The 72,089-nt window shown below is 46.6% G+C and overlaps 1 protein-coding gene and 1 non-coding gene across 2 annotated transcripts; one reads left to right on the top strand and one right to left on the bottom strand.

The window, feature by feature from the left end:
- Positions 1-24,464: 24,464 nt before the first annotated feature.
- Positions 24,465-24,540, bottom strand: TRNAP-CGG (transfer RNA proline (anticodon CGG)). The gene has a single exon. It is a non-coding gene; the product is annotated as a tRNA-Pro (tRNA).
- A 4,164-nt stretch (positions 24,541-28,704) lies between these two features.
- LOC142557011 (carbohydrate sulfotransferase 5-like) lies at positions 28,705-57,150 on the top strand. Its single transcript, XM_075668545.1, has 4 exons — positions 28,705-28,842; positions 32,094-32,959; positions 39,893-40,147; positions 55,932-57,150. The coding sequence occupies exons 1-4, from the start codon at positions 28,809-28,811 to the stop codon at positions 56,199-56,201; spliced, it is 1,425 nt and encodes a 474-aa protein (XP_075524660.1). The 5' UTR covers positions 28,705-28,808; the 3' UTR covers positions 56,202-57,150.
- Positions 57,151-72,089: the final 14,939 nt, after the last annotated feature.

Below are 72,089 nucleotides of genomic sequence, written 5' to 3'. Positions count from 1 at the left end.
CGGTAATGCTGCTGAAATGGCTTGTACTGACTAGTAAGTACTATAAAAGGACCAATGTGTCTAACGACAACTTGTACCGACAGCTTGTAACGGCTACAATTGATTAGAAATGAGTAAAAGTGCATAGTATAGACCAGTAATGACTGAAATGACTTGTATTGACTACTGATGACTATGATATGAGCAATATGTCTAACGACGGCTTGTAATGACCACAATTGATTGTAAATGAATAAAAATGCTTAATAGTGAGTAGTAATGACTAAAACAAAGAAGAGAAAGAGGCGAGTGATAAGTGGACGAAGAGTAGGCTATCGCCGTTCATTTTTTTTTTTTTCATTGAATCGCGAACGCAAGCCAAATAAGCGGCGCTTCTGGGCTTCTTGGTGAGTACCTGTTAGGCTTGAATCAGGAGCAGAACAGGCGTTTGTCGAAGAGATGGTGCCAACGGCGATGGTGTGTCTGGCCTGCCCTACAAGACTTTTGCCTCGCTCTCTGATTGGTGGGCGGCCAGAGAACCTGGCGGTAGCGGCAACAAAAGCCGGTCTGGAACAGAGAGAGAGAGAGAAGTGGATCTTGTGGGAAAGGAGGAGAGGCTGGCACCATCTTCTGCAACCCATGCGGGAGCACGGCTCAGCGCCAGCAGGGCGCGGGACATAGAATTAAAAGAAAGAGAGGGTAGGAGGGAGAGAGGTAGAAGGTCGACTAGCGCGCAAAAGGCCTTTTCGGTGGTTCTCTCCGCCGCCAAAGTAAATTTCGGGTTACTCTTGACGCCGGATTTACTAGTGTGAACATATCCTTAATGGGATAAAAAACAAAAAACAGGAATATGAAGGGATGGGGTTGAGGGGGTGGGTTGTAAGGAAGAATGCAAGAACAAAATATGCATATGAGTCATACACTCACGCGGCGGCACAAGGCAAACTGTCCGCAAATCAGCACAGTAATTGGAGCAAACTGGTAAGCTGTAATCGCTAGTCTTGATTTGACGCTTTCAAAAACGTCAGATTGGCTGTGCGCTTGATAGCTCTTGGAAGCACGACGAACCACAAATGTGTCGACAATCTTAGCACATAATAAGCCAAGCATGGAGTCCAAGAGTGTAGCCAGAAAATGCCTGTATTTCACAAGTAGGTATGGGATAACGACTGCGTGTTTTCAAATGCCTGCCGCTTTCTGCATAGGACGGCATCCACGCTACAACAATCATTGAAAGCCGACTTAGCAGCTGCTTTATTCTCTAATAAAAACGGCGTACGCATGTCACTACGATGCGTCCACACACTCCCTTCGCACGACTCTTGAGGTTCAGATGAAGTAAGAACTCATTACCACGGAAAGCCGAAACACTAATACAGCTCAGGAAAAACTGTAACTACTGGTTCATCTTCATATATGGTTAGGAGGCGTAAATTCCTAAAAGCAAATAATGATGTAAACGTATTTCAAAAATATGTTACCCGCCGTGGTTGCTCAGTGGCTATGGTGTTGGGCTGCTGAGCACGAGGTCGCGGGATGGAATCCCGGCCACGGCGGCCACATTTCATCATCATCATCATCATCATCATCAGCCTGGTTACGCCCACTCCCATAGGCATCTCCCATACTTCTCCAACAACCCCGGTCATGTACTAATTGTGGCCATGCCGTCCCTGCAAACTTCTTAATCTCATCCGCCCACCTAACTTTCTGCCGCCCTCTGCTACGCTTCCCTTCCCTTGGGATCCAGTCCGTAACCCTTAATGACCATCGGTTATCTTCCCTCCTCATTACATGTCCTGCCCATGCCCATTTCTTTTTCTTGATTTCAACTAAGATGTCATTAACTCGCGTTTGTTCCCTCACCCAATCAGCTCTTTTCTTATCCCTTAACGTTACACCTATCATTCTTCTTTCCATAGCTCGTTGTGTCGTCCTCAATTTGAGCAGAACCCTTTTCGTAAGCCTCCAGGTTTCTGCCCCGTAGGTGAGTACTGGTAAGACACAGCTATTATATACTTTTCTCTTGAGGGATAATGGCAACCTGCTGTTCATGATCTGAGAATGCCTGCCAAACGCACCCCAGCCCATTCTCATTCCTCTGATTATTTCAGTCTCATGATCCGGATCCGTGGTCACTACCTGCCCTAAGTAGATGTATTCTCTTACAACTTCCAGTGCCTCGCTACCTATCGTAAACTGCTGTTCTCTTCCGATACTGTTAACCATTACTTTAGTTTTCTGCATATTAATTTTTAGACCCACTCTTCTGCTTTGCCTCTCCAGGTCAGTGAGCATGCATTGCAATTGGTCCCCTGAGTTGCTAAGCAAGGCAATATCATCAGCGAATCGCAAGTTACTAAGGTATTCTCCATTAACTTTTATCCCCAATTCTTCCCAATCCAGGTCTCTGAATACCTCCTGTAAACACGCTGTGAATAGCATTGGAGATATCGTATCTCCCTGCCTGACGCCTTTCTTTATTGGGATTTTGTTGCTTGCTTGTATTGGGCCACATTTCGATGGGGGGCGAAATGCAAAAACACCCGTGTGCTTAGATTTAGGTGCACGTTAAAGAACCCCAGGTGGTCGAAATTTCCGGAGTCCTCCACTACGGCGTGCCTCATAATCAGAAAGTAGTTTCGGCACGTAAAACCCCATAATTTGATTTTTTAAATACGTTTACAAAATTACGCTCTAATCTGTTTTCGAGTCAAGGTACTTATCATAGCATTCTCTTTCCCTTATTTATTTAACAGTGAAGGTAACGTGTGTCTTAGCGACTGCGTGAGGTTATTTGTACGCCTGTATAGTACTAACCATCTGCCTTTGCTGCGGGTACGCGCATCACTACTTTCATATTCAAGTCGTGACGTATGTTTTAAAAATGCTTTGGAATTTTCGGAACCGAAGGAAAACGAACACAGTAGCCAGTATTCATAAAGGTTAGTTACTCGTATTATGTTATAACTTCAGAAAGGTCGCGCAGTAGAATGGAAGTAAGGTACATTCGCTACATGTCGAAGTGGTCGTTTTTGAAGTTGAAGAAATGCGTTGAAATTATGTTTCGTGGTGGTAGCCCATACAAGCGCACAATAATTCAGATACGATTCAAACAAGGCATAATATATGTGCAACTTTACTTTCTCTGGGAAAAAATGACGGCAACAGGACAATGCACCTGCGGCAGATGACAATGATTTCATACCTAGTTCAATGTGACACGTCCAATTCATATCTTCTGAAAGCGTTACGCCCAATACTTCGTATTTGTTTAGAATCTCAATGGGCGTGCCATCCAACAATAACTCTTCATTTAGATAAGTCTGCCTTCCTCTTGCAGTGAATAATATGGCCTTTGATTTGGAGCTCTTAATTTCTAGATCGTTATCACGAGACCAAGTCAACAAATTGCAAAATATACTGCGAGATGTCTGTAACAGATCATCAAGATCATTGCCAGAGACAACAGGCTCGTATCGCTGACAACAGACAAAAGGGCTCGTATCATCAGCGTATAGTACAATGGGATGTGTCACTTACTATTTCAACAATATTGTTTACATAGATATTAAACAAAATAGGGCACAAAACGCTACCCTGGGGCACGCCCGATTTAATTTCCCTATGGGAAGAGCAGTATTTTTCAATAGCAATGCACTGCATCCGCCTAGACAGATAAGATTGAAAAAAAGTGATTTGCGACGCCGCGGATACCATATCCTTCTAGTTTACTTATTAAAATATGATAGCATAAACAATCAAATGCCTTGATGTAATCAATAAAAATACCCAACGTTAGTTTCACCGCATCAATGTTATTAATTATTAGCTCTTTTTGGCGTAACAAAGCTGATTCGATTGACCTGCCCGGGCGGAATCCATGTTGACAATCAGAAAGAATGCTATTCTACGCAAAAAATCGTTAATGCGAGCCGTAATCTGTTTTTCTAAACCCTTAGAAAATGCGGATAAAATGGAAAGACGCACGTAATTCTCCAGGTCATCTCGGTTCCCACCATTAAAAATAATTGACACCCTTGCTTTCTTCATACTTGTTGGAAAATGGCCAGATTCCATGACAAGGTTAAACACAAATGGGAGATGGACTGCGATGACATCGATTACACATTCTTTTGCCCGGCGTGGTTGCTCAGTGGCTATGGTGTTGGACTGCTGAGAACGAGCCGCGGGATTGAATCCCGGCCACGGCGGCCGCATTCCGATGGCGGCGAAATGCGAAAGCACCCGTGTACTTAGATTTAGGTGCAGGTTAAAGATCCGCAGGTGGTAGAAATTTTCGGAATCCTTCACTACGGCGTGCCTCATAATCAGAAAGTGGTTTTGGCACGCAAAACACCATTAATAAATTAAATTACACAATTTATAGGCCTGATTTGAATGCCGTCTGCATCAACAGCATTGCTGTTTTTTAAGCTCAAAAATGTACGGAAAATTTCAGCATCGTCAGTCGGCTCGAGAAAAATGCTATGCATATATCCCTTAACAGTAGTACCACTGACGGCGTTTTTTGATGATGCCATCATGTGCACAAAGTGTTTATTGAAATACTCGGGTAAAAGAACGCCCGAAACCTTTTCACGCAAACGGCCATTCACATTTCCCTGTCTGATTGCATCATTGATAATTGTCCAAGTCTTTTCTGGATTATTTCTACGCACGGCTGCAGGAAGGCTCTCGTAATAGCGTGCTTTAGCTCTTCACAGTTCTTTATTTAGTATATTACTGAACTTCCTGAATGCGACAAGATCGCTTTGCTGATACGTACGCAGAAATTTATTGAACATTTTTTTGTTTTGTTAATCATTCTGACACGCTGTGTGTGCACCCACGGCTTTCCAATGTGTTTTTTTTTACCTTTCTTGTTTTAAGCGGAAAAGACACATTGTATAGGCGACTGAATACGGACAGAAATTCGTCGTATGCTTCACTAGCATCTTTATTGTTATAAAGAGAAGACCAGTCCGTGCGCAAAACAAGTGCGCGGAAGTGTTCCATATTTTCGCCTGGAAAACATCTAAAGCTGAACGTGGTATCAGGTAAAGTTCTTTCATGAATATAAATGAGCATATTATGGGTATTGGACAATGATCGCTGATATCACAGCTGATATTACCGGCTGTGTAAATCTCTACACCAGCGTTAACAATGAGATTGTCGACACCTGATTGACAAGATATCACGCTAGTAGGTGTCGTAATAACGCTGCAGAAACCGGAAGAATTGATTACATTCTTTATTGCACGAGTTGGAGCGCTTTCATCAAGCACGTTAATGTTGAAGTCACCACCAAGAAGCACTTTGTAATTGTGAAAAGTTGCATGCTCTAAGAGCTTTTCAGTACAGTCTAAGAAATTGGATATATTACCAGTAGGTGGTCGGTACATCACAACAAACAGGTTATTGTCAGATTTAACGCTTAGCATTTCGTAATGTGGCGTGACGCAGCTGAATTCCTCAAGCACATCACACTGTATGCCGCGCTTGACATGCAATGCTACACCGCCCCCACGTTTATCGCTGCGATTAATAAAAAAAAATGTGTGTAACCATCTATGATCAGCCTTTCACTGTGTTCCTGATACCAGGTTTCAGAAAACATGATAATGTCAAACGGAAACGTAAACTCGGCTAGAAACATAATATGTCACGCTTTTAGGCAAGTGAACTTTTCCTTTTCCCCAGTGTAGGGTAGCTAACCGGGCTCAGTCCTGGTTAACCTCCTTACCTTTCATTTATCATCTGTTCTTTCTCTCTCTCTCTCTCTAGGCAAGTGAACGTGAATTCATCTGAAGCGCAGAAATGTTTATTGCATGTGCACGCAGAGCAATTTCACTTGGTAAGCTATACACCAGAACACCGTGAATTCAAAGCGCGCCGCCATATTGATGAGCGCTGGTCGCGCCATCTATCCCAAGCGCCGCGAAGTAGCAGGTCTGGGCTGCCACGCCGGGAGATGCGACCCGGCGCAAAAGCGAAACTTGGGCTTTTCAGCTGGGCGGAAGGCGTGTGTCGCGTTTTTTCTAACCTGTCATTTTCGCTGTCTCGATCCAATCAAACTTCAAGACCTCATGCAAGTCCGCAATGGCCACACTGAGTGCTGTGCAGGCTGCAGAAGCGGATACATCGGGCAAGTACGCTATTACGTTTGTACAAACCGCGCGCTATATGCTAGAACACGTGTGAGCTGTAATGTCTCCGCATTTTTGGCACGTAACCTGTGAAGAAATATACAGCACTGTGTTGGTGCCATATATTAATAAAGCACGCAGAACATTGTCCTCTGCACTTTCAGTTTGGTCTTGTTTGTCATGGTCACTACTGGGTTGGCCGCATTTGGCAACCAACTGGCGAGGTCGTATGACAGGGCTTATAGACTGCCTGATAGCAGACGCCTGCCCTTCACCACCTGCACATTGAAAACAATATATATGTTATAGTAAGAACGGCTGTAGTTCTTTCCCATGCCATCACTGTTGCGAAGATATAAAGTCCTCTCAAAATGAAAAATACACCAGGCCAATTGTATCGTGCAACCACTTAAGAGTACAACATTCAGAACACAAGCCTACAGCACTCGAACAAGTAGTATATGAAGCTAAACCTTCACTCAATGGAAAATGAGGAACTACAGTAGTTATAATGCTCAACTACATGTGCAGTCAAAGTCCGTATAACAGGGTGAGCATGACAGATGCAGGTGTTGTACAGCTGCTGCCAAAGCCATGACAGGGCACATAAAATTACCATCCCTACTTAAAGCTGCATCATCAGGGACCCCTTTGTACAATACAACAACCACACCTGCATTAAATTAGCCCCACCAACTGCAGCTACCTGGTATCAGACCTGTTTCGCCTGTGCGAGGCCATATCGGATTGTTGGCGCTCCCTTAAAAAAGAAAACAGTAAAAAAAAAAAAAAAACTGGCGAGAACGAGCAAAATTTTGTTACAAAATACAACAATAACTAACCACCTTATTTTCCTCGCTATATGAACGGAAAAATCTTGCGCTTTACCCCGCATAACAGCCCGCACGCAGTTTAGAGCTCAGGAAGCTCAAATGAATTCGTTACGAATGACGCCTGCAACACCGGCTCGCAAAGACAGGCGCGCTGCACGAACACCTTCGGCGACGAGCAGTCGTCGTTTACGTTTTTGTGGACGCATGCTACGTGACGAGCAGACTTCGGTTTACTTTCACAGCAATAACGCTCAACAGCAGGGCAACATTCTATTGCCTACAACTTGTCGTTCACACTTAATGGTCATGCCGTGCACCAGCTGCAAGTATCGCTAACCGCAAACTCAACTGTTCCGCATAACCGTCTGGAGCTCTGCATGACTGAAAACACGAAAAGGCTTGTCTTTTTGTTATAGCCAAGGCGAAGCACCGGCACGGAATTCTGCTCTGTATGCTTGTTGTCCAGAAAGTGCTCGGAGCAAACCTGCGTGTTACACACATTACGTTCGTAGGGCGCAAAGTTGAACGTGGCACCAAAATATACAGAGATCGAATACTCAATCGTGCATTTTCACTGGGTTAGTAGTTCTTTCTATTCACTGCAGCTATCCACAGGTGGCGCAGCTTGGCATTCTTCGTTGCGGATGGAAATCGGTGCAGGCTGAAAACACCGCACCGGAACGATTCCCTACGTGCGTTGTGCTCTTCGCAAACAGCGCTAAGCAACCTGCTCCTTTTGCGCTGGTTGATTTGGCATCCAAACACGACGCACTGATGCCCAGATGACTTCTTGTACTTTGGATCCGCGTGAACGGGCACATTTCCGCACTTTGGAGTCCTAGAGCTGACGCTTGCTATGTGTGCCGGTCGCCGGCGGACACACTTTGGCAGCCCAGTACAAAATGGCGCCGGTCGACCGGGCAACCCGGGTGCGAGAGTATGCGTTCGGTTATTCTGGGTGCGAGGCTATCGTGTTCTGGTCTATACTCACGATGCATCGTGTAGTCAAAAGAGAGCAACGTTGAACTGCTTTAGACACTACAATTTAGGCGATTTTTTGAAGGTCAATCTCTGAGGCAATGTGGACGATACTACTGGCCTCAACCTTGCGTCCATTTCGCGCCCAGACAAAGCGCCAAAGACATTCGTGCTTTCTTGCTAATGCCAGTGAAAGAAGACGTTTTAAGGTAGGACAGTGGGGCTCATTAATAAATACTCTGGTATCATCAGGAATTCCAACCTGATTGTTTCGCGACCTAGCCTTCCGCGTTTCTTCAAGAACACTGTCCCTCTTCTGTATGCTCTTAAACTGGACAACTATATTAAATTTTCCACCTTCTCCGGATGGGCACACGATGACAAACTTTAATGTCAGAAGGAGTTATGGGCTCAGCTAGCGCACACCAATTTCCCCACCAAGTTCAGCAACGCGTTCCTTGTCCTGTTGCACAAGTCCCTTAATCTCTATATTGGACCTGCGCGGGTATTGCTCCGATTGAACAACCCTCTTCTGAAGTTGTTGAATAACGTTTTCATTTTCCATGAACTTAGCACACAACTCATCATTCGCCTTTCTCAAGGCTTCCCTATCTTCTGTGGCTTCTCTAAGCCTCTTTTTCGTGTCCTCAAATTCATCGCTCATGAGTTTAACACTGTCAGTGAGAGACTTCATTTCAGCACGAAGTACTGGGATTTCGCATTGGCTTTCTCTTTCAGTTGCAGATTCGGTCATGTCTTCGCAAATGAGAAACAGTACCAGTGGAAAGAAGGTATAATAAATATACACGAGGGACACAGCAACACAGAAAGGCAGCAGCGACTGCATAAACTATCTAGTTACAAAGCATGTATAATTTCCAGACCAACCTGCAGTACAGGTATCAAGTTTTTAGCTTTCCGCCGATCAGCAGTCACTGCTGCCAAATGTCGGTCTAGCGAAGCCAGCCAGATTTTGCAGCACTTGTCCTGATGACGTCCTCAGCGGAAGAATCGTCAAGGAAGTGACACAATCAGACCAAGGCTCCTTGTGGTCAGCAAGATTCATGATATCTGCAGTACAGGGATCAAGTCAGCGTTGCGCTGATCAGCTGTCACTGCTGACAGTAGAAATCCTAAAATTCATTTTAAAATCCCAAAAACAACAGAAGTCCTAAAATTCATTACATGCGGAAAACAGCCTTAGATCGGGAATGCAAGTGACGTCATCTCGAGAGCCGAAACTTTGCTGGAGGTTTGCTGGAATGAAAGCAGCTTAAGCCCTTTAGTCTGAAGCTATATTTGGATAATGCAGTTACATGGTATTTGTACTTACTATGGATGCGAAGTGAGTGTTGTGACAGAAAGCCGTAAAAAAAGAAGTATGATGCTGGCGGAAAATTTTGTAGGTGTGTACTGCAAAACCACAAATATGTACAGGACTGAGATGACACTGGTGATAACTTCAAGCAACGGTTCATTACAGATGTTCCCATTACACATAAATGGGAACATAAACGTGATGCTCAATGCAAGTATGCCAAGTGAAAGCTTGACCACATAAATGATAGTTATTTTTCAAATACAAGTGAGATGATGACATATTGGGAATCAATGTTTGTTATATATTTCCACAGTGATCAGTTGTATAGTACTTGTGCCCAGACACAATAACGCATCTCCAAATCACAGATATCACATCCCATCTTTGCTATGCAGTGATTTGCCACATGAAGTAGCAATATCATTGACATAATCAGTTATGGATTGTGAATAAGTGTTGCGTTGTTCCTTGCAGTCGTGTCTTTCATTAGTACTTGCATAACGTGCAAAAGAGCCCCTTGATGCTCCTAATGTTATGTGCATAGGAGAACAGAAATATGCATTTCTTTCTGTTCAGATGAGGGTTTTGTGTATAATTAATTATGTGAATTAAAGTTCTTTAAGAGTGAATACGGATAGGTACTTGCATGTGAAGAAGCGTCTGTAGCCTCCCAAAGGCAAGCACGTTGCTGAAAGTACTTTTTAGTCATATTGGCAACAAAGCTTTCCCAAGGGTTTTTCTTGCTGAAAAGCCGACCACGCATCTCCTAATCTAGTGGATTTGTTTTGTTTTTTTTGCTATAAGTCTGTGCTGTTTTGCTTGCAACGAGTCCTTTTACATCTGTCTACGACACGTAGCTCCTTCATGAAGCTTCTTTTTTTCTTTTTTCTATAACTTGGATGTTTTTTGGCAAAGATTTATTGCGCGTTTTAGCAAGGTCATCACATAGCAACCATTCTTTCGTGGGAAGCTTCTTTGCTACCAGGTTCTAAAGCTTTTAAGACTACTAATGTACTTTTTATATAACAAATAGTAATCTTGCATAGAAAGCTTATCCTCCGTCCCCAATAGTTAGCTCTATTTTGCACTGGTTAAGGTTTGGTAGCTAAATATATAAGAATAAACATTCCTTCTATAAATACAGTTTGTATGACTATTCAATATTTTATACTTAATGTTTTTATTCAATTCGTACATGAAACAAAATTGCATTCGCCCCACCTCTACGTACTTATTTACTTATTTATTCACATTACCTTACAGGCCCATTGAAGGGCATTGAGTATATGGGGGCAACAGTAATTACATGACAAAAATAGCAAAGTGCAACATCGTTATGCAAAATTAACACGCAACAAGTTCAGGTTATCACGGAGTGTTACACGATTGGAGACGGATGCAATGTGATCCGGGAGACTGTTTCAATGTGCAATAGCTCTTGGTAGGGGTGATGAGTTAAATGCCTGCATTTGACCATGAATGCGCACGAAACTAAGAGCGTTGTGAATGCGACGAGATGTGCTCACAGGAGCATGAAGCGGCAAACAGTGAACGTAATTACTATAGATGTACCTGCGAAACAGACATAAAAGCGCAATCATGCGGCGATCTTCAAAGGACTGAAATGCAAGGTCTTGTTTTATTTAGGTAATGATCGAATGAAAGTCAAGTGGCTTATGATACTTCTTTCAGTTGTCTCTCGGCAGTATACAAAAAAACACTTCATCTACAAACGACTAGAAAGGGTGAAAGGCTATCGAAGGCCATGGATGACACGTGGGCTTTTGCACAAGATTGACAAAAAGGACAGTTTATTTAAGAAGTTTATGCGTAGGCGTAAAGAAGTAGAGCTAATTTCATTTAAGCGGTTTCGAAATGCCTTAGATAAAGAACCTAAAAAATCAAAGGAAATGTATTACTTTCATCTATTTTCTTCCTGTTCTGAACGAACAGATGTAATATAGAACGAGCTGAATTCACTTATAGGACGGAGCGACAGGAAGGAATTGGTGACAGAAGTCTTGCACGGTTGGGGAACAGTCAGTGGTGACCGTATGGTCAACGTGTTTATCAACTACTTCGTGCAGCGAGATTTTGACACTGGGCCACATGCATATTACACAGCTCTTGATCCTCAAAATGTAAATACATTATTTTTAGAAGCAGCAGTAGAACATGAAGTTAGCGCTTTTTTCTTGGCCTTCAAAAACAGCCTTAGTTGCGATGCTGATGGGCTGCAAGTAAGGCCAGTCAAATACGTAATAAATTAAATTAAATATATATATATATATATATATATATATATATATATATATATATATATATATATATATATATATATATATATATATATATATATATATATATATATAGCTTATGTATTCCATCCAAAATGCAAGTGGCTCGTGTAGTGACTTTATATAAGAAAGGAGACAAAAAAGACGTCTTGAATTATAGACCAGTGTCGATACTGCCTATATTTTCTAAAGGTTTTGAGGAAATAACCTATAATAGACTATATCCTTTCAGTAACAAGCACGTGATAATGAAATGCCAGTACGGATTTATAAAAAATTGATCAACAGAGCGAGCTCTTCTCGACCAGAAAGAATATATATTGCAGAAATTTGAACAAGAAGAATTTGTTCTTGGTGTTTTTGTTGATTTTACGCAAGCCTTTGATTACATAAATCATAAAATTTTATTTGACAAATTAAGTCACTATGGCATTCGTGGGCTACCCCTGATGCTTCTGAAAAGTTATCTTTCGGAAAGACGTCAGTTTGTGTCAATGAATGAAATAGTACGTGAAAGAAAGCAAATAATCTCGGGAGTACCGCAGGGTAGCATTCTCGGGCCTTTGATGTTTAATTTATATATAAATGACACAGTCCATATACCTTCAGAAGGTAAATTTATAATTTATGCTGACGACACTAGCATATTTGTTTCGTCTTCATCAGATGCCGAAGCTTTTCATAAAGGTAATGGCATTTTAAAGGAATTAAGCACGTGGGCAGATAATAACAAATTACAGATAAATACAAAGAAAACAAAGGCTGTGATGTTTCATTCTATAGACAGGAAGGTTTCAGTAGTACGTAACCGAGTTTATCGCTGCTCAAAGATAGAGCTAGTTAGGTTTATTAATGTAGTTGGCGTGCATTTTTCAGAATCACTGCAGTGGGATGAGCATATCAATGCGATATTACAAAAATTAGGTGCAATAACGGGAATTCTGAACAGAAACCGCTACTTAATTCCGAAGTCAATAAAATTGTTAATCTATGACGCCCTCTTCGCTTCCTATCTAAACTACTGTCATTTGGTCTGGGGGACTACTACACAATCGAATTTCTCGCTGCTATTAGTAATGGAAAAAAGAGGTTTGAGAATAATTGAGAATGTGCCACTCCGGCATTCTACTGCGGAGCTCTTTAAAAAATTTTAAATAATTAGAGTACAAGACACGTATGAGTATAAATTTTTGCGTGAATATCGCCCTAACTATGACTGTCCTAATTCTCTCTTCACGGGTTTAGTAAATCTCCACTCTAAGGAAGCATCATATGCCACAAGAACAGCAGAAATATGGAACGTCCCGTATTGTCGCACTGGCTATGGTCGGCAAATGCTTCAAAACAAAGTTCCACGTCTAATAAATGAGTTTAATCAAAAAGAAATCGATATTCGTGAAGCAAAATTATCTGACTTGTACACGTTCTTTCTAGCCTAACGTTGACCTCTAGAGCTGTTTACGATTGATATTTAAGTATATTGTTTCAATGCCACTATTACTAAGCGTACGTTATTATTAAATGTGCTGTCATTCGATGCTGAGCTGAAGTTACGTATGTTTACGCATGATGCCCTACGTAGGACAGTAGCTAATGTATTTAATTTTATGATTTTGTCAAAGTTTATGACAATGTTGTGCTTAATACGATGGTTTTGTGAAAGTGTATGACCATGTGAACAAAACGTGTGTGCCTCTGCTGTTGTCTTTGCCAGTATGGGGGCGAAGGACTCCCTCAAGCCATCCTTGAATGGCTTTTCCCTTCGCCTCCCATCATATGTATATGTGATAAACCAATAAAGAATCAATCAATCAATCAATCAATCAATCAAAAAAAAATTGCCGACGATTACGTTACTTCCTAATGCGAAATTTGAGCGCAGCAAATAAGCTGTTTCACCTTTTCGATAGATTGAGGCAAAGAAATCTAGCAACACATGTATGCGCTATCACAGAATTTTTTTTTTATTTTTCACACGTATTCCTTTAACAAAGACTCCACTAACAGTTCTTGACAGTCATGAAGGAAGCTTTGTGGTCGGAGAAATAGACTGATATATGTTCGACTTGGTACACCAATGCTTGATTCTCAAAGACGAGATGTATACAAGTGCCTCGCGAGGTTGTCACAGCCGTGGGACGCGTTACGAGCGAGAGGAACGGGATGTTCTCCCGCATAAGTGTTAGGAAATTGCTGTTTGTCTTTATGTCAAGCCGCCACCGATCTGGCTCTCTGATTGCCACCGCACAGGGCGAACGGCAGCGGCAATTTCGGCTCGGGCGGTGCACATATACAGATCCGCCGCCACCGATCTGGCTCTCTGATTGCCACCGCACAGGGGTTTCATTGGAGGAGGAGCGAAGAAAGGAACTAAGTTCGAGCCGGCGCTTTGACAACCGGAGACTCGCAGGAAGAGGGGGGAGGGGGGTGGCGTGTACACCTAGCGGCAAACGATGGGGGCAGAAGCGCGCGCAGCAAGCGGACAACACGATAAAGGGAGGAGGGAAGAGATAGCAGCGACTGACTGATGCCGCTGACGCCGATAGTGAGTCAACCCCAGCTGCGGAGTTGGTTTCAGGGACAACGAATAACCGGCGCGTCGGCAACTGAAGAGCACCCTATCCGCCACACAAGAACGGGGGGGGACCCTTTCCTCCTCTTTCTGCATGGCGGCGACGGTGTTCTACGCAGTCACGTTATCTTGACTCTCTAGCGGCGTCAGCGGCATCCAGCGGTATCAGTCGATCGCTGCTAGCGCTGGGGGGATGAAAGGGGGGCGGAGCTGGTTACGAGGCCGACGACGACGCCGACGCGAAACCCAGGAACGGACGCCAAAGAGCTGCGCTCTAAAAAATTTAATTATGGGGTTTTACGTGCCAAAACCACTTTCTGATTATGAGGCACGCCGTAGTGGGGGACTCCGGAAATTTCGACCACCTGGGGTTCTTTAACGTGCACCTAAATCTAAGTACACGGGTGTTTTCGCATTTCGCCCCCATCGATATGCGGCCGCCATGGCCGGGATTCGATCCCGCGACATCGTGATCAGCAGCCCAACACCATAGCCACTGAGCAACCACGGCGGGTCAATCAATCAATCAATCAATCAATCAATCAATCAATCAATCAATCAATCAATCAATCAATCAATCAATCAATCAATCAATCAATCAATCAATCAATCAATCAATCAATCAATCAATCAATTTGCCAGAGATGAATCTGGCTGCCCTTTCTGAACGGCTTCCAACATATGGATTAGATAATCCTATTTAGCAATACTGTAGGCCTTGACATGCCCATACAGGGGTGGGTTACAGGGGTATTCACAGTTTCGATCCCTATATACAGGACATTTTCACATCAATGTACTGTTTCGCAACACATCATTCTGGCCAAGTTTCAAAAGAGCACATACAACTTCCGCGTTATGGCACAGGATGAAAAAAGGTTCTAATTTGGTTACAAAGCTGGACACACAATCGCTGTCAACAACATCCCGTGTCAAAGAATCCCATAACTCGACGGTTATCCACAGATATGGTGATCATGTGGATGAAGCATACTCTAGTTGTAGGGGAACATAAGCAAGATATGCTAATTTTCGTACATTAGAAGGCGCGTTGTGGAAGTTTCTACGCAGGTAGCCGAGAGGTTGAGAAGCTTTGGATGAGACAGTTGCTACATGCGTTGTCCAGGATAAGTCCGATGAAAGATGAACGCCGAGATATTTGTACCATGGGGCAGCCGACACTACGGTATTATTAATCGGATTAGTGGAACACTGAGCTAGTGCTTTTTCGACTAAACGAGATACACCTGCATTTAGAGGCGCTAAGGGGCATCTTCCAAGTTACGCACCAACCATAGGCTAGTTCAAGGTCATGTTGTAATTCAAGATGATCATCGAAACATTTAATATTGCGGTTGATGACGCAGTCGTCAGCGAACAACGCAACTGAGGATGGAAGTTTAGCAGGAAAGTCGTTGATGTATATTAAAAAGAGTAATGGACCTAGCACAATGCCTTGGGGGACACCGGACATGACGTCGGAAATGTTAGATGAAACATTGTTTACCACTGTAAATTGCTGACGCGAAAAGAAATTACGTAACCAAGATAGTGTTAATGAATCAATACAGAGGGCAGACAATTTGCAAATTAAATGGCAATTATGTACATTATCGAACGCCTTAGAAAAATCAAGAAAGAGGCAATCTGTTTCATCATTAGAGTTAATGTTAAAGTGAAGGTCAGTCGTGAATTCAACTAACTGAGTGTCACATGAGTAGCCTTTTCTGAAGCCATGTTGATTAGAGAAAAAAAAGGTATTTGATTCAAGGTTACCGTAGATATCTGAAGCTATAATATGTTCAAGCAATTTGCTGCATATGCATGTTAGTGAAATGGGTAAATAATTACAGGCCGAGTGCTTGTCACATGATTTAATTAGGGGAACTACCTTACCAATCATCCAGTATTTAGGCAGCTCACATCATTATACAGACTGGTTAAAGAGAAGACACAGAAAGCGACTTGAAATATCAGTAGTATTCTTCAGTATAATAGAGTTGATGTGATCGGTGCCAGATGAAGTAGAAACAATAAGATGCGTGATGAGGTTCGCGATACCTTAAGCAGTGATGGTGATTTGAGCCGTGACAGGGAAGGGTTGTTCAGGAACAAATGACACATTGGAACAATCTTCTTGTGTAAAAACAGAGGCAAAATATTCATTGAAAGCAACCGCAGATTCTACATTGTTTTAAATCGTGTATTGTAATGCGATTAGTAGACATAATATAGGGAGCAATTACATGCCAGCATTCTTTTCGATTATTTCTAATAACTGAGGGCAAGTACTGCGAAGAATATTACTTCTTGGCTGCGCTTAATGCTTTAAAGTAAACTTGTAAGCAGTCCTTGTACTTATCGCAGTAGGAGGCAGCATTCGTACGTTTCGCAGTATTGCAGAAACGTTTCCTTTTATTTCGTAATGTTCAAAGTGGTTTAGTAAACCAAGGGTTAGCTTTACCGTTGAATATAGAGATTAGCGGCAGTCACTTACTTGTCAAGTAATTCAACATTTTTTTTGTTTGAAAAGAACCCAATTATCATTCACGGTCCGTGAGACGAACGACGGCAGAAAAGGTTCGCTATAAAAAGCTTCTAGTTTAGTGTTTAATCTATCGTAATTAACACGGCTATATTCCCGAACAGTTTTAGTCGCTGAACTTGTAAAATTTAATGGTAGAATAATTTAGAAATGAAAGAATTTGTGGTGACTAAATCCTTCTATGTAAGAAGGATTTAGTGACCACAATACAATGCACAATGATCCACCCAAGATATAGTTGTGCTTTCTGAAATCTCACTTTGCTGCATATCATAGTGGCAAAAGGCAGCCTTTCAGAGGGAACTTGATTTTGTTGTCTTGTATATTCTGTTCTTTTGCCACTTGTATTGGGAATTGATAATCATATGGCCGACAGATACACATTCTCTCAAAGGAACACAGAGTTATTTCGCGCACGTGACCTGGCGCCCTGTTCAGCTGAATTTCAAAATTATGCTGATTGTTGCCAGCGTAAAGTGTCTAAAGACGCATATCTATGATGTCATATGAGGATATGTCTGCAGTCCTACTGAGAAGCCCGCTGTCATTCTCACAGCAATGTACTCAGTAAGTTGATTGCCTAATTATTATAAAGAATACAGCATCTTCCAAGATTGTAAGGGTCAGAAAAAAACTCAACGCCCTTTCACTCTGTGAAGAAGGATGACCAGCGAAGCTGTGTATGTGGGTGCCGTAATGGCGAACTGCACCTCCGCCGCGAGTCGTCCCGGCATTGCACTATTTTCAGGATCAGCCTACGTATGGGGAGTGCTTAACGCATGCTTCACCTCTGCCGCGGGTCGGCCCGGCATTGCACTATCTGCGGGATTGGCCCACGTATCGGGAGTTTTTGCTTACTCCGCCAACGACACGAAACTTTCCTTGGACGGTAGAGGTACACAGCTTCGTCGTAAAATGCCTTGTGCGATTCTCCAGGATTACAGGCAGCACATAATTTTCTTGCGACGCTGAAGGCAAGGTGGAAGAAGGAGAGCATGGGCTTGGGCTGAAGACGACGACGTGAAGGACTTGCCTGGTCTGCCTGTCTTTTGCATATGCCTTGTAAATAGATTTCCTTGTAACCATAATTGTTGTGTCATATTTGGTGGAAATTCGGGGTGCCGAAGCGGACGTAACCTGGCCACTACTACTATGCTGACTGACAAAGAGGCTGTAACAACGGCGACCACGACTATGACCACCATGGCCACCGTCATCTTCGCGCAGCCCAGCGATCCTGAAACGTTTACAGGTACAGACAACCTTGACGCCGAAGATTGGCTCGGGATGTACGAGCGTCTCAGCGAAAATAACAGGTGAGATCAGACCCTTGTCATTCAGAATGAAATTCAACAAGAGGGGCCACTCTTCAAAAACTGGCAACAGGAAACACGTCACGCCTAGTTTCAACACCATCCGTTAGTTGACGCGAGCATCAGCAAAAAAGAATGTGAAATAAACTTCCAGCCAACGTTTCATTTTTTTATTCCTTCTCACTAAAAGTGAAAAAGTTTTGCGTGTAAATGGACTTAGACTTGGCAACTTTTTGTTGCGTTGCCTAGCAACAAGCTAGCGGCACGCCAGACGCGCGTGCATACGTCATGCGCCAGACAAGCCGTAGAAGTGAGAAAGGCCGGCTGCGCATGTGAAGCTCGCGTGCTCGGCGACCCGTCTCTTTTGGATGTAGCCCGTTTTTTGGGCTCTCGGCATTCTCTTGTGTTCCGTCAGCATTTCGACACGGCACCGCTGCACTACTGGACTACAGCAAGGTGAGGAATTTTGTTTGACGGTCTGCGACGCACTTCAAGCACATTTAGGCTTACTGCACAAAACTGAACCTATACAGTGACGCAGTTATCGAAAAACAGCTCTGCAGTCCAAGCCTAGTTAATATGAGTTAATTAGTCATACTGGGAGATGTTTGCGACGCTTTCTATGAGGCCAAGCATAATTATAACCTATTTCGGTAGTTTTTGGGCACGCTCGCCGCACCTGGCTTTCTGACGAAAAGCACCTTGGCCGTGTGACGCAGTTTTGCGTGTACTGAATCTTACCGGGACTTCTGGCGCTTTCTGTGACCCTAGGCATTATTGTAGCTAATTTCACTACTTTTTGGGGTACTTTTCAAGCACAGTGGCCGCGCTCGGCGTAGTGGCCCAGTTAGCGAAAAGCAGCTCGGCTGTGTGCCGCAGTTAGTTTCGCGTGTACTGAATCTTACTGGTAGAAGTTCGTGACGCATTCTCTGACTCGAAAAAGTATTGTAATTTATTTGGTAACTTTTTGGGATATCTTTAGGCTTGCTCGCCGCGCCTGGGGTTGTGAAGCAGTTAGCAAAAGAGCAATCCGGCCATAGTGAGTTAGTTTTGCGTGTACTGAATTTTAGTGGGACAAGTTTGTGACGCATTTTATAGCCCTGCAACAACATTTACCCTGTTTCGGTACTCACGCTTGTCGAAAACGCGACGAGCGATTGCCGAGAATGATAACACGGGAGTGTTGCATGCGCCGGCAGGACGCGTAAAAGATAACGCGGGGGAGCTCAAGTACATGACGTTTATGTATTCTGAGCGACTGAAAACAGGCTTTTCACCCACGAATCATTCTCGAGTGCGACTAGAAGGCATTCTGCGAGCGTGTAACATGGTCTGGCTGAGCCTGTGTTGTAGCCACCTTTGTGTACTTCGCATACCATCGCGTCGATTGAGGCGAAGCTGTTTTGGAAACGCGCAGTCACCCGGGTATATATGTGCGCTTAAGGTGCAGGAAATAATGCCCGGGAAAGGAGGGGTGCTTGAAGATCGCATGTTTTGTTCAGATTTTATGGCATTGTTTGGTAGGAGTCTTTGCTGCGAAATGTACGTAAAAGTGAATTTATCTGTAATGCCGCTCAATCACCACTTACACACGTTTCGCCTCTACACGCAATACTCCTGTTAGGTCAATATACCGAAATGATACATGCTTGTAATTTACTTTCTTGCAGCTGATGGCATCCGGTGAAGCTTCGTACGGCAACGACTGCTGCTTACGTTGTGCCACAACTTTGGATGAATGTAGAAGCCCGGAACGAGTATTTATATACAACAAAATAAAGATTTCATCATTTCAGAAGACGTCTTGCGTTTTCTTTATGAAATTGTACCTGGCGGATTCGGTGGAGTCTTGTAAAGGTCGTTCGCAATCTTTTTTACTAAATAATGAAACGACTCCACGCCCAGGCCACGCGGGGTTCAGCAGAAGCGAAAAAAATAAAAATAAATACCGCGCCGAACAGCGTAGCCGGCGCGGCGTGTACCAACTGGTGTTCAAAACGTGTGCGCCCAAAACCGAAACCGGAAGGAGTCAACGCCATCAGCTTGGTGTGCTACAGTCAATTCGGCCGCTGGGCTCTATGGGAGTGTCCGCTCTTGTTGAAATTTCTTTCTCTATCCCCTTGTGCTAGCCAACGTGATCTTCTACTTGAAAGGCGCGGCAAGGGTCTGGTTTCAGGTACATGAAGAAGAGCTAACAAGTTGGGAAAAATACAAGGAAAAGCTCTGCAACCATTTCAGATGGACAGTTGGACGACAACAAGCCGCGGAGAAGGAACTTGGGACTCGTGCCTAGATTTCAACTTGGTCTTACGTGACGTATATTCAGGACGTCCTTGCCCTTTGCCGCAAGGTGGACGAGGGAAGGCAGGAAGAAGGAAAGGTAAACCACGTACTGAAGGGCATACCAGACGACACCTTTAACCTTCTCGTGGGCAAGAACTTCACGAGCATCGACAACGTCATATGTGAATGCCGGCGTTTCGAACAACCTAATCATTTTCTTCGGACGATCTCCCTTATCTCGTCCGTTGTTGGCGAAGAGCAGGCGAACCTTGGTGTGCACTCTGTTTGCTCCGTCAACCGATTCGACGCCTTTGCTACTGTCCCGGCTTCGCGGAACCAGTACTGACGGCCTTTTTGTGACCAAATGAAATAGTGAACACCAGTGACAGGCCTATTTGTTTCAACTGTTGACGTGTTGGCCACATTTCCCGTCACTGCCGCAATACTTGGACGCCCTCATGTCGGTATGTGTTCCAACCTTACCGCCTATCATCAGGGGGTCGCCCGCCATGGAAATAACTTAGAGAGCCATACCACCATACCCAGGCCTCGCCACCTGTAAGGCTGAATCGTTCGCTTTCACCACGACGCCCCCTACCTCGCCTAGCTTCTCTTCGCCGTTCTCCGTCACCCACGTAACGGCGCCCGTTGGGAAACTGACGAGTGCAACTCCGAGGCGTGACACTGCTACGTCGACCCGGACTGAAATTTATCTGTCGACCTTGCCGGGGGATAGGAATTTACTCCAGGTTTATGTGAATGGTGTCGATGTAGCGGCTTTCACTGATAAAGGGACGCAGGCTCTACGAAGATGGTCTCTCCTGACAGAGGTCATAAGTGATCATCTTCGAAGGTACCTGACTAAAGTCCTTACACCTGCTGCATCTTGTGTTGTGCGGGTCGCCGATGGATCGGCGACGTCGGCCGTCATAGGAATGTGTGCTGCTCGTGTCATTGTTGCCTGCCGTCAGATCTCTGCTCTTTTCTCTGTCCGTGAAGAATGTTCCAACGACGTTATCTTGCGTCTCGATTTTCAGTCAGCCCTTTCAGCGATCATTGAGTACTCCTCGGGACTTGCTCAGATCCATTTGCCCTGGCCTTCTGACTGTCATGAGGAAGTTCCCAGCAGATTTCGTTCTTCCGATTTTGTTTTTTCTTACAGTGGCTCTTCACCCTCTTCACCAGATGCCTTATCCGGGTTCCGAAGCATGATATCTCCTGACCAAGCGCTTCAGCACACCATCCAGTTGTGTTCTTTGCTTGCCTCCTTCAGCAACATCTTCGTCTTGAATCGTCGCCTTTCAGGTCAGACCTCAATTGCGGAACACATAATTGACACTGGCGACGCCCATCCGATTCACTGGAGACCCTACGGCACCTCCGCCGCGGATTGTTCTGGCATTGCACTGTCTTCGGGATCGGCCCACGTATGGGGAGTGCTTAACGCCGCTTGCTAAACTTCCGCCGCGGGTCGGCCCGGCATTGCACTATCTTCGGTATCGGCCCAGTAATGGGGAGTTCTTTGTCTACATGCGGACACGATACTGGGGAAACTAGCCCTTAACGGCTTCGCTGTAAGATTGGTTACGCCTTTGTGTTTCCCAATTGTTTAATTGTTAAACTAATTAATTAATGACGACGACGAACGCGGGGGCACTGGCACGAGCGCTAAGGGGCGCCAACGAGCCAGCTGCGGAAGAAGACGACAATGCTGGAGCCAATCTTGATGATGATGGTTTTCTGATAATACACGGACAGGCTCCTGGAGAAAGTAGCCCTTTACAGCTTCCCTGTAAAAAGTCGCGCAGGTGAGATGACTGCGCAGTGTTCCAAAGGTGAGTCACTGTGCCAATGCCAACACATGACGTTGCGGATCAGGATGTGACGCTGTAAGAGTCACGTTGTCGCCGTGACGCACACGCTTGAGCCCAAATCGACAAAAATGTGCCAGAGCCATCTCCTGTTGGCGATGGTTGCCGACTTCGAACACCTTTACTCCTCCGAATGGTTGCCAGCTTTAAACAACTCGCCCCCCCTCCATATATCGGATTGCGGATACCAGCGCATGTGAAGTGCTCGTGCGGTCCAGCGTAAACCGAATTTTGTGACAGGCTGCGCCGTCCGCCCACCGCGCATAAGCCGCATGCGTGCGGTGCGGCTTGAGACGATGCGCGGCTCGAGCGTAAACAGGCCTCAGGGAAGACGTCTGCAAACTGTACGGCCACCCGCACTGGTGTCCGTACAGTTTAACTCAGCGCCAGTGGCTATGGCGTTAAGTTACTAAGCCCGAGGGCGCGGGACAGAATCGTGGTGGCGGCGGCCGCATTTCGATGGGGGTGAAATGCAAAAACGCCCGCGGTACCGTGCATTGGGTGCACTTTAAGGAACACCAGGTGGTCCAAATTAATCAGCAGTCCGTCACTACGGCGTGCTTTACAATCAAGTCGTGGTTTGGCGTGTGCTTTCCCAGAATTTAATTTTTAACTACGGCCCGCGCGCCGGCTCAAGCCCGGTGAGGCCTCCTGATTGACTTGCGGCTTATGGCAATCCACCCAATGACGACTGGCCCGCAGGCGCGCCTGCAAAGCTTCCGTAGTGCCTGTGCCTTCAAGCAGGGCTTCCACAGAAAACGTTGCGCTATTACAAGAATCCTTGGCAATGCGCACGCAGATTCCTGCGAAAGATTCTCTGACTTCGATTTTTCGAAGGAGGAATTGCAAATGTTCCAAAGCAAATTTCAATGCGACGTGCATTTACCTAGCGTGGAAGGTTGGGCTTGTTGGTGATTCATTGGAAAAAGGACACAGCACAAAAAAGACAAGGACACGACAGAGCGACACGCACACAGCGCTGACTTACAACAGTTTATTCATGAAGCAATGAAGGAATAAATATATAGGGTGCTACCATGCGCGAAATGTGAATGATCCGCGAAAACCTGGTTTATCATTTGCCATGCTGATAATGATAACCACGTACCTACAGAGCACACGAAATTCTTGCCATTCAAACCCTGTCAAGATACACCCTTTCTCGAGATGAAAGTGCAATGGAAAGAGAGCAGACGCACGAACTTCCTAATGAAATCTGCTTGAATGATTTCACGTCTCAGCTGTGAACTCTGTTAAGCCAGAACTTCGCTTCTTTTCAAAGTGGGGCTTACACCCGTGGTCGCGGCAATGAACACCCAGATGACCTTGTGCCGTGTTGTACATATTATTATGGTGCTCTCTGAGGGGATCATTGAAGCACGTTCCTGTCTGTCCCATTTACTTTTTTCCACAAGAGAGAGGAATCATTCCGAAGACATCACTCCGAAGCAGTCGCCGCAGTCAAGCAACCGTGTGCACATTGTGGGTGACGTGGAACTGCCAGAGAAAGACAGCTTCTGAGTCTTGGACCGAAATTCGCCGTGGAGTCTCGGAAAACACGAGGTGAACTACTGACGTTTGTCAGAAAAATTGCTCAACGCATTCCGGACAGCGAATCAAATAGGTCTGTATCTGAAGGTATAGACGTTTTGTTACGTCGGAAACCACCTTGTAATGCTTTGCCGACTAGACATGTAACTTCCTTTTTGAAGGCGTGATCCCTGGTGCTTTTACATTCTGTCAAAGAAGCTGGCTTTGCTGTGTTGCCTTCCAGTATCTTCAATACCAAAGCGACTTTAACTACTGAATCCGTTTTCTTACCAGAGGATATTTCTCTCACCAAAGCAAAATTCGAAGCCAAGAGGCTTTGCAATGCGCTTGGCCTTGACAAACTCGCAATGTCGGTCGATAAATGAGCAAAGCTAAGTTTAGACTTGCTTTTTACCGCTAAAACTCACAAGCTTGACTGTCCTCAGTGAGTAATTGTAACCGAAAAGGGGATTTGGCAGAAATCTGTCGCCATATTTTTGCAGAATAAGCTTAATCTACTAACCATTGACGATACCTATCTGGTGAGAGATTCCGACGCTGTCAACAGATTTTTAAAATGAAACAATAAGGGTCTGAGGGTTTTTTCAATCGATGTAAAAAAGGTGTATTATTCCTCCCACATGGTGAGATGATAAGAAGTGTAGAAGGATGCACAGACAACTTTGAATAAAGGGAAAACCAGACATCCAGCCGTTCGTACCAATTGCTACAAGGGAAACCCATACGGGTTCCTCGAAAGAAAAGGCTCATAGTTGAAAAGAAAAAAATTCGTCCTGGTCCGGGACTCGAACCCGGGACCACCGCCTTTCCGGGGGCAGCCGCTCTACCATCTGAGCTAACCAGGCGGCTAGCAGATGGCAGAGCGAAGTCGAATTTGTCGACAACACGAAGCAAAGACAAGAGCTTGACGTCAAGCAAGAGTTTGACGTCAAGCAAGAGCAAAGGCAAGAGTTTGACGTCAAACTCTTGGCTTTGCTTCGTGTTGTCGACAATTTCGACTTCGCTCTGCCATCTGCTAGCCGCCTGGTTAGCTCAGATGGTAGAGCGGCTGCCTCGGAAAGGCGGTGGTCCCGGGTTTGAGTCCCGGACCAGGACGAATTTTTTTCTTCAACTATGAACCTTTTCTTTCGAGGAACCCGTATGGGCTTCCGTTGTAGCAATTGCTACGAACGCGTGGATGTCTGGTTTTCCCTTTATTCATTACTTCTCTCCACCTTGCGGGTTTCCGCAGAACTACTACGTCATAGACAACTTTGGATTGTTACCGTTACAGAACAAGACAGGAATTCCGGTTAGTGGGTTTTTAGAATTGGCATTTTATCTTAAATCTACGTTTGTCTCTAGGGAGGAAAGCCAGTACATAAAAAAGAGTGGAATTTGCATAGGTTCATGTCTTGCGCTCCTCCTCAGCGGTATTTGCCTCGCACATGAAGACCGCATTATTCAAACTTTTCTTGATACGACCCCGGTTGCAAATGTCTGCAGATATGTAGATAATTTTTCAGTTCTCATTGAATGCCCGGAGGAGGTGTTTGAGCAGGTTGCAGGAAAAATGTTAGATGCATTCAGCAAAAACCTGCACCCGATAAAGCTGACGCATGAACTACCCGAAAATAACTGTTTAAGGTTTTTGGACGTCAGGCTGTGCATTTCCAGTGGACATTTATGCTGGTCGTTCGAACCAAGGTGGGGGAAACCGCTTCCCTCCTTCCAGTCAGCAAATTCGAAATTAGCCAAAAGAGGAATCGTTAATGTGCGCCTTGTCACTTTCCTCAGAAGGTCATGTCGCATGTTGTGCAATAAAGTTTTGATGCTCAGGTTGACCTATTTTTAGTATCAGCTGCAGCGGAAAAGCTCTTTAAGCAAATCAAGCATTGGCGAAGCTGATCGAGCAGCACGCCCGCCAGTGGAAAAGAAAAAAGCTTGCACCACTTCCATATGTACATAATGTGTCCCACAAACTTAAGAGGGTAGGGCAACGCGCTAGTGTTGCGGTGGTTTTTCCCGCTCCAGAAAAACTAGCAAAGCTTTGCAAGTCGGCGTCACAAGCCAGGCAGGCCATTGTACTGTGAAACACGGCAAGGGTCTAGTGCCCTGCATCACTGGCGTGGTGTATGTGATTCCTCTCCCTTGTGGAAAAAAGTTCGTGCGAAAGACAGGAAGGTGCTCAAAAGATCGTCCCAGAGAGCACCATAACAATGTGTACAACACGGTATGCGGCCATCTGGGTATTCATTGCCACGACCACGGGTGTAAGCACCACTTTGAGAAAAGCGAAGTGCAGGCTAAACATAGTTCAGAGCTGACACGTGAAATCATTGAGGCAGATTTCATTAGGTAGTTTGATAGCTCGTGCGTCTGCTCTCCTTCGATTGCACTTTCATCTCGGGAAATGGCGTTTCTTGAGAAGGTTTGAATGACAAGCATTTCGTGTCCTCTGTAGGTACGTGGTTATCATTATCAGCATTGCAAATGATATTCCAGGTTTTTGCCGATCATTCACATAATGCGCATGGTAGCAGCCTATATATTTATTCCTTCATTGCTTCATGAATAAACTGTATGCGTTCTGTCAGAGCTGTGTGCGTGCCGCTCTCTCATCTCCTTGTCCTTTTTCTGCGCCGTCCTTTTTCCTTAGAACGACAGATAGCTGAGCTAGTTGGTAAGGATTCATTATGCAAAATAGAAGTGAGGCGTGCAGACAGGACACAAGAGTAGAGAAGTGGACAACACGAACGCCGGTATTCGTGTTGTCCATTTCTCTACTCTTGTGTCCTGTCTGCACGCCTCACTTCCATTTTGCATAATGAGTCCTTTTTCCAGTGCATTTACTGCCAGATTCCTTGCAATTAGAAGTATTTGAACTACAGACAAACACATTGAAGCGCAAGTAACAAGAAAATCTAATCACTTTATATGGATAGCTGGGCTCTGAACAGCTCCCAAGGTTTAAAAAATTTGCCCACAGATGCATGTCAACTTTCAGCACTAGGTATTGTTTTTTTTTTAACAGAAAACATTATCCAGACTAATATATGTGACCCGTTATCACGGCTTCCCATTAGCGCACGAAGTGCTGAGATATCTGCTTATTATCAGCTCACAAGGCTTCACGTCACAGTTCACTATAATGAGGTAAAAGCATTTGTGTAACACCTCCCCCCTCCCCCCCCCCCCTTCCACAACGTCTTGGCAACGAGACACAATTCCGACGCATTCAAATATAGTACAGTCTCCCGGCGTCTTGTGTGGAATCTTCCTGTCATCACATGCTTCCCTGTTTGCAAATATTTTAATTTTGCAACTATGCAAATATACTAACGTATATGAGTAAATAAATGTTTCCTCCCAATTTGTTCGCTGAGGATTGCACTCCGCTTTATTACGCTCTATTACAAATCATTACGCATCAGGATATTAAGGCGCACACCAACGCAATACTTTGCGGACACGAAGGACTTTCCCACCCCCGCACCCGGGGCTGAGCCGAGCGGAGGCGGTGCTGTTCAGACAAGTGCAAACTGGTTCTTTACCCACCCCAGTGTTAACGACTCATCTATACCCTAAATTATATGGGAGGGATGTGTGCCGCGTGTGCCAGCGGGAGAGGGCCACCCTGACTCACATCCTATGGGATTGCACCAAGTTCCCCAGTGAGGCTTCTGCAAGTACAACGATTCCGCCGCGACTCGCGGCTGCGGCGGAATGCTACGACCACGAAAGTCAAACCTGGGCCGTCCAGGAGGTCTCGGCGGCTCTTGAAAGACAAAGGCCGAGTGAAACCGACGGAACGTTGCCCCTCAGGGCGACCGACCACGGGAGTAACACGCGCTGGAGTTGAGTAGAGACCACCCGCTGAGAAGACGACAGGGCCCGCGTCGCGGCACCATTTAGTCATGGTGTCGTTCTGCAGAGGACTACATGAAGTTCTCTCTCTCTCTCTTGCGGGCACGGTCCTTGGCGCGTCAGGTGCAACATAATCCACTTGATTTTTCAAGACATCTGAACGTATTGATGGACCCCTTAACTAACTCACGTTTTCGTGCACCAAATAATACAAGTCATGTTTCACACGTCAGGACAACTGTCCTAGATGCTTATATATTTTATACAAAAACGGCAACGCCTCAGTCCTTTTAAACAAGTACATCTGATTTCCATACTGCCTTGCCACTCTTTGGTTACTCCGATTATCAGTATCGAGTGCCAGATCGGCGCCGTAGTACTTCTGACAATAGTGACCGTTCGCTGCCCTCAGCTGGATGAGTTATCCATGGAACTTGCTTTTTATATCCACACAGCGCGAAGTGTGTTTATCAGTTATCTGGGGTACTCACCTAGTCATCGCTTCACTGGTGCTCTGTCAAAATCTTTAGTTCCTGGTTCAGGGCAGGGGCTTCTTGAGAATAAATACTATAGGACATTCCTTTGTTGCTACCATTCGTGTTCCGGAACTAGAGCCGCTGCTTAACTTCGTGGGATGCGCTTATAATATCGCTTTAAAAAACTCTCAGTATTAGGTTTCCTGCAAGACTCCTTTAACATTGATGACAATTAATAGCTGCGCCCGTTAACGCTGAGCCGAATTGTATACACTATACAATGTTCCTATTCAAATATCGCGAACTCAGCTGGCATCCTCGGAAAGGTTAGACTCATTATTTAGAGGCAGTTGGTTTGAATCGCGATCCAAGTTCATGGCTCCTTTTGCCGAGGATGCACTGCTTGACCTATTGGATTCCGATAACGAACCAAGAACGCGTTGGTGTAAGGAAACGTTGTGATGCTATTTTTGCCCTTTAGTGCAGCTCGCTGCCACTTGTGTCGAGGGCGCATTAAACAAAAAAAGCAGAGACAATGCTGCTTTCTTTCTTTTATTTTGTATTTTTTTACTGTTACTATTCGGGTTACCTTTTCGTGGAGGATTGCTCTTTCAGCGTAGCTGCGCTCGGTGTGAGTTTGAAGCGGATCTTAGTTGGCGACACTTAAGCATTCGTCGTTTTTCTTTCGTTTGCTTCCTCTCTTTAGAGTCGGTGCCGAACGGCATCCAACATTCTCAGTCGAAGACGGCAGATACGGCAAAAAGGCTCGCCGACTTTGTTGAACCGCGTACATGATAAGCCGAAGCCAGAAGTCACGCGCAAAAGGTGAGCGGCTCATTAACATTCGCCTGACGACGTGTTTGCTGGCAACGCATTTAGAACGCATTCCTCACCTTTGTTTCTCGTTTGCTCTTTTACTACGCGTTTTAGTCCCCGTGGATATTACTTTGTTGATTGAGAGTTCCGGGCATTCAGCGGCCTCAATTCCCAGGATCTGATCGCTTAATGAACGAATGAGAGCGACACGCTGTCCCAACCCGATGGCATTGTGACTATGGCGCGATGTGCTGCTGAGGTCGAGGTCGCGGGTTCGATCCCAGTCGCGGCGGTCGCATGGCGATGGGGGGCGAAATGCAAAAGGCCGTGCACTCGTAATTTAAGGCGCAAGTTGAAGACACCCAGCTGCTACAAATCAATTCCGAAGTCCACCACTGTACGGCGCACCTCATATCATGTCGTGACTTGGGCCCGCAAAACCCGCGAATGTATTTACCGTAATTTAGCGATGCACGTTGGAACACGAGGCGAGCTTTGTTTTTTCCCTAGGCCCACATTGCTGTAAACACATGTAAACCACGTCAACGGCAAGGGAAGGACAAGTGCGCGACACATTTTTCAAGCCAGTGACGTGTTAGGGAGTGACGCGCGTGCTGACGCCACTGCAATAAGAAATTTAGAAGAGTTAAAGAAGCCGGGAAATGTCGTGTGCTCTTCAATTAAAATATATGTAGTCTGCAGAGATTTCTGCGAGGTGACGATGAATGTGAAAGTTTTATTCGTGACTTCGTTTTATATCGCTCACGGCACAAGTGCGCTCCCTGCCACGAAGACGTGCGTCCGAGCCACACAAATAAAAGCCGATTTGCGGTGTCTTGTAGGCTTGGATATGTGGTTAGAATACCAAGACAAGCATCGAACGACCACCGAGTTCTGCGAAAGAGCTAAAACTTCGGGTGTTTCTATATTATGAACCAAAACTTTTGCGATAGGCTTGCGAGGTGGCAAGTTTGTCAGTTCAGTTTCTCAAATGTCGCAACAAAAGAGCCTTTTTTCCACCTCAGATGGGCATGATTTGTCATGATGGGCTACGGCGCATAACACGCGTGACTATGGGCCCTATAACGTAAAACTATTCCAATATGTTTTTATTCCAATCTCCTGACGTCAAATTTGCGTAACCGCCGACGCAAGCACCGGACGGTCACCCGCAGGGTTGTCTGGACAGACCAATCAAACGCTCTTCTCGTTCATAGGAGGCCACTTTTGTTTGCTTGAAAAACGAATAACATTGCCTACACTGAGCGGCTTGTCTTATCTAATTGGCTGAAAAGAGGCGAGGAGCACGCTCAGGTGGAGAGGGATTCCATAGGGCCGAGCCACTGCACTGAAAGTTGATAAGCGGATGAAGAAGGTGGTGCCGGCGTCTGTGATTGGTCACCTTTCCCTTACTTAGGTCGCGGTGGCTGGTCGAAAATCGCGGCGGCATGCAACGGAAGCTTAAGAATGACTCTAAAACGGATTTTCAGCAAAGAAGAGTTGGCAGAATGAGGTTGTAAACATGCCGAAAGGGCTCGAAAACGTTGCAGGGCCACACAAGAAGTTTTATTATACGCAAATAAACCCATGCTCTCCGGCTTGTGCGAGTACCCAGCGCCCGAGCGATCGGCGGCAGCCGTCTTTTATTCCTTTCGGAACGGGGCAGCCAACGGTATTCAGAAGAAAATTCAGTTTTGTTCGGCATATTAATGTATCTTTAATGCGTACACGTCATTTTGACGCGGTTAGCTTTTGCGGTTTTGTGACGCCGCGTGACAGGCAGGTGAAGTGGGTGCAGCCCGAAAAGTTCTGACCAATAGCCGGGAGCTAATGGCGAAAAGGCGTCGAATCAGAAATAACTATTTTTCTTTCTTTCGGTCAAATCATACATAATCAGTGTGTACACGTCATATCAGATGGGGAGCTATCGCGGTTTTCGTGACGTCGCGTGACAGACAGGTGATGTGGGGGTGGTCCAAAAAAGTTTTTGAACAATCTCGGAGGGATGATTAAAGAATTCGTATAGAAAAGTTTGGAATAGTTTTATGTTATAGCACCCTATATTTGTAAAAGTCAACACTTTTGCGATTTCTTGTTATTTTTCGTCAAATGAAGGCCCCCAGCAGCAGCGTAGTCAGCAACTATCGCGGTATCAGTTATACATGCCGCTTTAAAGCTCGGAAGCAGGAGTTCTGTATGCTTGATACTCGATGCGCAAATTGGCTTTACATTTCGCGGATGGTTCTTCATTGAACTCACGTGCTGTGTGAGAATTAAGGCGGCTAGTGCTTCCGCAGTTTGCTCACAATGTGCTGGAAACACTCATACGAACCAATAACATTTTCTCTAACATTCTACGCTTATATTAGATTGAACATTGCGACCAAAACAAAGCTCCTTCTTTTTCCTTGGAAACTTAGTGAGTGCTTGTGATGTGGCGAATGATATTAGCACCACGTAAAGCTCTAAACGTAGGAGTTGAAAAGGAAATTGTCATCAGGCCTATTGTTCGAAGAGTTGCTGCGGCGTTACAATGCGTGGAAGTGATTCATCATCATCATAAGCCCATTTTAGGCCCTTTGGAGGACGAGGGCCTCTCCCTACGGTCTCCAATTATCCGTGTGTTGCGTCAACCGATTCCAACTAGCGCACGCGAATTTCCAAATTTCATCGCCCCATCTAGCCTTCTGCCATCCACGACTGCGCTTCTCTTATCTTGGTGCACATTCTGTAAGCCTCATGGTCCAATGGTTATCTAACCTGCACTTTACTTGACCTGCCCAGCTCCATTTTTTTCTCTTATTGTCAATTAGAATACCCATTTGGCCTCTGATCGAAACCGCTGTTTTTCTGTCACTTAAGGTTATATATGCCTAGCATTCTTCGTTCCATCGCTCTTTGCGAGGTCCTTAACTTGTTCTCAAGCTTCTTTGCCAGTCTCCAAGTCGCTGCCCCATATGTCAGTACTGGTAAAATGCACTGAATGTACACCTTCCTTTTCAATGATAATGGTAGGCGTCCAGTCAGGAGCTGACAATGTCTGCCATATACGATCCAACCCATTTTTATCCTCCTATGAATTTCTTTCTCATGAACAGGGTTCTCTGTGATTAATAGACATAGCATAGCAATTAATAATCATGGCATAGGCAGCGCCAATCGCTGCCTCTGCCCGAACAAATGATTGAGGCAGTGATTGGTGCTGCGATAACACTATTTCCTGTAATAAGCAAGCTTGTAACGTCCTGTTCGGCTTTCAGCATGGCTGGGACCACGACAACTGCTGACTGCAGCCCTGCTGTTGACGACGTTCTGCATCTTTCGGCGCGGGCAATACAGCGCTCCGTTTTCTTCTTGGAATGTCACTATCCGCGCCCTTCATCGGAACAGTGCAGTTGACGGACACTACTTTCGCCGTCATTCAGAACGAGTAAAATCGAGAAACGTGACGGCGACTGCGGACACTCTCTCTAGGTCACCCCTACCTTCAACGCAACCCCAGCGTGTGACCGAGGTTGTCTCCGAATTTTCATCGGTTAGGAGAACAAGAACACCGTCGACAATCACCGAGACAGGCACGACGGCTGCCATCACAATCAGCCCTAACTCGACGGTAGCCTACTTAACGAAGCATCCGGCCAAAGGTGCCGAAGCAGGTAACGTGACTTCAAAGTCTGCGACGCCATTGAGCAACACAAACTCGCCTTACGGGAACTTGTCGGCAGCCTCGAAAGCAGTGTTGCTGAAACTGTTCGCGGACGCCTATCCTCAAGAGGAACCCAAGAAAGTCCGGAGGATACTGGAAGTCGCCTACTTCCGGTCGGGGTCGTCCTTCCTGGGCCAGCTGCTCTCGGCGAACCCACAGACCTTTTACCACTTCGAGCCTCTGCGGACGCTGTCCGCAGGGTCCCGGCTGTCTGGTAAAGCGGCCCTTAGGGGCCTCGATTACATCGCGGATTTCTTCAGCTGCACTTTCGCCAACCACGCGGACCACCTGCGACTGGCCGTGAAGTTTCCTCACCCGTTCAGGCAGAACAGTTATCTGTGGAAGGCCTGCGCCGGGGTCAAACGGATCTGCCTCGATCCCGAATTTCTCTACGCTGTGTGCAAGACAGCGCCGACGCAGGTAAGCCGATGAGGTTGTATACTTTACATTGTTTAGGTTTTCAGTTGCACGGTGCGTGCCACATTTTGTTTTCAGAAAGAACGCAGGAGACTGCATGACCGCCTTTTGTCTGTATTTTTATGCGCTGTTCGTATGATCACTGTGTACAGAGTCATTGACACTTAACAACGACAGTAGGTTGGTAGATGATCAACGAGGCTTGTGTAGAATCTGTCTCTCAATAGACACAGGAGAAGAAAATAAGGTGCCGCTATCAGAATGTGTGGATGTCCGCGTGTTTTACGCTGGTATCGTTTTTGCTACTTATGTAGCCTTTTCACGGCAATCCCGTGGGTGCCGCCATGTTTGATCACCTGGCGACGTGTGCACTGTTCGCCTCAGTTACGTCTCTTGACTCCGTGTTTACAATGAATAAGCATGACGCCGGTGCGGCTCAGCAAACGTCTGTTTCGGCGGATACCATATAGATTATGGCTGAGTGGATGAAAAGAAGCTTTGGCCGCAGCTTCAGAGGACACGCAAGCGCTCTCGGAGCTCATTACATCCTCTCAAAAGGCGCGAGCAGCCTATACGGTGCTTGCACTAATATCGACGCTAGAACTCGAACGTGCCCAAACTTTCCGCTTATGAATTCAATCAAGATCAGTGTGGTTTCCTCTGCGTTCTGTATTTAACAAACGTTTTTAGGCAGCAGCTTGTGGTGTTGCTGACTCATTCAAGCTGTGTGGTGCGGTCGCGGTCGTTTATTTTCTGCCTAACCGCACACGTGTGTGCTCAGCTGCGACAAATTAAATTTTGCTCCGCTCAACACTTGGAACCCAGATGGTCTGTGCATTGCAGTAGCTTGTAGCAAGTACGTATTATCGCTAGTCACTCGCCCGCTCGGTGGACCGTCACGAGACGTTCAGCCTCGTATATTCAGGTGTTGTCGGTAGCCACCGTCTCCCATGCTTCGGCGCATTGATTCAAGTGTGCGCCCATTCATTACTTTAGATACGTTGGCGATAGAGTGGGCATAACTTTACGTGTCATTTGAGGTGGATGTGTGTAGGTAACGTGCGAGAGACTTACTACGCCAGGAAGCGGCGCTACTCCCTTTGTCACCGTGCAACGAGCGGTACTCACTCTTGCCGACGTTACGGGGTTGAAGCCCTTTCCTTCGAGTTTAGAGATGCAACGCTGGCGGTGAAATAATTTTTTTTCCTCGACGATAGGCGTGCATCGCGAAGGGCGGCCGGCAGCACAGGCAGTCCCTACGTAGCAGCGCTTAGTGGTAATCGTTCCTCCCCACATCGGTAGCCTGGTGGCAAGGCGTTGCTCTGCTGAGCTCGTGGTCTTGGGTTCGACTCCCACCACGGCAGCCGCATTCCGATGGGCGCTGAATGCAAAAACAGCCTTGTGCCGTGTGTTAGATGCGCGTTAAATAACCCGTACTGGTTAAAGTTAATCTGGAACCGACCACGACGGCCTGCTTCGTAATCAGTTCGTGGTTTTGGCAAGTGAAGCCCCAAAATTTATAAAAAAATATTTTGGGTAACCGTCTCCAAACTAGTTTCGAGAAGAATTCAAAGCAATGTGCATTGCATTGCATAAATAGTCGCGCGAGGATACACATCCGAGGCCCCCGAGAAGAGCAAGAAAATTAAAAAAAGAAAGCTGGAAATAACTATGGGAAATTTTACCGTGATAGCAGCTCGAATTCCAGAGGAATGAAACAGACGTACAACTCACCCGTGCGCCACCTCTGTTTCGCGTGCGGAAAGCTTCAAAGTCGTGCGTTCTACGTCTGTTGGTTCAAGCAGCTTTTTTTATTATGAAATTCTGCCGTTTCACGTGCCGAAACCACGATCACATTATGAGGCGTGCATGACGCAGTGGGGGACTCCGGATTATAGGGCCAGATGTAGCCAAGCAGCACCAAGGTTATGCTGGGTGACTATTTCTCGCCGCGCTGTTTCAAAAGGGATGCCAATACATCAGTTATCATCATCACCAGCTGTCCTTCCAGAGCGCTCCACCATAGCATCCGAGCCTTGAGACGCACAAACCCGCCGTGGATGCTGAGTGGCTATGGTGTTGGGCTGCTGAGCACGACGTCGCGAGATCGAATCCCGGCCACGGCGGCCGCATTTCGATGGGGGCGAAATGCGAAAACACCCGTGTACTTAGATTTAGGTGCACGTTAAAGAACCCCAGGTGGTCGAAATTTCCGGAGTCCTCCACTACGGCGTGCCTCATAATCAGAAAGTGGTTTTGGCACGTAAAACCCCGTAATTTTTTAAGACGCACAAGAGCTCACGCAGTAGCACGTGCGTCTCAAAGTTTGCGTTCATCGGTGAACGTTCCTCGCAACTCGGTTGCGCGAGACACCGTGCCCATTGCATCGGCGCGTTTGTGTCGGCGGCGAAACAACAAAAAAAAAAAGAATACTTTTTTTTGTTTTAGTTTTCCCTTCGCTGACTAGATCGTGCTGTAGATTATCGTTCTCTTGTCACTTGGTTACCATACGATTCTAGCCGGCGTTCGGCAAATACGAGCTGAAGATTTATTCCGATTATATGAATAATAAGTCAAAAAGACTATTAAATTTACTATGACGACGCATCGGAGAAATGGCCAATGTCTACGCGTCCCTTATTGCGTTTTTGCCAACCTCGCGCCGACGCGTCGCGCGCTACGCTCTGACGCTTCAAACCCATCGTTGGCATTTTTCAGATGAGGGCTTAGCAACACACATTCTCTGAACGTCGGTATTCTTCATGCATTTATTGAACATGTTCTGAGCAGCTGTTCACCATATGTCTGCCTGGCATACACGTCAAGCTTGACATAAATAAAGCACTATTGAAGTTCTTATTAGTTTGCCTTTTAATAAGGAGGGCAATATAAAGCATTGCTTCTGTCGCCGGTTCTGCACAATAAAAATACTTAGAATGAAATTTCTTTCTTGCTTTTGATTGAGGAGGTTCGTGTCTAGGAAAGGGAAGAATTTGACAACATTGGGTGGGAGTTGAATCCTCGACCTTTGGTGGTTATTCAAACCCCACGACTTTTGTTCTTAATAACGACAAAGTTAATGAAGGCACAATTAATTAAGATATAGTTAATTCAGGCACACGATCCTTCGACCTTTCCTCGGAATCGAACCCTCGAACTTCGGTGGGAATCGAACCCGGAACCTTTGGTGGGAGAAATCAAGTACTAGCACGTAACAACGCATGCGAATGAGAATGTCCAAGAATTTGATAAATGTCTCGTGGGCTCGCAGTATTTCGCCTTCGATTCGACAAGCCGAGCGAGCTAGGCCTACCGGCTTAGTCATCGGCGGCTGTCAACGCAGCCGACACTGCGGACGTGGCCTTTGCGAAAACACGTCTACGCTGCTCGCGCAGTCGCGTTCATGTTTGCACCCTTTGTTTAAAACGAGAGTGCAAACACGGTTGCTTTCGCTTCATTTGCGAAGTCATTCCGAGCGTCCATGGAGGGGCGCCGGTTCTGGGCGGAGCTACGCGCCACTCGCGCATTCGAACCATGTGTTCCGAATCGTCGTATGCGGCAAGTCGGACTCCAACGCGTCATGCGACGGATCGCAATCGAAATCGCAGCACGTGTTTAGCGCTTAAATTAGCCTGCGCTAAATTGACTGTCAACTTTGTTTTCCAGCTCCTTGCTATAGTCGGCTTGGTGACAATTGTTGTGCGTACCATTATATACCCCATTTCGGGCAGTTTGTGGTAGGCTGGTTAATAGGGTGGCAGGTATTTCCAGGCTCGCCATATTTCGGACATTTATAATGAAAAGAAATGCGACCGACAGTGGAATCGAGCCTCTGCTTTCGAGCCAACAGCCCAATGCTCTAAGAACAAGGCCACGATCTTTGTTTTTACAGCGAAGCTGTCTACGGACGAACACCCGCGGTTCGGGGCCACAGCAACGCAATACCACATTACGTGGGAATGCACGCTACATTGCATAGAGCATCACGATGCGAATACCACGAGGGAGCAATGGGAAGCTCTGCTGTCCAGCTCGGCCTCCCGTGTCCAGTTAATCTGTCTATCGATGGCTAGGGCATTTTGGTCGTCCGCGAACCCGCGAACTAGCTCGCTGGCGCGGGTTGACGTTCGTCATACGCTGGCGCGAATGACGAACGCGTGATCATGGCATAGCCACTGATCACGCTTTCGTCATCGCCGTTGCTTCCACAACTGGCTGCGCTGCCGCTCATTGCTTAAGAAGATATGAGACAATCATTGGCAAAAAGAAACTATCGTCGTCGTCGTCGTCGTCATCATCAACAACAATAACAACAACTATCATTATCATCAATGGCTCGAGCAACGTGTTCTTCTTTGGCAGCTGACTCGTTTGTGCCCCTCGGCGCAACCACACGAATGCGCTCGTGCCTATGCTCATGCGTTCGTCGTCGTCGTCTTCCACAGCTGGCTCCGTTGCCGCTCATTATTCCAGCGTAGAATGTCCTTTCTCTTCTGTCGTCGCAATGTGAAAGCCGCGTTAAAAAAATTTTTTTTTTAGTTTACGGTGGTATGAACTATCGCTTAAGGGGAAATGAGTCATTCGTTGTTTTACGTGACGGACGCATTCAATAAGAAAGGTAATACAAGAATGTGTGCGCGTACCTATCGTCGCGATGACCACCGATCAGGGGGATATTCTGTAAGAGTCCACCTAGCGGACTGTCCATTTCGGCCACTTCTGACTGGATGCAGCTGTACGAGCGAGCAAGAGGCGAGCGGCCCGAGCCAATCAGCACTAGCCGAAATGAGCAGTCCACTAAGTGTGCCACTTCAGAATACCTCCCCAGGACAACAAATGTGTTCGTACTTTTGTTGACAATTCTGTCACCTCTGTGTCCTGTGCTCAACGGCTTCGTTGGTTATCCGCCTTCACAGAGTGGAATGTCTCACTTATTTTTTACAGGAAAGCTGTTAGCCCCTTGGTGGTAGGCATTTTTCGTGTCCGTCCACGAACACATATTATCAGCAGCAGCAGTGGCTCATACCCCCTAAGCAAAAAAAAAAAAAAAAAAAAAAAAGAAAAAAAAGCGATTGCTTATGTGCCTCGTAAGGCAGAGACTACAAGTGTACAGAACAGCGTACGTTTCAAGAACAAGTTCATAAGATTCATCTATCATCATAAGCAATGGCTCACACACCCGTAAGCAAAAAAAACGTGCCAAGGCTCATGCCCCCATGAGCAAGCAAAAAATGCTATGGCTCATACCACCGTAGGGCAGAGGCTACCAGCGGTCAATAAAGTGAAGCGAGCAGCCCACATTCATCGCAATCATCCATGCAACACACAGAACAGGATAGTTTCAATAAAGAACAAGCTCAAGATAAGCATCCGAATCACCGATAAAGCACTGCATACTCCCCTCAGTTATTGTAATGTTGGTGTTGCTACAGCTTCGCTGGACATCCACTTTCGCAGGGCCGGGATGGCGAGTGAATTCTTTTTTTGTTTCCACGCCCGTTAGCAAAAATGTGGGTCGGTCCCAGCGGCAGTGCAGAGCAGGAGCAGTGACTCGTACCCCCGTAAGGCAGAGGCTTCAAGCACTCAGCAAAGAGATGAGTGCATATATTCTTTGGGATCACGCATACATTACACAGAACAGCCCACGTTTCAATAAAGAACAAGCACAAAAAAGCAGCCACACCACATAACTGATGTTAAGGCGCTCTTGATAACAATGCGAAGCACATAGCGCTCCCCGTATACGTTGCCGGTAAAGATTGCTGTTGCACAAGCTGCCGCAGTAACGGCAGCTTACGACGTGGAGAGTGACGTCTCTAGCTTTTGCTATATAATTAAAAAAACAGCCCAACAGTTGATTTCATTGTTGTTGTAGCACCGCTACGGGCGGCGGCGTGCTGTCAAAATTACCATTACTCCCATCACTACCGTTACTCTAAATTACGTTTACCAACATTACTCTAAAGCAGTAACGGATTGCACACCTTCTCAGTAGTTGTAGCATTGATTTTCAAGAGCTTCGCTGGACAAACACTTTCGCTGTGCCGGGATGGCGAGTCAGTTTTATTCCCTTCATTGCCACTGTTGAGAAAACAAAGCAGAATATAATTGCAAAATATGAGTAAGCCCATCATTTGCGACACAAAAGGAATAAGAACGTTTCACTTGAACCACAGGCATCAAGCACTGTGATTGAATCAGGCTGTTCCGGCAGCGTCCACTACGACACGATCGTACGCATTCTCCTCTCGTGTACCAAAGGTAGTTCTTTGAAAAGTGTGGCGCGAGTGTAACGTTCCAGTTCCTCCCGTTCTTTCCTACAGACAAGTCGCGCTTTGTGTCGCTGTGTAAGACTTCACCCATCTCCGGGATCGGCCCACATTCCACAGTACTTTTCTCGTAACAACTAACGTTACGTAGATTATCCAATGCTTTACCGCCCTCATGGTCAGCCCAGGTTGATCATTTTCTAGCGTTTCACCGCAGGAGTGCAAATGCCATCGGCGTTTTAACATACACTACATAACATAGGCCATGAGCAAAACGAGAACAAGGTCGTTTTGAACTTTCTGAACTTATATATTTTCACGGCGACATATGCTTAAGTTCCCTTGAAAAAGACAAATCCTTTTGTCGAAACATTAGTTCCTGTTTTTACCTTGTTCTCGTTTTGCTCATTGTCTTGAATTTCCATCTGCCGCCTTCCCCGCGTTTTCGCCACATCACATAGTAATAGGTACTTACAACTGGGCGCCATGACGTGCGTAACACATGCTTAATTTTTTTTTCTTTCATGTCTACACATCTCACAGGCTGAAATGTTGCTTCGTCTATTTTCACACTTGAGCGAACCATCGCGGATTGATTTGCGCTCTATCAATCGATGGTTGAACGCACAGATTAGTTGAGTAACTCAGTACAACACACGGACCGCAGGTGATGAAGGTGGTGCGCATCGACATGGACACCGTGCGGCGTTTTCTACTGGATGGGCCAACGCCAACTGCGGGAGAATTCAGTGTGGTGCACCTAGTCCGTGACCCCCGCGCCATCTGGCTGTCGCGTCAGAAACGTGGCTGGTGCCGTGGTAAGGCCGACTGTTCCAGCGCCCGCGTGCTGTGCGACGAGATCGAGCGCGACCTGGACGTCTTTGAGAATCTTCGCCGAGAGTTTCCCGGCCCGACAATACAGGTGAGGCTCAAAAGTAGTTGTGAACGCAGTGGCTGCGAAGCTCCCATACTGAAGGAAAAGAACCTGGTTGACAGCTTCGCTCAGGCTTGAAGCAGTTATCATCATCTTTATCAGCCTACTTTTATGTCTAGCGCAGGGCAAAGGCCTCTTCAAGCGATCTCCAATTACACCAGTCTTGCGGTAGCTGATTGTAACTTGCACCTGCAAATTTTATCATTTTATCTCCGCACCTCATTTTCTGCAGTCCACGGCTGTGCTTGTTTTCCTAGGCACCCATTCCGTAACTCTAATCGTCTACCGGTTATTTACCCTTCGCATCACATGACCTGCCCAGCTCCATTTTTTTCTCTTAATGTCAAACAGAATATCGGCTATGCCAGTTTGTTCTCAGCTCTACAGCGCTCTCTTCGTGTCTCGTAACGCTCCTCCTGTCACTTTTCGGTCCATCGCTCTTTGCGTGATCCTTAACTGGTTCTCGTACTTCTTTGTTAAGCTTCAAGTTTCTGCGTGATTTGTTAGCACCAGCAGAATTCAATGATTGTACACTTTTATTTTCAACGCAGAGGAAAGCTTCCAGTATGGATGTAGCAACGCTAGCCATATGCACTCCAACCCATTTTTATTCCTCTGTAAATTTCCTTGCCATGATCAGGGTGAGCTGTGAATATTTGACCTAGATAAACTTACTCCTGCACAGACGCTAGAGACTTACTGGTGATCGTAAATTCTTGCTTCCTTGGCAGGGTATTGAGCATTACCTTTGTGTCCTGCATATTGTTATACCACCCTACTTTTACACGTTCACGCTTGAGGACCTCAATAATTTGTTTCATTTCGTCCCCAGCGTCGCTGAACAGGGCAATGTCATTTGCGAACCTAAGGTTGTTGAGGTATTCTCCGTCGTTCCCCAGTCCTAAGGCTTCCTAGTCCAATAGCTTGAATACTTCTAGGCATGCAATGCCACGTGACGTGTCACGTGGCATCGGGGGATTGCCTCTCCTTGCCCGACTCCCTTATTAATAGGCAGCTTTCTGCTTTTCTTGTGGAGAATCAAGGTAGCTGTGGAATCTTTGTAGCTATTTCCCCAAGATATTCACGTGTGCATCCTGTATTCCCTTATTAGGCAATGCCTTCGTGAGTGCTGGTGTCTTTGTTGAATCAAATGCTTTTTCATATTCTATGAAAGCCGCATACATAGGTTGATTTCAGTCCGTAGACTTCTCAATTACGTGATTGCTGACATGGGCGCGATTCATTGTAGATTATCCCTTCCTGAAACCACCCTGCTCTCTTGGTTGATTGAATTCAAGTGTTTTCCTGATTGTTTTGAAAATTACCATCGAGAGTGTTTTTCGCAATATTGAAAGCAAGCTAAGTGACAGATTTCTTCAATACTTTAACGTCTTCTTTCTTTGCATTTTTCCAGCTCTCTGATGCACTTGAAAGTCATGAGGCATTGCGTATAAAGGGCTACAAGCTTTTCAAGCATCAGATCTCCTCCATCCTTGATTAAATTGACTGTTATTCTATCTTCTCCTGCCTCTTTTTCACTGGAAATGTCTTGCAAGGTTCTTTTAACTTAATCTCTACAGAAGCAGCCTCTGTATCCTGTTCATTGCGTCCAATGAAAGTTGCGTGGTGGCTCTAGGTACTGTACAGGTTAGTACAGAATTCTTCTGTTGTTTACTGTATCTTGGCAATGACTGATCACGTTACTGTGTTTATCTTTCACAACATACGTCTTGCTCAGTCCTATGCCAAGTTTTCTTCTCACAGACTTTATGGAGCAGCCATTTCTTAGTGCTTCCTGCATCTTTCCGACATTATAACTTCGAATATGACTGACTTTCTTGTTTATCTGCGTTCACAGTTCTGCGAATCCTATCTGATCTCTTGAGTTAGGCACTTTAATGCTTTGTTGTTGTTTTAGTAGGCTCTTTGTTATTTAGGAGAGTTTACCTACTGGGTGTCATGGTGCATTACCTTCCACTTCAGTTGCTGCTTCTGAAATCACTGTAGTTCCGAAGCTTCAAGCAGCAGTAATCACTATCTCGTGATGATGTTCTCTGCATATAGTTCTTTGTTTATTTTTGATCGATTGATTCAATAATTTATCGGGCACCTGCTTCGCCTTTACTTGTAATAAATCAGGAGGTATACATACCGTGTAACATCATGCAATTGACACTACTATAATCATTACACTGCAGCCTTTACGGAGGGAATCAAAAAGACAGATCAAACCATGACACCACTCTCCGCGATGTTACCTCATACCCACAGCACCTCTAAAACACGGGACCGCGTCTCCACCTCCCTTCACTTGACATTTCTCATTTTGGAGCCGAGAACACTGACCAAGACGGCGCCAGCCACCTAGAGCAACCGATTTCCTTACCAATCGATGCTATTTTCTTCAAAAACAAGGGGCGCTATAAAGTAAACCTATCGGAAACTTTTCTATTCTAATTCTGCAATGAGCTCCCACGATTGGCAAAAATGTTTTTTTTTATCGCCAGCCCACATCGTCTTTCTGTCGCGCGACGTCACGAAAACCACGAGAATTCCCAACCTGATAGATGTGTACACACCGATTATGCATTACACCGAACGAAAGACTGAAGCTTTTGCACAGCATATATCACTCTCATACTCGAATTCCGCGTGACGTGTACATAAACCAGCCTCACTACACATCAGCACGCAAAGATCATGAACAGAAGATAAGAGAATACAAATGTAATACATCGGCCTTTAGCAGCTCGTTTTTCCCAAGGACCATCAGTCAGTGGAACCGACTTCCTTCCTCAATTGTACGAATTTCTTGTCCTAACAAGTTCTTTTCTGCATTAAAAGCAATAGAATCTTTTGATCCCTAACGCTTGGTCAATATCCCGTGTACGTCTAGCAATCATCATGACCTATAAACAATCCCAGCTGCAAATGACATTTTCTTTTAGTGCCCTTTTTTTTTTTACCTTGTCGCACGGTATCTTAATCACTGCATTGTTTCTTTTTTTCCTACTTATTATTCAATTTTTTTTTTGCCTTTTCATTGTGAGTCTCTGTAATCATTGTGCTTTATGTACTCTCTTTTTTTTTTCTTTTTTTTCCCAATGTGACATGTGACATCTGCAACGTGCCTGTTTCCGATATGGCTGTGTGCAACTTAGCTGTGTGCTTTTCTTTCTTTTTTTGTCGGCCTATAATAATGTGTTGTTGACTTACACAAATTTATGCAAACCTGCAATTTTGATGCTTGTTTTTAATCTGTACCCCCCCCCCCCCCCCCCCCACTGTAATGTCTGAATGGGCGCTGTGGGTACTAAATAAATAAATAAATAAACAATTATTTCTCCTTTGACGCCTTTTCGCCCATTATTGCTCTGCTATTGGTCAAAAGTTTTCGCATCGCACCCACTTCGCCTGTCTGTCCCGTGACGTCAAACAACCGCGAAAACTACCCACGCAATATTTATTTGCTTATTTTGATTTATTTGAGTATCCTAAGGGCCCATTACGGCATTACATAGGGTGGGGCGAAAAAGTTCAAGCGTAAGTGGAATGTGTACAATGCAAATAATATATGAAGGAATTAGGAACAACAAAAAATGATCTAAACTTCGAGCAGAAACAAAGAAAACAAAAAAAAGAACGAAAGAAAAGAGAAACGGAGCTAAATAGAATATTTGGTAGCGTGAAAAACGCATAAGAACCTAAAATGCGATGTAGACAACCAGTACCCATCAGAACACGAGTTTAATCATACAATCGAATGAGGATTTAGGTAAACAACGTACACAGATACATATAAGATGACACGGAACGAATTTTATGCAATGCCGAGCATATTAAAATACTTTTATGTAAATATTCAAGCAAATGTGGGTTCGGACAGGTTGATACACTCTAAAAAGGTTAGCAGTGCTGCACGAAATGATGACTCCGTAAGCGAGACAATCATTGACGGTAGCGAGTTCCATTCGACAATAAATAAAACTAGAGGAAATTTTGATAAGCATTAGTCCTGGCAAATATGGGTTTTACTTTAAGAACATGGTTAAATTATGGGGTTTTACGTGCCAAAACCACTTTCTGATTATGAGGCACGCCGTAGTGGAGGACTGCGAAAATTTCGCCCACCTGGGGTTCTTTAACTTGCGCCTAAATCTAAGTACACGGGTGTGAATCGAATCCCGCCGCGGCCGGGATTCGATTCCGCGACCTCGTGCTCAGCAGCCCAACACCATAGCCACTGAGCAACCACGGCGGTTAAGGACATCGTCTGCGCGGGTCGAGATATGGGGAGCGGGAAGAATATGTGCTCGAGCGAATGCAATGTTGGTGTGGTAAAGGCTACGGAAGAAGGACAACCGTGATAATTTCCTGCGCATATCAAGTAACGGGAGATTGAGTAATTTCTTTAAGGCGCACACACTTTGATGTCGGGTGCATGAAGTTAAGATGAACTGCGCAGCTTTATTTTGAACTGATTCGAGTTGGTTCATGAGATTAGAGTGACGGGGGTGCCAAATTATGCACGCATATTCTAAAGAGGGCCGGACAAGGGAACTGTACGCGCGAAGTCGTATCTGTGTTCGCAAGGTGCAAGTGCCGCTTCAGGTAACCTAGTGTTTTGCCAACTTTTGTGGGGAAGTGTTCAAGGTGAGCATTCCAGCTTAAATTGGAGGTAAACAGGACACCCAAGTACTTGATTGAAGATACTGAGTCAACAGTAATACCGCGTATTGTATACTGGTCAGAGGTAGGTCGAGTCATCGAAGCAAATTTTACGTGTTCAGTTTTGGGTATGTTAATTTCCATCTGCCATATGTCACACCAGTCAGTTAGCTTTGTTAAATCAGGCTACAGCACAGAGATGTCGGCAGGGCAGCTTACTTGATTATTCAAGACGAAGTCATCTGCGAAGAGGCGTATTGGTGAAGTAATATTAGTTGTGATGTCGTTGATGTATATTAAATATAGCAGTGGATCAAGGACAGGCCCTTGAGGAACTCCCGAACTGACGTGAGTGCGGTTAAAAAAGCAGTTGTTTAGACTAATTACTTCAAATATCTTCATTAGGAACTCCTCAATCCATCGCGTCGTGTTATATTCAAGCTGTAGGTTTCTAAGTTTCAGTTTTAGTCGATTATGAGGTGCCTGGTCAAAAGCTTTAGAAAAATCAATAAAAGTGGCGTCTATACTAATCAATTTGTGCAAAGAAATGTGAATACCTGTTACAAGTTCATATAGTTGCGCTTGACATGAGCGATTTTGGCGAAAGCCATGTTGGTTTTTCAGGAGCAGGTTAGTGACAGGCTATAATGTGAGAGTATAGGATGTGTTCCAGTAATTTACAACAAATAGATGTTAGTCATACAGATCTGTAATTATTAGGGTCTGCTGTATCACCAGATTTAAATACCAGCATTACTGATGCTGATTTCCAATCTTCCAGTTGGCACCCCATAACTAGTGACTGCTTAAATATTACACATAACAAAACTGAAGAGTAGTGCGAGTTTGATTTCATAACTTTAGCACTTATACCGTCAGGACCCGGGCTGGTTTTATGAGGAAGCCTTTCAATTGCACGTGAGACACCATGTTCTGATATTATGATGGATGAAAAAGGGAATTGAATAGATACTTGTTCAAGTATGTGAGTGTTATCAAGCGGCAGTTCTTTAGTAAAAACTGCAGAGAAGCATTTTCTAAATAGCTCTGTGCTATCTCTTGAGTTAAGCACTGCTCCGCTTTCGGAAATTAGTAAGGACGCAGTGTGATTTGGTTTCGGCTTAACTACTTGCCAAAATACTTTCGGATCATTTTTTATCATATTGGGAAGGGTGCAATTAAAAACATTGTTTTTAGCTTCGAGAATTGCAGTTTCAGCATGGCGCACAATGGTTTTGTAATTTTGCCGGTATTCTGGAGCATTTGTTCGGGCAGCTTTTCTGAACGCTCTTTTTTAATTGTTGATGTGCTTCTTCACTTCGTGGTTAAACCACGGATCATTCTGCCTGGAGCTGATGGCCATTTTTGGTATACATGTAGTTTCAACTTCTTTCAGTTTATCGCGGAACAAGCTCCAGTTATCATTTATCGTTCTGTTTTGAAAATCGTTTGCAAAGTTGGCTGTAAATGAGGCTAACGTACCATTAAGTGTCAGCACGTACGTGGTTGAGAATTAATTTTTTCGGTGCACATTTCTCGGCATTTTCCATGCAAAAGAACATTGCACCACCCTGTGATCAATTAATGGTTCTAGTACATGTGTCGCAGCAAGGTTTGGGTAATTTGTCAACATAATATCTTGTACATGGTCACCCCGAGTTGGTTCGCGCACGACTTGAGTTAAATGATGAAAATGCAAGGTTTGTAGAAAATGAAGCCACTGAGATCTGTTGCTATTTTCCTTTAAGGACGAAGACGACCACTCGACACTTGGGCAATTAAAGTCACCCTTTAATATCAATATGCATTTTGGGAACTGGGATATGACCTCTTGTAAAGCATCCTTGAAAAAAATGAACAAATTCCAAACGGCTATCAGGTGGACGATAGCATCCACCAGTGACACAATGCGCATGTCCAATACGTGCAGAGGCCCATACTATTTCCAGAGGAGGGTCGACTATCGCTAGAGATGGTTCATAGTCATCTTTAATGGCTATAATAACTTGGAAGCCTTCCCGGTCCTTTCGAAAGATTAAAAAAGATGGGTCAATTGCAAGTTCGCTGTTAGTGATGTCACTGGAAAGCCACGTTTTCGTACCTATTACTATACCTGTGGGCAAGAATGTATCAGCATTTTCAATGCGTCAATTTTGTGAGAAAGGCTGCGGAAATTTGCCAAGAGCAATGAGACTGCATGTGTGAACGTAACCTCACACCTCTAAGTTGTTGTTCGTCAAATACTGGAAGGTTGTTTCCTTGCAGCAACCTTTACAACATTATTACTGACTGAGTCAAACCGGTAAACAGAACCTATAAAGTGTAGGGACGTAAAACGAATAGAAAAACGTTCGTTTTCTTCACGATCGCTCTTAGCAAAATCGCGCAACTTCCCACGAGCCAACTGTACCTCAGGCGAAAAGTCTTCTTCTATCCACACTTTAGGGGACTCGAGGTTTTTCAGTTTGTGGGCATTTTGTAGCACTTCTGTTTTAGATTTAAGGTTGTGGAATTTAATGATAATAGGACGGTGAAAACCGTGACGGCGCTGACCAAAACGATGAGCACGTTCAATGTCCCCAACGTTGACCTTCGAGTGAGCGGAATAAAATACCTTCCCAATGGCTTCGGATTCGGCACATCCTTCATGGCCCTCTTCGGTTATACCATTGATTATAAGGTTTTTGCACCTCATTCTGTTATTTATGTCGTCCACAACATAGACGAGTTCATTTGCTTTAGATATATTTGTCTTAACTTCTTGAACAGAATTCCTGACGGCGTCGAAGTGCTTTTTGATTTCCGGTACGCTACAAATTTTTTTTTCATTGACGTTGACCCGGGTATTCAAGCATGCAATTTGTTGGTTAACTTGCTTTAGATCGGGTGAAATTTCTTCACGAAACTATTTCAGAAAGGTCAGCACGTCCTCGATCCTGGGCCCGGGGTTACTCTCCACGTCTTCAACTCGAAGCACGAGCAGAGCGAGACAAATGCACAGCAATGTCAATGAGGGTCTGGGGCTAAGCGCGCGAATAAAGCACGAGCTGTCATGTAAAAGCGCAACCCTGCTGTGACTGCGGCATGCAAACAAACCCATGCGTGCGCGGTATGTGTACAAATGCACACCCATTTGAACATCAAAAAAGGCACATACGCGGGGGGATCAACGGCCACAGAAATCACCTAGGGCTAATCGAACAACTCAAAATGATGGCCTACCTATGGCAGGAAAACGCACAACTCAGTACTTTCTGTGTGTGTCCGCAAATCCCAACGAGTATCTCCAGTGCTGGTGCCTTTATAGGTCTAGGTGGCGCTGCCTCCGATACCGGCGACGCAGACCCAGTGAAGTTCGCTGCGGAACCAAGTTAATCTTCAGATGATGCAGATCTTCAGCCAGGCAGCACACGGCGGCCGTGTGCTGCCTGGCCTAGTGACGTGTACGCGTTAAAAATGGATTAATATGGCAAAAGAAACTGATTTTTTTATAAATAGTCTGAGACTACCCCTTTCCCAAAGGAACAGAAAATGTCTGCCCGTTGATCGTTGAGGCTCTGGCTACTGGCACCTGCTGGAGAGCATGGATTTATTTGCGCATAATAAATCTTTTGCGTGGCCGTATAACGCTAAGCAGCCATTTAGGCGTGTTTTCGAGATCGCTCAGCATTATTCTTTGTTGAGGATCCATTTTGGCGGCATTGTTAACCTTCCCTTGCACGCCGACGCGATTTTCGACTAACCACGGCAAACTAAGAAGGGCAAGCGAACCAAGCACAGCGGCCGGCACCAACATCTTCATCCGGTTGTCTATTTTCACTGTGCTGGCTCGGCCTCATCGAAAACCTCTCCACTTGAGCGTGTTCTCGCCTGTTGCCAGCCAGTCAGATAAGAAAACCCGCTCAATGTAGGCAATGTTATTCGTTTTGAAAGCAGACAAGAGTGGCCTCCTATACACGAGGAGAGCGTTTTATTGGGCTATTCAGACAACGCTGCGGGTCATCGCCCGATGGCGGTTATGTAAATTTGACGTCAGGAGATTGGAATAAAACCAGACTGAAATAGTTTAACATTATAAAGCCCAGAGGACAGTGAAACCTGTAGTGACACGTGACGGCTGCCACATTTTTTTGACATATATCCAGAATTTTGAACTTTGTTTTCAAATTCTTGCTAACCTTCAGAGCCGAAACATGGGAGCTAATATATTGTTGCGTTGCCGAAGCCACATATAAATATGTATTTACAATATTTACAAGAGAGACAACGATGCATAAACAAGATGGCTGTCGAGACCAATTTCAGCTCTACACGTCAAATCGTCTTCTTACTAGCGTCATTCTTGGTTGAGCCGTAACATCACCCCCGCCTGTAAAGCTCTGTCTGGGCGCTTGCTATAAGGGAGGTGAACTCGCGGCAAAGTAAGACTTCAGCCAGGACACATGCACAGCGTCCGTTGGGACACGCGAGTCCAGCAGAGTGTCCTCGCAGTTCATATCGCCAAGCTGACGCAATATCGTGTAGAGGCCTGTGTAGCGCGGCAGCAGCTTTTCGGACAAGCAGACGCGGCGACATGGTGTCCGTAGGACGACAGTGGAGCCAGGAGGAATTGAACGTTCCCATGTCGGCTGTCGCACCAGATCTTCTGCGTGGCCTGAGACTCAGCGAGCCAGGAGCCGGCAATCTGGCGCGCCATGCGAGCCCGGGCGAAAACGTCTAGGCATATTCAGTGGGAGTGTTCATCGAGGAGGGAAGCAGTGTGTCAAAGGGCAATAAGGGTGGCGGCCAAACAGAAGGTAAAAGGGTGAAAAGCCAGCGATCTCGCGGCGGGACGAATTATAGGCTTCAATAAAACTTGGTGTTGGGCTAGTTGGTGATACATTGTTTAAAATTGATGCATTCTTTAAAACTTTCCTCGTCGTCGTGTCGTCTTTTCATCGTGTGTCCGTACTTCTTTAGCGCTACCATCAGTTTTAAAGAACTATAGGCGAAGGTCACGAAGGGTAACATGCTGTCCCAATCCCTGTAGTCGTTAGAAGCGTACATAGGCAGCATTTCTGTCAGCGTGCGTTCGAACCGCTCCTTCAATCCGTTTGTCTGTGGGTGGTAGGCGGTGAGAAGCTTGTGGTCGGCAGAACGGGAACGAAGTAGGTCTTCAACTCCGCGGCACAAGAAGGTGCGGCCGCGATCAGTGAGGAGTTGCCGGGGTGCGCCGTGATGGAGTATGACGTTATGTAAAAGCAAATCTGCGACATCAGTTGCACAGCTTGTGCGCGAAGCTCGCGTGATCGCGTACAGGGTCGCGTAATCGGTCACGACAACGAACCACTTATTGCCAGATTTCGACGCCGCAAAAGGTCCGACAAGATCGAAAGTGACGCGAAAGAATGGTTCTGAGGGCACATTGATGGGGTGAAGGCGTCCAGTTGGACAGCACAGCAGGATTTTGCGGCGCTGACAGAGCGCACAGGCTGCAACGTAGCGGTTAACAGAGCGACACAAGCCCTCCCAGCAGAAACAGCGCCGTATGCGGTCGCAAATACACAAAACGCTGAGGTGGCCTGCAGTAGAGGCGTGATGTAACGGTTCAGGAACTGACGCCCAGAGATGGCGTGGTACGAGTAAAGTTTGTTGTCTTTCAGGGCGTAAGCTGCGACGCTACAGGACGTCGTCAAGGAGCACTAACATGAGCAGCGGGTGCTCCGAATGTCCAGAATTGAGACGATAGATGAGAACAGGTAAGCAGTCATCACACTGTTCAATGCCGTCGTTGTGCAGATCAGAAATGGCCAGGACGCATGAGTCGGTGCCATGCGCATCATATTCAGGCCGGTCGACAGCATGACGGGAGAAGCAGTCGGCGTCCTTGTGCAAATGGCCTGACTTGTAGAAAACAGCAAATTAACATTCTGGGAGCCGCAGGGCCCATTTACCTAAGCGTACAGAGGGGTCTTTAAGCGAGGCGAGCCAGCGCAAGGCATGGTGATCTGTAACCACGGAAGATGTGCGACCGGAGAAGTAAGGGAGGAATTTGGCAATCGCCCAAAGCACTCCCGTTTGGTGATTGAAACATTTCTTTTGGCGGTTGACAGGAGGCGGCTGGCGTATGAAATTACGTGCTCTGCATTAAGCTGTCATTGAACAAGTGCAGCCCCAATTCCACGGCCACGGGCATCTGTGTGAAGTTCAGTGGCAGCAGATGGATCAATGAACCAGCAGTAGTGGAGCCATGAGCAAGCGTACGAGGGCGGAGAAGGCTTTGGTTTGAGCAAGGCCCCGTGTGGAAGCAACTTCCTTCTTAATTAAGTCGGTTAGTGGGCGAGTGGTTTCGGCGAAAATCTATATAAAGAGATGGAAATATGAGCATAGCCCAACAAAGCTCTTTACGTCTACGCCGGAAGACGGAACAGGAAAGTTCTGGACAGCGCGAATCTTGTGAGAGTCGGGTTCAACACCAGCGGCACTGACGGGATAGCCAAGAACGGTAACTTGATGGCGTCCAAAGTGGCACTTGGTTGAGTTGAATTGCAAGCCGGTACGTTGGAAAACAGCAAGAATAACCGATAGATACGTTAGATGACTCGTGAAAGTTGGTGAAAAGAATATGTCATGGTGTCGCAACGCCATATGTCAATATGTCATAACACAGACATGTAGAGCATTTATAGCCGCGACGTAAGCAGTGCATCATTCCTTCGAAGGTTGCCGGGGCATTACAAAGGCCAAACAGGAGAACATGCAATTGGTAGAGACCGCCAGGTGTTACGAATGTAGTTTTCTCATGGTCTATGTCATCTACCGAGATTTGCCAATAGCTTGATCGGAGATCTATCGATGAAAAGTTGCGGCTCCGTGCAAGGAATCTTTGGCGTCATCAATGCACTGCAAGGAGTGGACAACCTTGCGTGTGATTTTGTTGAGGGGTGAGTAACCCACACAAAAGCGCCAACTGCCATCCTTCTTTTTGAGAAGGACTACTTGGGATGCCCACCGACTGCGAGATGGCTCAATAGCGCCTTTTATCAACGTCTTATCGACTTCTCGTTGTATCGCCTATTGCTCAGCATATGAAACTTGGTAAGGCTGGCGGCTTATCGGATTGGCGCCTCCGGTGCAAGTTTCATGGGTGACCACCAATGTTTGGGCTAAAGGGCGGCCATGCAGGTCAAAAATGCCGCGGTAAGTTTCCAAAAGACGGTGGAGGTCAGCAGCTTGTGCCGGAAAATCAGCTGCAATCATGTTGCTAAGTTCGTCTGTGAGAGTCGGTGAATCGAAGGTTCCTGTAGAGTGCGATGGAATTTAGGCGTCAAGAGCCGATATCTCGCACTCGTTCACAGGCGAGATGTCGCCCAAAGACATGCCTCTGGGAATAATTTGAGTAGAGCAGTTAAAATTAGGGCGAGGGAGCGAAGTCTGATTGCCTGTAACTGAGCACGCTAATGCGAACGGACAAATTTCTTTCAAGCAGTGTGTCAGCGGTGGGACATACCGCAAGCAGCCTCATCAGTGGTAATACAGGTCGTCGAAATAGTTTTTTCGGCGTATTCGTTGTCGGCGGAGTATCTTCGTAAGTTCGATGAACGGCAACCGCACCTCCATCGGTTGCTGCTTTTAGTTTTCAGGATGTGGGCTGACGACCCGGCCTCGTGCTGGGCTAGCGTATGGTCGGCGCTGCTACGACAGGTAGCGGCCTGGTGACGGTGAACAGGACGGTCATCGAGGGCTCCATTGAGTGGCGGAGAGGAAGTCGGTTATGTCGCGAGTGCGTTCACGTCGCTGCGGGCGCGGAGCGTTTGACGGCGAACCCTCGTAATTCCATTTCGCGATATGGGCACCGGCGGGAGACGTGGCCTGCTTCTCCGCAGTGATAGCAGAGCGGACGATGATCGGGCGTGCGCCAAACGTCGGTGTTCCTTCGAACGCTGCGCTGGGCGACGTTCGGGCGTTCCGGCAGTGGCGGCGGTGGACGACGGAATTACCGCGCTACGGGGCACTGGCTTAGAACGACCGAAAGCTGAGCTAGTTGGTAAGGATTCATTATGCAAAAAGAGGTGAGGCGTGCAGACAGGACACAAGAGTAGAGAAGTGGACAACACGAGCGCCGACTATCAACTGAAGGGAGCACCGAGGCGAAAAAAGAAAGAAGACACAAAACTCATCCGCACAAGCTCAGGAATGCCACGTGTCAGTCAGGTACATGTGCCGGTCTACGTGAGATAACTGTCAAGGCCCTTAATCTCTTCCTTATGTAAAGTAATCGAAGGCTGACTCACGCACGCACTTCCACCATTATAGATATGCCATGCCTCTACCATAAGAGGCGTATCTTCATTCTTCTGGCTGTACAATATCGCGCATTCATCTAACTCTGGCGTGCAGTTGCAATCTTGGCAATGTAGGGAAAGATTAGAAGGCGATCCACCGGTTAACGACCTTTTACGTTCCATTAGCCTCTGGTTGATACACCGTCCCGTTTGCCCTACATAGAACTGGCCACAGCTTAGGGGAATTTTATGAACCACGCCCATACGACAGTAAGTAAAACTGTTGTTCTTATTGTGCTTCACGTTTCACGTTTGTTGGCAGTACTCTCCAAGATCTTCGAAGCCGTTGCTAAACTTTCGATACAAGCATTCCAAAGTAGTAAAAAACGGTATTGCCATGCCGTGCCTTAAGTCTTCTCTCACCAGATGCTGCTTGCACAAAATGAGCGCCAGTTTTAATGCGCAGGTCCGCTGCCTATTAGGAGCAGGTTATCCTAGTGTAGCAGTGGCCACTGTGGTTGAGCGCCTAAAGCTGGTTCCGAGGGGGCGGACGTGACTACAAAAAGCAGTAATAGCAAAACAAATAGTAGTGGCTATTCCGTACATTCATTCAGTGTCGTACAGGCTTAAAAAAGTTGCAAGTAGATCTGATATTAATGTTGCTTTCACTGCTCCCAATAAGCTAGGTAAGATATGCGCTGCCCTACAGAGGAAAAAGGAGCAGCTAAACGGAAAAACCGAACAGATATTTGTCCAGTGAAGCACAATAAGAACAGTTTTACTGACTGTCGTGTGGGTGTGGTTCATAAAATTCCCTTTAGCTGTGGCCAGTTCTGTGTAGGGCAAACGGGTCGGTGTATCAAACAGAGGCTAATGGAACATAGAAGGTCGTTAACAGGTGCATCGCCTTCTAATCTTTCCCTACATTGCTAAGATTGCAACTGCACGCCAGAGTTAGATGAATGCGCGATATTGTACAGGCACAAGAATGAAGATACGCCTCTTATGGTAGAGGCATGGCATATCTATAATGGTGGAAGTGCGTGCGTGAGTTAGCCTTCGATTACTTTACATAGGGAAGAGATTAAGGGCCTTAACCGTTATTTCTCACGTAGACCGGCACATGTACCCGACTGACACGTGGCATTCCTGAGCTTGCGCAGATAAGTTTTGTGTTTTTTTTCTTTTTTCGCCTCAGTGCTCCCTTCAGTTGATAGTTGGCGTTCTTGTTGTCCATTTCTCTACTCTTGTGTCCTGTCTGCACGCCTCACCTCTTTTTACATAACGGGGCCCTGGCGCGGGCGCGGAGAAGGACCATGGCGGCGGACGACGGCAGCGTATGTCATCGCTTCTGGCTAGGGTTGCGGCAATTGGGGCAGCCCCTGAGAAACTCCAAGTGATCGCTGTAGTTACTCCTTGACCATGGCAGTGACCGAAGCCACCTGAGGTTGCGACGAAGGCAAGATCTTGCGCTGTTCATAGCGCACAATTGTCCTGATGCTCTGTTGGAGGTCGTCGGAACCGAGTGCTTAGCTGGCGCACTGCGGCGTGCGCACTTGGCGACTATATTGCCTCGTCCGTATTTCCAGAGTTTCCTCAATGGTCGATGCCTCTGTTGAAACTCAGCTACCGTCTTCGGCGGGTTGCGGATCAGTCCGGCGAAAAGTTCTTGCTTGACGCCCCGCATTAGGAAACGAACTTTTTTCTCTGCCGACTTTTCCGGGTCGGCATGCCGGAAAAGTCGGGTCATCTCTTCCGTAAAGATGGCGATGGTCTCAATTGGTAGTTTCCCTCGAATTTCCAGCAGAATTTCAGCCCCTTCTTTTCGGACAACGCTTGTATACGCCCTCAGGAAGTTACTGCGGAACAGGTCCCACGTTGTAAGGGTGGACTCCTATTTCTCGAACGAAGTCCTCGCGGCATCTTCCAAGAAGAAATACACATGGCGTAGCTTATGCTCAGAGGTCCAGTTGTTGAAGGTCGAGATCCTTTCGAAGGTTTGGAGCCAGGTTTCCGGATCCTCCGAAAGAGCTCCACTGAAGGTAGGGGGCTCTCTGGGTTGTGGAAGCACGATGGGTGACGCTGGGGCTACCATTATGGTCGTTGAGCAGGCCACGGTCTTCCTGGTCTTATCAAGTAGAAATCGGTGCTCCAGGGGCAATCATTGCAGTCTGCGGCTAGCTCGCTAGCCTTGGGCGACGATGGTGTTGTCTTCGGGGTTCGGGCTTCCTTAGCGGCTTTGCGGGGGCGTTCGGAACATGAACGCACTAGCACATCCGCATGATGTGACGTAGTAGTGACGGTGAAGAAGGCAGCAAGACTGTGATTGACGAAACTAGCGTTTTCTTGGGCGAACCTGCGCCCTCAAAAACAGGCTGCAATCAAAAAACAACGATAGCGGCGAACACAGTCGGCGATCGTCAAAAATTTGATCTGTGGGTCAAGCGCGTCGGCTTTTATACACAAGTCATTGAAGGCTCCAGAGTAATCGGGGCTGCGCGCGTCTTGCAGAAACTTCTACACAGTTGGCGTCGCTCATGCAATCAGATTACAGAAGCTGCGGCGACAAGAGAACCACCGATAACAATAGAGAAATTTGCGATGCATGCGGGCGCGTAGCACGCGGAGCGATAACATTTGTTAGAAGGTGAAAAGTGCTCACCCGGAAAAGATAAAACAAGTCCACGTGTCAATATATATATATATATATATATATATATATATATATATATATATATATATAGAAAATCTTGATTAGACAACGGTTCACTGTATCATCTTATTGTTACAAATTTAACTGTCATTTAACTTCCACCTTTTGCTCGTTTTCATTTTCACAGGTGCGTTACGAAGACCTTGCCATGGACCCCTTAAACGTCACCGTGAATCTGTACGACGCACTCGGAATGCCTTTCACTACGTTCGTCAAGAAGTTCATCGAGTCCCACACCAGCGAGAGAAACTTAAAAGTGCGCCGCAATCCATACGCGACCTCCAGGAACTCCAAGGACATGGTCGACGCGTGGAAGCGGAGCATGAAGCCTTCCCACGCTCGACGCATCAACCGGGCATGCCGACGCGTGATCAAAAGACTGGGTTACGAACTGTGACGTTTGCGCATGGGCGCCTGTCGCCCCCATGGCTGCGTGCACATCTCCGGCCAATATGCGTCGCGCGCCAGAATCAGCTTCGGGAGCAGGGCCGTTCTGCTGTCGATGCGAGCACGGCAGCACCACGAACCGGACGTGAGAAATTGTTATGCGTTGCCTTGAAGCGATTGGCGGGTTTAGTGCGGACAATAAGAAGTGGGGACAAGGTATATATATCTGGTAGCAAAGCTTCCATTGAAGCCCATACGTTCAAAACATGGCGGTTCTTCGGCAGTTCATGGGGCCTAGCGCCATCTGTATGTGGAGGGAACACTTCCGGCGGAAGAAAAAAAACAGTGTGATTCCACATCCATTAAAAAAAGTGACGTCACTTTGGTCTCAAAGGCGCGAAATTTGTTTTTGTGGCCTTTCATTAGAGCTATATATTCAAACACTCCAGAATTCGACTTGACGGGCGTTTGGAGCTTCCAGCAGGGAGAGCGATACAAGAAAAAGTGAGCCTTACCGGTGTCGAAATCGCACCCCTGAACAGAACATACTTTCTTTCGAGGCGGAGGAAGGCTCTAGGTGTAGAGTACTGGTTCGACCGTCAAGCACCAAGCCCGTCGGCCTGCGCAGTCGCACGCATACAACTAAAGTAAGCAGTTATCAGGCGGTCGTAACTCACTACTTTTGACTCAACACGTTAAGAAACGATGAAGCTATGCACGTCGCCAAATTCAGACAAACGTCGTCAAGCAGAACAGCACAACGTGTGATGGGGGCTTATTCTAATAGGTGAACTTTACGAGCGCGCCTTCCTGCACAGTTGAAGAGCTGCATTGCCTTGCAAGCGATAGCGGCCTCAACACCCCCTCTTACGATGGGCGCTGTAAAAAGTTATTTATTGATAATGATAAAATAAAATAGAGTTGCCTTTCCTTTACTCGTCACGCATATATAAAATTGATTAGGAATGTTATTTTCGTTCAACGAATCTGTGTGTCGTTTTAATTAAAAACGCTTTCTTTTTTTTCCTAGTGTTTGTTCCCTCCAAACAATGAGCTTCAATCGCTGCTCACATAACCACCCTTGCTGATGTGGGTGGCAATTTGTACTGAACCGCTTTTCGCCCGAAGCTTCGCGACCTGTGCAAGAAGGGCTATTCCTTCAGGGACATTACTATAAGCCCTTCTCCCCCCTTCTCTTCTAACCTTCCCCGCAGGGGCATCTGCGTCAGCAGGCGTTTAGTGTGTTGCGACACCATGTACCCGAGCACACGAGGTTTGGACCATCCCGCGTGTAGCCGTGCGCGGCTTAGCCGTGTCCGGGGAAAGGGTGATCCTGGGGGTTGAGCCGATGCCGGGTGTTCGTACCGTTAAGGCCCCCCAGTGGAGGCAACACGCCTCTACGGCCTCTGCTTCACGTAGACGGCACCTTCAGGCTCAACCACCTGGGGGAAATCGGTAGTAGCTTTTTCCTGTCCCCCTCTTCAATCTTTTTCTTTCCTATCTTCTTTCTTTTACTGTCCTATCATCTGTTCTCTTCCTTCACTTCCTAATTTCCTAGCGTGGCTAGGGTTAACCTCGTGTATGTGCCCTCCCTCGGGTATAATATATTAGGTTATAGTGGCAATGAGCGGTTGGCGCCTGCAGCCTTACGCGTTAAGTTCTGCAGCGTCCCCATGTAGGGCTCCGTGGCGGGTGGCCGCCATTGCTGCCGAAAACGAACCGAAATACTGTGGGAACACCCGCAATTTCCCGCCTTCGTGATATTCACCCTCAGAAGAGGAGACGCACCGAAGACTTAGTACATGTTTCACCCGCACAAAAGAGACCTACCCGCAATACCATGTTGTACACAGCGAGAACGATGAAAAACAGGCCAGACTCATTTCACCATTCATAGTTTCAAAATCTTTGACCGAAGCCTTAGGGTCAAAATATAAAGTGACGAAAATGGCAAGCGGAGACCTTCTTCTTGAGATCTCTCAGAAAAATCAGTACGAGAAGCTAGGCGGTTTGGTGACATTTGGTAACACACCAGTTTCTGTTTCACGCGGAGTCGTGTCAGAGGCAGACCTTAAGGATTTGACAGAAGCTGAACTCCTGGAAGGGTGGAAAGATCAAAATGTGACCGATGTAAAACGTATTATTCTTAGACGGGACAACAAAGAAATTCTGACAAACACCTTGTCTGAACATTTGCATCTAGCGTTATGCCAGGAACAACTGAAACGGGATACATTAGACTAACTGTCCGACCATATGTTCCAAACCCTAGACGTTGTCGCAGAGCTGCCGTGGTCAAATAACTTGTGCAAAGTGTGGAGTCCAGGGCCACCCCTCCGACAACTTCAGTGGCACGCCTCACTGCGTGTACTGCAGTGGTGACCATCCAGCCTACTTACGCTCCTGCGCGAACTGGGAGAAAAAAAGAAATAATCACCCTCAAAGTCAAAGAAAACATTTCTTTTAAGGAAGCCCGTAAGAGGTGCTCACCATTCCACAGCAGACCTTATGCTGATGCAGCGCGTCGAGGGGCAGCGTCGCAGCGGCCATTGCCATGTGCCCAGCCCGCGTGCTGCGAGCAGGTACCTTCTGCTCCTGCCCCCAGGGTGGAAGTAGGTAAGCCTACTCCATCCAACCAGCAAACAGGCCAGGCTACCCTTGGGTTGCCAGCCCCACAAGAGTTATCTACGGCAACCTGCGCTACACGTAGCGAGCCCGCAGGACCGATAGCGTCACCGAAGGTAGGCGCAGCCAAGACTGCCTCAACCTCCCCGGGCACTTCCAGCACTGGCAACCGCCGGCGCAGCTGTCTTGCAACACTGTCTTTGCGCTCTTTGGCCGCACCTGGCCCTTGCGCCACTAAACACACATTCATTCATTCATTCATTCATTCATTCATTCATTCATTCATTCATTCATTCATTCCCTTCTAACATTTTGACGGGTGAAGTTAGTCCAGTACAGTAGAGGTACGATCCCGGCAGTGGCGGCCCCATTTCGATGGGAGCGAAATGCGATAACACTCGCGTGATTAGATTAAGGTGCCTTTTAAGGAAGCCGCAGGTTCCTTAAACCACCCACCGTAGTTGCTCAGTGGCTATGGTATTGGTCTACTAAGCACGAGGTCGCGAGATCGAATCCCGGCGTCGGCGGTCGTATTTCGGTTGGGGGCGAAAACGCCTGTATACTTAGATTTAGGTGCACGTTGAAGAACCCCAGATAGTCGAAATATCCGGAGTCCTTCGCTACGGCGTGCCTCACAATTAGAAGGTGATTTTGACGCCTAAAATACCATAATTGAATTGAAAGAACCCCAACTTGACAAATTAGGTTAGATTTCTGTACTGCGGCGTGCCCCATGATCATACACTGTAAACAGAGAAACACCCAGTTGGGCGTTTTTGCTTGTCCTCTAGCACGTTACCTTTTGTACATATTTTTGCTCGCATTGAAAGGGCGTACGATAAAACTCCCATTGAGGTGGGCATTATTTAGGCAGACAGCGGGAGTACCGCGATACGCTTACTTCACTCCAATTTGACTGGGAGGTACAATGGGAGTTTTGTGAAGGAATTAAGGGCGTTTCAGTTTAGGTGCGGCAAGCAGTAGCGAAATGTTTGGTGGCGCGGGTCATGCGCTTACACGGCACAAGGCGGAACACCGCAGGCCGAAATGTCGAACGCCGGCGATCAAGGTAACTCGGCCGTCCATGAGCTGGCCAACCGAGCAGGCATTGTACCTCCTCGGTTCGAACGCCGGCGTCCGACCCTTTGGCCTGCTGTATTCCGTCTGCTACTGCGTAGGCGAAACGTACCGCCACGAAGCATTTCGGCGCGTGCTAGCCACACGTCGCCCAATCGACGGCACAGGGCCAGCGCTGAATGGACGAAGTCACGCGCACACGTGGTCCAATGGCGAATGAACCCGTCGCCGCACTTCCTAATTTTTTCCTTTCACTGATCACAGAGCCCCTCTTTGCAAATCTTTTATACAGTCATCGTAGCCAGAACGCTAGTTATCGGCAGGGCCTCCGAGGCCAGTAAACGCCTTCGAGATCAGTTGCTACTTGCTGAAAGGAAGAATGCACCAGACAGACACTGACAGAGAAGAAAAGTTATTAGACACCAAATGTAAGAAATATAATGTGTTCACTTTCTGGCCCAAAAGAAAGCTCATTTTTGCCCCAGTTAAACAATTGTCTGGATTTAAAAAAAAAAGAACCCTGTACATTGTAAGCATGCCAGTTACTAGTATTCTACGTGTCCTAACAAAATGAAATTAAACAAATTAACAAAGTAAATGAAAGAAAGGCTAAGAAATATAACCTCGTTTCATATTGAATATGGCTCACCTTCCACTTTTCGGCAATTCGCAGGCTTTCCTGGGGTCTTTTCTGCTGTGGTGAGCGCTTGCCTCTGACGACTTAGCGGGCCGTCTCGACTGTACTGCACCGCCAGACGAACACGTTGGTCATCACTTCTCCGATAAGTGTTCCCTACTGAATCTATCCGGACAACCTTGCCGCACCTACAGCGCATGTACGTCATCAATGGTGACGTCAACCCCCGGCGCCTAATCCCGGCCGTTCGACGCCGCCTTAAGAAGTCGCGGGTGTACTCCACTTTTCGGCACCTCGCACGCTTTCCTGCCGTCTATTCTGCAGGGGTCATCGCTTGCCACTGACAAATTAGCGAGCCGTCTCGGCTGTGCTGCACCGCGAGACGAATACGCCGGTTATCACTTCTCCGATAACTACTCCCTAATGTGTCTATCCGGACAGCCTTGCCCTAACTACAGCGCATGTACGTCATGAATGGTGACGTTGACCCCCGGGGCCTAATCCCGGCCGTTCGACACCCTCTTAAGTGGGAGCAGCCGTAGCAACCAGCAACATGGCTAACCTTCCACTTTTAGGCACTTCGCAAGCTTTCTTGGCGTCTATTCTGCAGGTGTCATCGCTTGCCTCAGACGACGTAGCGGGCCGTCTCGACTGTGCTGCACCGCCAGACGAATGCGCCGGTCATCATTATTCCGATGACTACTCGCTACTGAATCTATCCGGACAGCCTTGCCCTACCTGCAGCGCATCTATGTCATCAATGCTGACGACAACCCCAGGTGTCTATTCCCGGCCGTTCGACACTGTCTTAAGTGGGCGTGGGAGTAGCAACCAGCAACATGTCTAACCTTCCACTTTTCGGCACTTCGCAAGCTTTCCTGGCGTCTTTTCTGCTGTGGTCAGCGCTTGCCTCTGACGTCTCTGATAACTACTCCCTACTGAGTCTATCCAGACAGGCTTCCCCTACCTACAGCGCATGCACGTCAGCAGTGGTGACGTATTTTCCCGGTGCCCTTTTCCGGCCGTTCGACACCGTCTTCAGTGGGCGCGGGAGTACTAATAGCAGCATGGCTCCCCTCCCACTTTTCGGCACTTCGCTATTGTGTAAGCGTTTTTTCTTGTACGCTAAGCCAGCAACGGTCTCTGCTTGTTTCTACTTCCACGCCCACACGTGCTTTGTGATATAATTTGCGAGTGTCTTAACATGGGGCGACTACGAAATGAATCCTGAGCGTACCACGCGTTCAGTATTTTCTTGAAACACGGATGTTACTTGGTGAACTCGCGGAACAAATCGAGGTCCTCTTCCATCTTCTGTAAGATGTTCAGGTGCGATCGGTTCACTCCTCAAAGAACCAGACAGAATTGGTTGCTGACATTATTGCAATCAAAGGCAGCCAAAAAAATATACAAAGCAAGATTGGCTGCATCCAAGAAAGACTGGATATTCTTGATGAAAAAGCAAACTCACTTGATCGGTTTAAGAAACACGTCGCAGGTCTCCAGAAATGTGTACAGACCTGCAACATAAACCTTGATTCTTTGCAATCTTGGTTTAACGACCTAGACGACAGATAGCGAAGAAATAATGTAATTCCTATGGCATCCCTGATTCTCGTGAATCATGGGAAGAATTTAAGGTCCACATCATTAACGCGCTCACAAGTGTAATCGGCCATTTACAGAATATGGAAATTGAACGCGCTCGTCATCTCGGTCCGTATTCACTTGATAAATGCCGCCCCATTATAGCCAAATACAGCAACCACAATGTAAGGGAGAAGGTGTTTTCTGAGCCTAAGTTAGAGAAGTGCATGGGCCGGGCTGGGACCGGGCCCACGCTTGAAGACGCGGGCCCGGGCCGGACTTGGGCTCGCTCATTAAAGGGCCTAAGTCGGGCCTTCGAGCACAGCGAACAATATGCATTGCATGGTCTAAGGTATTTTGTGTCGAGGTGAAGTGACACGTGCTAAAAGCTGGCTCTTGGTATACCTTAGTAACGAAAAGCGACAAACAGATGAAGTTCAAATATTTCTCTTTTTCCCAAAAAACGAACACTGCTTCGGCGTGAGAAAAAATAAATTATACAAAAAGCGCTCTTCAAAAAATTTCTACGTCACCACTTTTGAGATTACGCTGTTACCATCTCGGTACTATTACATTATTTTAGCATTACTGTGAAGGGTACCTATTTCTACTGGTGTGTTTATTTTATGCTTTACGCCGATGAATTCGCCTGTATATATATATATATATATATATATATATATATATATATATATATATATATATATATATATAAGGAGTGGGCGAGACCAGGGATGTTCCCACGGGAGGAAGAAAGATTGCGGTCGTTTATTGCTTATATATTGCAGCTGATCAGACCCCCTGGAGGTGAGGTTGACACACAAGGTACAATACGTAAGTAAAGAAAGATTTTTGATGCTGCGCCTATAGAGGTGTACACCGCATTACACAGGGTGATTCCCTTAATTTCGGTCAAACTTTACAAATATACAAATGCTACGTAGCTCGACAGAACCAAGGTAGCGTTGTTTGGCGTCGATTGTAGATACTCAGTTTATTTTTTTGCAATTCGCCTAATTAGACATTTAGTATTAATTAATGAATCTATCAACTATTATCATTAGATTAAATGCGTCACTGAGAAAATTGTAGAGCACTTTGGGGATCTTTCGATACAGCTTTCTGTTGTTCAATACGTGCAACATAAGAATGTTTTTTCGAACGTGAAAGAAGCCCGCGAATACACGTAAAGTGCCTCGAGCGGCCTGTCGCGCGGCAGTTTTGCTCGTATTCGCGAGCTTCCTTCACGATCGAAAAAAAAAATAACTTATATGTAGCACGTATTGAGCAAGAGGAAGCTGTATAGGGAGTTTTGCATGTTGCTCTACGACTTTTTTCTTGAAACTTTTCATCTAATAATAATAATTGAGAAGTTGATTAAATAATAAAGACAACTTATCTAATTATGCGGATTGCAAAAAATAACCAGAGTATCTATGAGCGACGGCAAACAACATTACTTTGGTTCTGTCGCGCTACGAAGTAACTGCATATTCTTAAAGTGGGGCCCAGGTTAACTGAAACATCTTGTATATGACTATCCTGGTCGAAGGGCTGATGTTAAGGCGTGTGTAAGCTTTAAATCTCCTTTAAAGCGTCATATTATTTTTTCCTAGGGAAGTGAGGGAATTAACGGGACATTCCTCGTCACAGCCATCGTAAGTTCTGAAATGTCTTGCTCGAGGCGCACACCTGAACCATTCGAAGACGCAAGCGCGTGTGATTCGCACCTTCCCGAAAATGAAGGCCTTGCCGTCTTGCAGCGACGACTGCGAGATTTTGCTAACTCCACATGTGAGCAGAAATAAGAGGCGCACGAAGGAAGAAGCGCCTAAGAGACGGCCTCCATTGCTAGGCGACAGACAGCAAGGCGGAGCATGCGCAGAGCGTGGTCCACCATTAGGGAACTTCCTGCGAGGAACTGCTTCTTGCGTAACGTCGGATCAACGTCGCCATCTACTGAAAAAGAGAGGGAAAGAAAGGCTTTGGCTGTTCTGTCGTAGCTCGTCAGAGCACGCTGATGCTTTTATTTGTTGGTTACCGGCGTTATATAGTTCGTAATTTGTCTCCTGTACAAGTGGCACTACGAATGCAGCTGTATTAAGAGATAAGCTAGCTGCCGGGAAGATAAAACTTGTCTCCATGCAACTTAAGAAAATTTAGGTTTGGAAACATTTCCTGTATGTTGTTTACGTGCACACCCTATCACCAGTAGGATATGTGCCGTGCAAAAGCTGCAAAGCTTTCTTCGCATACGATGGCGGGAAGACAGGAACCTCGCAGCTGAACCACCACAAGTGCAAGGCTGCAGATGACACTTCTGCCATTACTTCGTTGTTAACCGAGAAGCAACACCAGGTTTCATACACCGTTAACGGGATTCTGACGACTGCTTGCGTCAAGTGTTGCGCAAAAGATATGCGGCCATTTGACGTTCTTTGGGAGGACGGATTCCCAGAATTTTCAGACGAACTGATTGCTATGGATGCCAAGTACGGGCGCCTATCCGCGAAGAACGTGATTCCGCATCCTACGACGGAGTATTGCAGGGTGTCCGAAGTTGCAAACAAACTCCGAGTAGCGGTGATGCCTGAGATCCAGCCAGCGATGAGGGAAGGTCGATCGACGACTTCAAGAAAGTAGCCTGTATCGCTGCAATGGCGTGAGTGCAAAATCAGAACTGAGGAGCCTTTTTTTGTTCACAAGCGGCTTACCCCCGATAGAAAAACGAGACAGAACATCCGTAAAGAGTGTGTACGAAGGAGCGCGAACTTGGGGATTGATGAAGCCGTGTTGAGCAATGTGGTATTCGGGACCGACCAGGGCGCCAACATAGCGCGCTGCGTCCATATGCCAGAAATAGAGGTACCTCGCTCAGGAACTTCCCCACCTTTTGGAACAACTGCCGGAAGTGAAGGTGTCGTGACTTTTCTAAAACAGAGTGGATTGACGAGCCGGATATCACACGGTGTGTGCCAGAAGATTCAAAGCTCGCCATGATCAAGTCCGTGCTAACTCAGTACGATAGGATAGAGAACCTCCTGGATTCAACGGGCAATCTACTCTTTGAAGACGTGAATTAGGCAATGTTGATGGAAGTCGTCGAATTCTCGGAGCCCTTCAAGGAGGCCAGCGAAAAGCTTGAGCAGGACAAAGGCGTAACGCTGCCCTTTTTGCTGATGTGCTACACAAAACTGAAAAAGCACCTTAGCGTTGCTTTGACAGACTCACCAGAAGTATGCAAGCTCAAGTCGTGGACGCTAGAATTTCTTCAAATAAAAATGCCCATAGGAGAGCTTCACAAAATCTCCGCGTTATCTCCGCGTGCTTGATGAGCAAGAGAGGAAAACTGTTCACGAAAGAGTACGCGAATTGTTTATTGATATACGTCTGCTTTTTCCACAAGGAGAAGCGTGCACGGACCAGCTGGATAATTGAGCCCCAGCGAAGCGTACGTTCCTTGACGAAGTTAAGGAGTGGCACGATGCTGCGAAAACTCAGCCAGCCGACAGCGAGCTTGACAGTTACCTTCGGGACAGTGACTCGTGTGAGCACATTGACAAACTGCTTGAATGGCGGCAAACCTAGTGTAGCAAATACCTAGGGCTTTCATTTCTTGCAAAAAAAGTACTTTGCATCCGATCCATGAGTGCCAGTAGCGAACGCAATTTTATTGCAGCTGGGTACGTACTCCAGGAGAGGAGAATATGCTTGGAGCCGGAGAGCCTGGACAAGCTGCTGCTTTTGAACAAGAACATGTAAATTTTTGCCTTTTGCTGGCCTTTTCAGACTCCTATTGCAGTGGCTTCTTTTCGAGTGCGGTCTTTTTGTGTCACTGGGTGTTATTTTAAGCGTATTTTGTATATGTATTTCATTAAAGAGGGAGAAACCTTTCATCTGGAATAGCATAAAGTATGGTACGGGGCAGGTTGATTATATATTTATATAGCACGTGGCGATTACGTTTCCGTGCCGACGCTAGACTAAGGTAATCGCAAATAGACTCAGGCATACCTTAGAGTTCTGTCAAGCAAAGGTCCAGGCAGGATTCCGTAAAGGCTACTCAACAGTAGACCATATTCACACTATCAATCAGCTGATAGAGAAATGTGGTGAATATAACCAACCTTTATAAATAGCTTTCATTGATTACGAGAAAGCGTTTGATTCTGTGGAAACCTCAGCAGTCATGGAGGCATTACGGAATCAGGGTGTAGACAAGCTGTATGTAAAAATGCTGAAAGATATTTATAGCGGCTCCACAGCCACCGTAGTCCTCCATAAAAAAGCAACAAAAGCCCAATAAAGAAAAGCGTCAGGCAGGGAGATACGATCTCTCCAATGTTATTGAAAGCGTGTTTACAGGAGGTATTCAGAGACCTGGATTGGGAAGAATTGGGGGTAAGAGTTAATGGTGAATACCCTAGTAACTTGCGATTCGCTGATGATATTGCCTTGCTTAGTAACTCAGGGGCCAATTGCACTGCATGCTCACTGACCTGGAGACGCAAAGCAGAAGAGTGGGTCTAAAAAATTAATCTGCAGAAAACTGAAGTAATGTTTAACAGTCTGGGACGAAAACAGCAGTTAGCGATAGGTAGCGAGTCACTGGAAGGAAGGAAGGAAAACTTTATTTGGTCCAGCAAGTAGTGATAATTAATCACTAAGCGGGCCGCTCCCACGTCGGGACCGGAAGGCCAAGCCTCACGGCCACGTCGTGAGCCTGCTGGACAGGCCAAAATTGTTCATCCAGGTCTGGGCTGCGAAGTGCAGCCTCCCCCCTGGACGCATCCTTGATCGCCGAGTCTTCAATTCTTTCGCAAGACCAGAGCATGTGTTCGAGCGTGGCTAAAGCACCACAATCTTGGCAACAAGGCTCTGTATACGTCTCTGGATAGAACATGTTCAGTCTCCGTGGGCAAGGATAAGTACCAGTCTGTAGTAAGCATAATGTAAGTGCCTGAGCCCTGTTTAGTTTAGGATGCGGCACACTGTAAACCCTGCGATTAAGAAGGTAATACTTCGTGATTTCATTGTATGTGGAAGGGTAGTCTCTGTTCTCGGGGAGTACCGCCACGCCGTTGCGCGGGGCAGAGCGGAGGGTAAGATCTCGCGCTGCCTCATGAGCGGACTCATTGAGATTCGGAGGGGCTCCCTCGATCATCCCAAGGTGAGCAGGGAACCAACATAAGTAGTGTTGAGAGATCTCACATGTCTGTATAATTTTAAAAGCAACCTTAGCCACCGAGCCCTTCTCAAAGGCCCTAACGGCCGACTTTGAATCGCTATATACAAAAGGCCTGCGCCTGTCAACCAAGGCGAGCGCAATAGCCGCTTGCTCCGCGACCTGTGGCCTATCAGTCCGAACGGTAGCAGCGTTAACGAGACTGCCCTCATTGTCCACGAAAACTATGGTAAACACCTTTCTCTCCTCGTGAAAAGAAGCATCGACGAAGCCAACCTTCTGGTTCTCATCCCGAATGAGTCTCAGTAGGCAAGCTCCCCTGGCCTTTCTTCTACCAACATTTCGCTCCGGATGCATGTTCCTGGGAACAGGCTTGACGTGATACCGATTACGGATCTTCACGGGAATACCGACATGAAGCTGCGAAATCTTCTCCTGAGGAACACCTAACTCTCTCAGTATATGCCCACCCATGCTAGTCGTAGAGAGACGCACCATCTGCGTCCTCTCCAGAGCCTCAGCTATCTCATCCAAGGTATTATGAATTCCCAGCTGGAGAAGTCGGTCGGTGCTGGTGCACATTGGCACTCCCAACACTTTCTTCGTGATCTTCCTAATCTGCGTGTCAAGCTTCTCCTTCTCCGATGGTTTCCACTTGTACATGGCCGCCACATAAGTAAAGTGACCCAATACAAATGCGTGCATAAGTCTAATGAGACTATCCTCCTTGAACCCCGTCTGCCTGTTGGCCACCCTCTTCACTAGGCGTACCGCATTTTCTGTCTTGGCAATGACCTTCTGGATCGTCAGCGTGTTGGCGCCGTTCGACTCAATAGTCATCCTCAGAACCCTGATCTTATCAACCCTAGGTATGAGATCGCCATTTCTTGTACGAAGCTGAATGCTCAGCTGGTCCACGGGGATCCATCCGCTTGGCTTGCGTCCCCTTCTAGTGGGACTGTACAGCAACAACTCCGACTTGGACGGGGAGCACCTTAACCCCGTCGGGTCCAAATAATTCTCAATTACATCTACTGCCTCCTGCAGAACACTTTCGATATAGCCCTCACTACCACCGGGACACCATATGGTCACGTCATCTGCATACATGGTATGCCTAATCCCCTCAATCTCCAAGAGCTTCTTGGTCAATCCGACCATGGCCAGATTGAACTGCGAGCTCGTTTCGTCTGTCAAAAAAGGCTTCGAATCTTTCGGTGACAGACAGGGGCGTAGCTGGGGGGAGGCACTTATGGGGCTTAACCCCCCCCCCTGAAATTTTTTCGTGCTGTCCATGCGCCGCCGGCCAAAACAACCCCCGGCGCCGGAAATCATGCTCGTTTTTGTCTAGAATGTCCTTTTCACGCTCGAAAAACCATTTTAGCGCGAACATTGCGAAATCGGGCTGGTTTCGCGACAACACCCATGCACCGGGAGTCACATGTAACGAAGGAGCTCCATCCGAGCACAAAGTTCCAAAGGCGTGGCGGGCGGGCTCGTCGCGCCATCTCTCTGAGGCCGCGTAATCGGGAGCGCTTGGATTTCAATTCTGATACTTTGTGGGTATAAATTTCTAATGAACTTTTGATGCGAAAGGTGCATTGATATTTCCAAAGTCGTGCTTTAGATTTTCGATTCCGGAACGTTGTGGACCTAACGTTGTTATAAACATTTGACGCCAAAGGTGCATTGACTTTTTTAGAGTCTTAGATCAGAACATACGAGACAAGCCAAATCCACACACTATCACACAAGTTGACAAAACACGCAGCGAGATGTCGCATAAAAAATATCAACATTCTTTTTTCATCTACGCCGAAACATCAATGTCAAGGCACTAAAGCCAGCCAGGGTAACTACGTTCATATTTATTTTTTCTGCTTTGACTTTTATTCGTGAGGACATATTGAGTCTGTAAATTTTTTTTATTCTCGCTGCCCTACCCGCGGGCTGCCAGAGCCAGCTAGAGCGCATGCGTTTTTCTTGTGTCGCCCCGACCACCGCGCGGCGTACTTCGGTGCGCGTGTGGTTTTCTCTGGCCGAGTGAATTTTCGCCCGGCTGAGTTTTGGACGCCTTCTGGCTAGCAGACGAGAAAAAGATACAATGGCCGCTTACCGCCATCACTGTGAAGACTTGACGGATTACACCGTGTTCGCTTGAGCTGAACCTCTCCGGAAAGTCTTGTCTCACCGGTGTAAAATACCGAGCAATGTGCGTTTGGTTCTCGGTGGACCAAGCGTCTCCCTTTTTCTTCGATATTCATTCGGTGGCCAGATTAGGTGCCCAAAGTAGGCATTGGATTGTGGCCAACATACTCTCCTTCGCGTTTTTTTTTTCATTTCGGTGCCCCCGCCCCACGAAAGGAAAAAAAAAAAGATACATTGTTGCGGCGCACCGAATTGTCGCATGGTGACAGTTTGTTACTTCTTTTGCGGAAAGTAATCGGCCACGGCACGCTTCGGTTGCCGGATACTATTATTATATTATTGTGATAGCGATTATATGAAGACTCCAGGCGCATTCCTGCTGTCGCCGTCGCCCTCATGTTTCGTATGAAGTCTCATGGCAATAACGTCGTGACCGCGCGCCGCATGTTGTATGTGCGAATGAAAGAACAGGGGAGGTGGGGGTGGAATGGGTGAGCCGACGATGGTGGCTCAGTCTTGCGTGCGCAAAGGCGAAAAGCGGGGAGCAAGCGCGCCGCTTTCCGCCGCGCGCGATACACCGGTTGGAGTGGATGGAATGGGGGCGGGATCTAGGATTCTGTGAATCTGTGATTGCGCTACATGTTTATTTGCCTTGTTTGACGCATTATATACAGTGACTTTTCCTTAAATGCGTAGATTTATTGGATACTTATACCTATATTTAAATATCTTGTTGCGAGGTTTTGTTTATACGTGCAGTGAACTTTCTTTCCAGTGACACTTTTTTGCCCTTTATCAAGCATTTGTATAATCCATTGTATCTTCGCATTTCTAATGAACGAAGGGAAGTTAAATAAAAGTGAGCCTACCCACCCCACGCAATTATGGTACGAAACAATCCCCTCCAAGCCGAGGAAGCTGCCATAGCCCTCGCGCTCTTAAACAGAGGTTGAAGTCATAGTGACCGACTCCCAACAGGCGTGCCGCAACTTTGCTAGCGACAGAATTCATACCACTACGCTCCGGATCATCAATCAAAAGCCGCCGACGAGATCAGTCATGGTCATCTGGGCGCCAGCTCATCAAGGCATTCCTGTCAACGAGGTCGCCAACCACGTGGCTCGAGATCTGACCCACCGAGCCGACGCCGAGGAATCTGAACCTGAGCGCATGCACCCTCTAGTCTCTTACCAACACATCACACAACACTACAAGCTAACCCGCAGAACATATGCACCCACACACAAGTCACTACCTAGAGAGCAGGAGCGATTCCTCCGAGCTCTACAGGTTAATACATTCCCCCACCCAACCCGAAATCACCTCATATACCCTACAAAATTCTCTCCGCAATGCCGCTTCTGCGCAGAGCCCGGGTCCCTCAGGCACATAGTAGGGGGTTGCAGAGCGGCACCATTAAATCCTCCGAACCCTTACCCCACTAACGAGCTTTGGGAGAGAGCCTTGGCCAGCTCCGACCTCGAGGATCAGCAACGGCTGATTTCGAGGGCCCAGGACGCGGCCCGAGCTCAAGGCATTCTGGAATGAGGACGCCTCTCCAAAGCTGCATTTACCTAATAAAAGTGTTTATTCTGTCTCTCTCTCTCGGTTCATTATCTGCGAGGCATGCGCGTAGCGCACATGCATCTTTCATTTACAAAAGTGACATACAGAGGTGAGGGTAAATGTTCTTTAATGCTCTCATACACTGGATTGAACAAGGCTCCTTGACGTAATGGACACATTAGAAGTTGAGCAGCGGGGTGCCGTGAATGTTTTCGCAGCTGAAGGTGTTTCCCAAAAGAAAGTTATTCGCCGTATGGCTGCCGTGTACGTTGAAGATTTCATTTCATTGGCCGCTGTAAACATTGGAGCAAACAGTTGAAAAAGGACGTGGAAGTTGCAAAGAAGATCCAAGACCGGGCCAAAGCCATCGTGCAATCACCCCCAACACAAGTGCAAAAGTTGATGAGCTGATGAGACAAGAACGGAGGATAAACATCGATGAACTGGCAGAGCATGTGAACATCAGTCGCGGTTCGGTTCACACCATAATTCATGAACATCACGGTCATCGGCTCTTGTGTGCGCAATGGATGCCAAAGATTTTGAACCACCGCCAATGAAGGTTCTGCGCTGCCTTGACTCACCTGATCCGGTATCAGAATGAGGGTGACGACTTCTTCTCTGCAATTGTGATCGGGGACGAACGATGGTGCCACTACTACGAGCCTGAAACACGACGGCAAAGCTTACAGTGGAAACATTCGAATTCACCGCCCCCAAAGAAAGCAAAGGCCTTCATTTCCGCTGGGAAGGTGTTGTTTACTATTTTTTTTTTCGATCGTCAGGGGCCACAACTTATAGAATTTTCTAAAGCCGGAGAGACTATCAATCGTTTCCGATATTGTGAAACGCCGGATCGGCTGAGTGTCGCAATCAAGAACAAACAACGTGGAAAATTGACGAATGAGGTCATCTCGTTCCCCGACCTGGCTATGGTGTTGGGCTGCTGAGCACGAGGCCGCGGAATCGAATCCCGGCCACGGCGGCCGCATTTGGATGGGGGAGAAATGCGAAAACACCCGTATACTTAGATTTAGGCGCACGTTAAAGAAGCCTCGGGGGTCAAAATTTCC

This window comes from Dermacentor variabilis, chromosome 9, assembly GCF_050947875.1.
Source record: "Dermacentor variabilis isolate Ectoservices chromosome 9, ASM5094787v1, whole genome shotgun sequence".
Classification (NCBI taxonomy): domain Eukaryota; kingdom Metazoa; phylum Arthropoda; class Arachnida; order Ixodida; family Ixodidae; genus Dermacentor; species Dermacentor variabilis.
Note: the sequence above shows the minus strand (reverse complement) of the source record. Positions and strands in the feature narration are given on the sequence as shown.

What these genes read in the sequence shown, in the direction of transcription:
- LOC142557011 (XM_075668545.1), top strand. Translation starts at nt 28,809, where the DNA reads ATGATAAGCCGAAGCCAGAAGTCACGCGCAAAAG. An exon ending in CCAGAAGTCACGCGCAAAAG is followed by an intron (nt 28,843 to 32,093) that starts GTGAGCGGCTCA and finishes TTCGGCTTTCAG; the next exon opens with CATGGCTGGGACCACGACAA. An exon ending in TTCCCGGCCCGACAATACAG is followed by an intron (nt 40,148 to 55,931) that starts GTGAGGCTCAAA and finishes TCATTTTCACAG; the next exon opens with GTGCGTTACGAAGACCTTGC.